Genomic DNA, 72,089 nt, shown 5'->3' on the forward strand with positions numbered 1-72,089 from the left:
GGAAAAAATAAAAAACGATATTTAAAGTCTTTCTTCTACGCATAATTATTTTAGTTCATCAAAAAATAATATTCTCTTAACAATTCATTTATTTTGCTCAGCATAAGTGTCTCAGAATCTCTTTCTTTTCTTCTATCATGATCTCTTAATTTTGCTCATTGTTGTTTACAGTGCCAGATCTACGGGTCAGGTCACGGGTGGAAAATTTTGCCGGTGATAAATTGACATTAAGTTAAGTAACCAGAAATAGTTTATGATGACTAATAATTACCTTTTCAGGACTTGAATTTCGAAAGCTTTAAGAAGAAACCACTTTTAAACAATTTCTGGATAGTAACCCTTTTCCCTCTCTTGTCTAACATCACCAAAGAGAGCCTTAAAATGTCGTTTTAGGATTTGTGCTTTAAGAATTTCAGCATCCTGCTTCTCCTGCTATCAACAAAAATTGCTTAAATTTGAGTTTTTAGATCCTAAATTCCGGAAAAAAGCCTTTAATTTTTTTAAAATTTCAAAAAAAAAAAAAAAAAAAAATCGAAAGGAGAATACTTACCTACTTCCCTAGCTTCTCAACATTCGGGGGAAAAGGCTCCAAAGCATGACTCTTTACCTAAAGTTAGAACTAAAGATAGCCTGCGTCTTGAAGATTTCCGTTTCTAACATTTTGCAAAGCAAACCCGTATCCCCCCCCCCCCCCCCCGATAACGTCTCCAGTGATCATTTAAAACCACGGTTTGAAACTTGAAGTCAGAATTGTTTCTGAGGGAGTTCAGACCCTCATCCCTTTCTCTAATCTTCCCATCACATAGCTTGAAATTTTGTTTTCAGCTATACCATGGGTCGATCCCTTAAACCCTTTCCCTGCAAAGATAGCCTGAAATTGACTTCAGTTTTGAGCATAATTTCAGGAAAGAACCCCTTCCCCTTTCCTCTATTGTTATAAAACAACCAAAACTTTCTTTCTTTTTTTTAAGGCTTGAATAGCTGAAAGTTTTAAGACCCTAACTCCCTTAAATTTCCTAAGATACCTTAAAATTGACTTCATTTTGAATAATAAAAAAAAAAAAATCCAGAGATAACCCAATTCTCCGTTCTCCAAACTTTGCCTAAAATTGTAACTTTTAGGTCAGTTTTGAAACTTTTCTTACCCAACAGAGTTTTTTCTCCTTCCACTAAGAAAGATCAACTAAAATTGCGTTTATAAGACTCCAATTGGGAGAAATTTCTAGAAAGCAATCTATCGAAAAAATAAAATTTTTAATTTACCTCAGCATTTATAAAAGCTTAATATAAATGAGAAATGTAGAGAGAAATTTAAACGTGTTAAAGTACAGAAAGTAGTTTTTTTCTGGAATTTTTTCTCACGGTGCGGGGGCCCCAGAAGCACGGGGCCCATAGCATTTGCTACTTCTGCTCTATGGCTAATCCGACCCTGCTCCTACTGTAAAATGAAACACAAATCCTTCTTTTTCTACATGTTTCCCAATCAGTGGTTTGCGAACCCCTAGGGGTTCGTGAGGGATAGAAAGGGGGTTTACAAAAATACTATTGTAATGGCGGAATTTTATAATTCAAGTGCTGTTTACTCATCATTTATTCATTTGTCTCTTGCAAGACACGTGGTTTTGTTGAGTGCTGATTGCTGAAGAAGTTACACTTATAGATACAAGGTATATGAAGTTGAAATCATATAAATACTTTTGTTTTCTCAGTAGCTTTTGATCGGAAAATTCAATTAGAGCATAAGCGAACGCCTGCTTCACTATTAAAGTGCGACAAGGAGTTGCTGTTTGTTACAGTAATCCTCATAATACCTAAACAACAATTTCCTTTGAGCTTTTACTGATGAAAAAGAGAAAGAATGATTGAAACCCAAAAATACATCAGAAAGTGTGAAAAAATATTTTCACTTAAGAAAACTTTTCTGGGTGAAACTTGCCACAGTGTGACTTACACAGTAAAAAAAAAAAGAATTCTGAAGAATAAACTATGCAACTTGCTTTGTGGTGTATGTAAAAAAGAAGTTCATGAAATTTGTTCAGATAGAATTTCTCTTTACAAGTGGGCATACAAATATGTTTGTTGATAAAAAATACCCTGTTTTAAATATCTGATTATTAAAGCAGTTCTATTGTTTTTCAAAAATAAAAGAAAATTCTTAAGCACTCAAACTCTAAATTGAAGTTAAATTATAATTATGCACTGTATATTCCTACCAAACAGCTAGACTCATAGTCCTGTACAAGAAGTTATAAATTTAAAGACGGTTCTAGTTTTATTGCAAGAAAAAGGATCATATTGTTTAACTGAGAGTTTCTAAAGGGTATTTTCAAAAACTATTCTTTAATTGCTATCTGATTCAATGTTACAAATAAATATGTTGTCAAAAAAAAAAAAACTTTTTTTAAATTTGATATCCCCTTTTGATCAATGTTTCAAAGAGCAAAAGGATTTTCCTACACACAGAGAGGCAAATTAAATGCTGAACATAAAATAAGACTGAAACTGTCAGATATTTAAGTCAAACTTTGAGATCCTTTATTCCTCAACTATAGCAGTAAGTTACATTTAGATGTTCTGTGTGCTAAGAGCTGCTTATGTTTACCTGTTTTAGTTAGAAAAATGGAAGCTAAATGTAGTGTGGGAGAGTTGACATAAACTCATTGTTACAAATTTAGTTATGGAGCACAAGTTTTAGAAAATGTTAATGATTTTTCTGAAGATGAAAAAATTTTCCTGAAGCTACAAACTGAATCAGAACAAGAATTCAAACTATTTGTCTGCATCGCAAAATATTTCTGAAAAATTTTGAATTTCTGCAAAAGGTAATAAAATATTAATCATCATACTACATAAAAGAAGTTGGAAAAACATTTAAGTTGAATCAATATTTTAGAGAAAAAGTAAATAAATTTTTTTTTGTAAATAATAGGAATAACAGGCTGATTTGATAGATGCTCAATGTTTAGTAAAATAATACATAAAAAATTGTGTTTGTAGCTCTTTTTTCAAGCAAATAATACAGCTACGTAAACAAATTGAGTAATGAAAATTTTTTGAAAATATTTTGTTTTAAATATATATATATATATATATATATATATATATATATATATATATATATATAAAAAGAAATGGAATAGCCATTCATTTATTTTTTTTAAATGGCAGAACACACTTTTAAGATCCCCTCCCCCCCCCCCCCCCAAAGGCATTGATTTTAACATATATGCATATTCAAATACAGTAGTTCGTGCATATGAAAGGACTGTTTCAATGAAAAAATCCCCTTTCAGAACATATTTTTGATCAAGAAATCCCCTTCAAAAAGTATTGTTGATCCAAAAACCCTTCCAGAAGGTATTTCTTGCTGCACTAGTGTTCTATGTAATGAATTTTATTAAAAAATAGCATTTTTGTGACTGAAATAAAAATTAAGAGTATTTTATGTGCAAATTATTAAGATATTTATATTTTTAAATGCATTCATTTTTTGATAATAGTGTGGGAAAATAAATAAAAAAATAAAATTAAAAAAAAAAACGACGCAGATATATTTTTAAGCTAAAAATCTGAAGAACTGAAAAAGCCTTTTTTTTTAATGACAGAACACACATCTAAGATCATCAGGAAAAAAGAATTTTTTTGATTATCATATTTCCTTTGGTTGATATTGACTTTAATGTATTTCATACTTTCAGAAAAAAAAATTATGAAAATATTTTTTTTCTGAAATCCTTATACTTTCATTAATATTACTGGAAGTTTTCATAAAAATTGGCTGAAAAATAAATGAAATACAAATTACTTTCAATCAACAAGCAGAATCGTCATAGTTTGGAAAATACTAAACATTCAAAATTTCGACTGGCTGTAAAATGAAAACTAAACCAGATTGAGAAGAAAAAATTGATGTAGATACTTTTCTACATTGAAGGACTAAACTCACCAAGTTTCATCAAAATCCGAGTCGGAGGGTGTCATGGCTTGGTTGAATTGACGTGGAATGACCCAATTGCGAAAAACATAATTTGAACTCAAGATGCCAAAAATTCAAATTTTTATATATGATAGAATCCATGTCAATTCAACAAGGGCTGTAACATGATGGTCTAGGATTTTTTATTCTTGCTTTTGGTTTACGTTTATAGTTATTGACCATTTATTTGTAGCATTGAGAATAAACTACCCTCTAAAACACTCTAAAAGTCAGCTGAAGGTGTGTACCCGGGAATAAAGCTGTGTGCAGGTAAATAGCAGTATCTGCAGAAATGAGTTTTCCAGATATTTGAAGAAATGCAATTTGGATTTAATACCAACAATAATAAAATGTTGGAATTAGACATTTTTTTGCGCTTTTTTTTCAGCGGAAACGAAATAAAAGAGCTTATACAATAAATATAATGTACAATAAATGGCAAAAATGCAAAAAAATGAAAATTTTGCAGTTACTGCCCTTTACTTGCACACAGCAGAATACCCTTGATGCTGAAGGCAAGGGGGGGGGGGTGTTCTGGTCTAGGAGGAGGCAATTTTTTGAAGGATGGGTCACAAGTCCTAGTGATCAGGGTGACCAGGCGTCTTTTGGGCATTACGAACCCGGAAGTGAAGTTGGTAAAAGGTCAGTCTCTAAAACGCAGCTTTAGGCTGTCTTTGGTCATTTAAAGAGGGTCTGGACCCCCATGACCCCTCCCCTCAGGATCTGCGCCTGGCTGGAGGGTATTCTGGTGTTTCTCAGTAATAAATTTCAGAAGTGTGGCAAGCCTACCAATTCGGCAGACTTGGATGATTCAGCAACTTTGAAGATGAATGCAATTGTTTTTTTTTTCTGTAAGTAAACGATATCTGTTGTCTTCTCATTATAATGTTTGTACACCGGCTTTGGAAATAAGTGGTATAGCACAGCATCGCAGCTTGCGATTCAAAACACATAAAAGACAGTATGAAATATGGTTAATTGCATCGAAAATTTTGCGAACAAAAGAATTTTTTTTTCTATGTAACTGATGTCAATTTTTAAAACTTTTTAAATGCACACATGAAATATTAGATTTTTTAAAACTTGTTTGTTTTCTTGTCAAAAATGTTGCTCCTCAATTTTACAAAACTGCTCCTTAATATCAGAATTTGAAGAGCAGAAATGAAATACATATTACCTACACTGTTGGAACATGCTTGTATTTTATAATTAGGCAAATGCTCCCCCCCCCCCTTTTATGCATAAAAAATGCTTAAGCTCGGGATAGTTACCCCAGAAAATATTAACAAAAGTAGATGTAATCTGATTGCAAATGCTTAAAAAAATTGGACCTACTGCATAAAGTGAATTTTTCACGCGAATATTTTCAGAAGTTGTTGAATGTATTAAAAAGCCGAAGACATTGTATTGCGGGGGGGGGGGGGGGCTTCAATGACGACAGTACTTTACGAGACCTGGACATAATCAAGAATATTGTTTCTACATTTGCTTGGCATGATCATAGTGATGTCATTTAGCTTTTAGCAGATGGACTTTTCTCTTTTATTTTTGTTAGCAAAAAACCTTTGGTTCAGGGGGGGGGGGGGTATTCAATGTTGACTAATATTTAAAGAGAAAAAAAGTTTTTTCTTAGAATAGAGCCAAACCTGTCACTAATAATGGTTTACCTGATCTCTTCAGGAGGGCTTTCAACACATAGTAAACTCCGCCTGTGATGCAGGGAGTGTTTTTTGCTGCTAATTTGATAAGTGTTTTTTTACTATAATTTTTCATTATTACTGTCTAGTTTTAGGTTTTTTCTACTTCACTTTATCATGTAATTTAGTTTTATTGTGTTTTGGGGGCTCATTTTTGCTGTTATTGTATTCTTGAAGTGTTTTTGCATTTTTTGGAGCTAAGCCTAACATGTGGTGATCTCTTGGTTTTTGATCTTGTGTGCTTTATTGGGTGTAGCAACTCTGTTTATTTACTGCTGTTTTTAGTATTTATTCTGTGTTTTTTTGCATTTTTATTTTACTGTTTTGCCTTTTGGAACATATTCACTGAGTAGAAATGGGTGTTCTACTCAGTGAATTTACCTCTATGAAAGAGGTAAAGAGTGGGAAGGGGGACAGGTGGATCTCTTGTGATTTATGTCATATGTTCTGCCTGTATAAGGGGGAAAATGAGTCTGTTTTTGAAGAGGATTATATTTGCACTAAATGTGCTGAACTCTCAGACTTAAGACTTAAGATGCTAGTTTTGGAAGCCCAGTTAGCATTAGGGTGTAAGCCAGTTGTAGAGGGTATAAATGTTCCAGAGATTCAGGGGGAAGTTTCAAATGAGGAGTTAGATTGGGAAACTAAGGGTGTAATTTTGGGGGACTCTATGGTAAGGGAGGTGGGTAACACAGTTGGGAGAGTAAAGCGTAAGGTGGCTAGGTGTTGTTTACCAGGGGCTCGGGTAAAAGACGTTAATATGGTTGCTGAAAAGAAGGGAGTATTGAATAAGGAGGACATGGTTACTTTGTGGGTGGGAACAAATGATGTAGGCCACAGTAAAAATGAGGAGTTTTCTAGGGAATGGGAATCCCTGTTGGATAAAGCAACCAGCTTTTCGACGAATGTCCAAGTGGTTGGTTTGCTTCCCAGGTATGGAGTGCATAGGAGCTGGCTAAATCAACGTGCGAGGTGTATGAACTTGCTACTGAAGTCAATTTGCGAAAAGCGCAGTATCAGGTTCATTGATGTATGGAGTCACTGTAAACGGGATTGGATTGCTAGGGATGGCCTGCATCTGAGCTCTACAGGGGTCAAAATGGTTAGTGGATTAATTTTAAGGGCTTTGGAGTCAAAAAACTAAGTTGGAATGGGGGGCATGGTTCAAGCACCAGGTATCGAGAGAATGAAATGTTTTTGGGTATTGCTAGAAATGGAAATAAAGTGACAAACAAGAGTAGTAATGTTAACAATTGTAATTTAGGAAATTTCAGGGTGTTAAATAAAAGCAACTTAGGCATGCTTAAAGTTTTCTATACCAATGCTCGCAGTATTAGGAACAAGATGGATGAATTGAATAGCATAGTTATGGATGAGAAGTTGGATGTTATCGGAATTACAGAGACATGGGCTACCGAATCTGATGCAGAGTTATTACATATTGCTGGGTATAATTTATTCAGACAGGATAGAGTAGGTAAAAGAGGTGGTGGGGTTTTATTTTATGTTAGAGACAATTTTATTTGCAATGAATTGGTCATAAATGATAAGCCTACTGATATTGATATGGTTTGGCTGGAGTTGATGAGCAGTAAGGGCATAAAGCTACGCTTTGGAAACATTTATAGGCCACCTAATTCAAACCAGGGACAAGATGAACAGATGTACCGTATTGTTAGTGACATGTCTAGTAAGGGATCCGTTATCATAATGGGGGATTTCAATTTTCCGGGTATTGATTGGAATAATTTTTATCCTGGTAATGGCAAAGAAGAGGAATTTTTAAAAGTAATTGGTGACTGTTTCTTAGATCAAGTTGTAACTCAGGGAACTCGAGAGGAGGCCATTTTGGATTTAGTTTTTTGTGACATAGGTAGTTTTGTTCAGGGGTTGAGTGTAGGGGAGCATATTGGAGATAGTGATCATAACAGCATTAGGTTCCGGGTTAAATTTGAAGTGTGCAAAGATGATAATTTTAGGTTTGTGCCCAATTTCAGAAATACCAATTTTGTTGCACTTAGGCAGAGCTTGAAAGAGGTTTTTTCGTCAGGGTTGGAAAATAACGACGTAGATCAGCAGTAGACGGAATTTAAGGATAAACTTGCTAAAACCGTTAGGGACTATGTTCCATTTAAGAGAAAAGGTGTTAGTACCAAAATTTGGCCCATGTGGTTCTCCAGGGAGACTAAAGAAGCTCTTAATTATAAGCAAGCCACTTTTCGTAAGTTTAAAGAAACTGGTCAGAGTGCGGAGAGGCTCCAGTATGGTAAGGCAAGGCGAAATTTTAAGTATTTGGTACGGATTCAGAAAAGGGAATTGGAGCAAAGGCTGGCAGATGACATTGATGGGAACCCTAAGAGGTTTTTTGCTTACGCTAATTCTGGGAAAGCTCGAAACAGTCAAATTGGGCCTTTGGTTGATGAGCATGGAAATTTAATCCAAAACGATAGGGATATTGCAAATGTTCTAAATAACTTTTTTTCCAGTGTGTTTAACGATAACTGTATCTCAACAGTTGACACTAACAAGACACAAGCTATTATACAGCTTGAGGATTTTGTATTTTCCAGGGAGGAGGTTTTATTTCATTTGAAAAAGATTAAAGCAACTAAAGCTCCGGGACCAGATAATATTTATCCAAAAATTTTAGTTGAATGTGCAGAGGAATTAGTGGATGTTATTTTGAATATTTTCAATGCTTCTTATAACTCGGGGACGGTGCCAGAGGACTGGAAGCTGGCTAACATAACGCCACTCTTCAAGAAGGGGTCTAAAGGTATTGCTGGGAATTATAGACCTGTAAGTTTGACTTCGGTGATTTGTAAGATTTTCGAAACTTTGATCAAAATTAAGATCATGATGTTCTTAGAGACTAATAGTCTGTTGACTAGTTTGCAGTATGGTTTCAGGAAAGGTAAATCCTGTACTACTAATTTATTGCATTTCTATGACAAGGTTACCTCAGCTTTAGATAACAAAAAATGTGTGGATGTTGTTTATATTGATTTTCAAAAAGCTTTTGACAAGGTACCGCATGTTGCTCTTCTCAGCAAGTTAGCTGACATTGGAATAGGAGGAAAAACTTTACTTTGGGTTAGAAATTGGCTTACTGGTAGGAAGCAAAGAGTAGTTGTGAGAGGAAATCATTCTAATTGGAGTGATGTTTTAAGTGGGGTTCCTCAGGGATCAGTTTTAGGGCCTCTTTTGTTTATTATATTTATGAATGACATCAATGAAAATATTTCTGGAAGCATGAATTGTTTTGCTGACGATGTAAAAGTTATGGGGATTGTCGAAAATGAAGAACAAGTAAAACAGCTGCAAGAGGATTTAGATCATATTACTAAGTGGGCAGATAAATGGGGTATGGCAGTTAATGTAGGGAAATGTCAAGTGCTACACTTAGGTCATGGAAATAAGCGTATGAGATATCGTTTACAGGATTCAGTCATAAATCAGGCAGAAAATGTTATGGATCTGGGTGTCTTTATAAATCAGGACTTCAAGTTTAGTCAACAGTGCAGTATTGCTAGTAACAAAGCCAACAAAATGCTTGGGTTCATCAATTGGTCTATTTCAAACAAATCTAAGAAAGTTCTTCTGCCTTTATATAGGAGTTTAGTAAGACCTCATTTGGAGTATGCTGTTCAGTTTTGGTCGCCTTATCTGAAGAAAGATATTTTTGTATTGGAAAGGGTTCAAAGAAGGGTAACTAAATTAGTAAGGGGACTCTCAGATTTAGATTATGATGCCAGACTTAATAGGCTTAACATGTATAGCCTGGAGCAAAGGAGAGTCAGAGGGGACATGATTCAGTTATTTAAATTTGTCAAAATGAAAGATGTAAATGGATTAAATTTTTGCGGGGAAAGCAGGACAAGGGGTCATTGTTTTAAGCTATTTAAATCTCAGGCTAACTTGGAAATCAGGAAAAACTACTACTTTAGCAGGGTCGTGGGCACTTGGAATAGCTTACCGGAAGAGGCGGTAATGAGCAAGGGAGTGGATAGCTTTAAGAGGGTCATTGATCTTCATTGGGGACTAATTAATTGACTAGGACCAGCCTAGCTGGGCCCAGTGCCTGTTGCTGGTCGTCACATTTGTATTTGTATTTGTATAAAATTTGTGTGTACCTTTTTGTCAGACTAGGCATTAAAGTTATTGCAATTGCTACTTGTAATTCTATATCAGTAAAAATTTTTATAGTAAAAAATTTTAGTTGAATGTGCAGAGGAATTAGTGGATGTTATTTTGAATATTTTCAATGCTTCTTATAACTCGGGGATGGTGCCAGAGGACTGGAAGCCGGCTAACATAACGCCACTCTTCAAGAAGGGGTCTAAAGGTATTGCTGGGAATTATAGACCTGTAAGTTTGACTTCGGTGATTTGTAAGATTTTCGAAACTTTGATCAAAATTAAGATCATGATGTTCTTAGAGACTTATAGTCTGTTGACTAGTTTGCAGTATGGTTTCAGGAAAGGTAAATCCTGTACTACTAATTTATTGCATTTCTACCACAAGGTTACCTCAGCTTTAGATAACAAAAAATGTGTGGATGTTGTTTATATCGATTTTCAAAAAGCTTTTGACAAGGTACCGCATGTTGCTCTAATCTAAGAAAGTTCTTCTGCCTTTATATAGGAGTTTAGTAAGACCTCATTTGGAGTATGCTGTTCAGTTTTGGTCGCCTTATCTGAAGAAAGATATTTTTGTATTGGAAAGGGTTCAAAGAAGGGTAACTAAATTAGTAAGGGGACTCTCAGATTTAGATTATGATACCAGACTTAATAGGCTTAACATGTATAGCCTGGAGCAAAGGAGAGTCAGAGGGGACATGATTCAGTTATTTAAATTTATCAAAATGAAAGATGTAAATGGATTAAATTTTTGCGGGCAAAGCAGGACAAGGGGTCATTGTTTTAAGCTATTTAAATCTCAGGCTAACTTGGAAATCAGGAAAAACTACTACTTTAGCAGGGTCGTGGGCACTTGGAATAGCTTACCGGAAGAGGCGGTAATGAGCAAGGGAGTGGATAGCTTTAAGAGGGCCATTGATCTTCATTGGGGACTAATTAATTGACTAGGACCAGCCTAGCTGGGCCCAGAGCCTGTTGCTGGTCGTCACATTTGTATTTGTATAAATAAGGGAAAAGACTTCTATTTGGAAAACATTGGTTTTTTAAGAACGCTCAAAAAGTTAACTATATTTTCAAGCCAGCATTCTCAAAAAAATATATTTGAAAAATGATTTTTTTTTTTTTAATTTTGAATTTTTGAGTCTGATTAGCAGTTTTTTTGAGGATGCCATTTAATTGTATTTTGAAGGAAATAATGCTGTTTATTTAGGAAAGCTTTAATAATATGAAATAAGTGGGTTAAGTAAATTTTAACTGGTTCTTTATTTAGTTAATTCTTTTTCAGAAAAAATGGATGGTGAACCAAAGAAATTGTCTGCAACCCAAATTCAGCGAATGAAAAATAATCAACAAAAGGCCTTACAGTTACGGAAAGCAAGAATAGCTAATTTAGCAAATGCCGAAAAGTAAGCATGTGTATCTTATATTCATTGATTATTTATTTCGATTTCTAGTTGTATGTTTTTTGTTTTAAGCAGTAAGCTGCTTGGTATGTACTGAAACTATATAGTTTGTGTGATTTACATTGAAGCCATCAATTTGTGTTGGAGATTGTGTTGGAGAATCAATTTGCTTATTTACCGATAAAATAGGCAAAATACTACTTTGGTCATATAAAAGTTGATGCAATTTCAATTTTGTTCGAACTTGTTTCTCTCTTCTAAATCTTTGGATTAGAAATATGTGTTCTGATTTTTCTTACCTGTACTTTTTCCGCACGGAAGAAGTAACCTAGGGACTTGTTTCTTGTGTTTCAGATTTCAATCCTTTTGCATCTTATAATTATTTTAATATGTGCTGTTTTAGATAGCTTGTTTTTTATCTTAAAAATCAATGAATAATTTTTTCTTGTTGCTATTTTTATGTATGAAATTTTAAGTGTTTGATTTTTGTTTCTTTAATAAGCAGATAAGCACTTATTCCTATTTTTTGAAAAAATATTGAACTAAAAGAATGAGCCCTTATTTTTGTATTTTTGTTGTGTGTTTGAAATCTACAATTTTTGTAGCCATAAAACCAATTTGGTAATGAATTTAACTAAGCGGGGAATTCAACTGAAACGCGTTCGATCAAATCAGGAACGGTCGAAATTCTCCTTCAAATTCGAACGTTTTCGGAATCGTTCGAATTTTGCACTTCAACTTGCTTTTTGACGTTCGATCGAAACGCATAGGGTTGAAATCGAATGTTTTCCTCGCTTGACGTTTCGTCATATGGCCGGAAGTTTGAGGTAGCCAATCACAAAATTGAATGAGGGAATGAAGTTACCTGTAACTGCAGCTGTTGTCCTTGTTTACGTTTGTCCTGTCATTCTCAATTCGTGGGTTTATTTTTCCGATTATCTGCAAGTTATCTTTTACTATTAAATACAAATCTGAAAACAGTCACACACACTTTTTTTTTCTAGAAAGCTACCGAAACTTTATAACCATAACCATTTATTTGTCTGGTTCTTTTTCTTCTTAGAATAAAAAATATTTTTTTTTAATCTCACAAAGTTAAAATGTATTGTAATTTTAAATTTTCATGGTTCATTGTAAATCGCAAAAAATATATTGATCTTACTCAGGGACCGCGTTAAGCATTCGCCAATGCGCCAAATACGATAAAATCGTAAAATCGGCGAACAAAATTCGAATTTGGCAAATTTATTGGCGAACAGAAAATTCTCTAAAATATACACAGAGGAAAAAAATTTCCCTTCAGAAGTCAATCTAGATAAAAATTAAGTCCGTTCACAAAATTTGGATCCCTAAAAACGGACCCATCTCAAAATTCCGACCCCTAAAAAAGAACCTTTCACAAAACTCCCAGACTAGCAATCACTGAAAGTTGTTTTATCCTTGGAGCACTCCGAGCAGATTGAGGTGCGCGCACGCGCATTAGCATCGGATCGTAGCGTTATCGTCCATCGGATCGGAGGAAGGATGACGTTTGCCTCTCGGCTCTTTGTGTCACTGTACTTGCGCCTCTCGCTGATTGGATATCTAGTGCGCAGCGTGGCTACTGAGTAGAAAGTGATGGCGGATGCCTTGTTGAATGCATTGAGCTGTATAGTAACCCTGGAGTGCGGATCGGGTCGAATCGGATTGGGGTAGAGTGTAACCTTCGAATCTCGCCAATGTTCCCCTCATTAGGCTTAGGAAATGGTCTTAGCATTGGAGTCTACGAGGACTCTCGCTAGCTTTAAAAAATATTTAAAAATAACCCATTTGCTTTTTGTTATCAAATGACCGGTTTTTAACCACATCACGTTGTCGGTCTGCTGAATATATACATCATTAAACAGAATAATTCTTTACTTTTATTTAGTATAAGAATAAAAATTTGGCTACTTTTCGGCAACTATTTTGCCAAGACTCGGGGCGACGTGAACTGACGTAGAAGGAGAGGGAGGGAACTTCCATCGCTCGGAGATATGTTTTTCTTTCCCTTCGTTTTTAGTTTGTTTCGCTTAATAAGAGTAAGAATAAACAGATAATTTGTTGATTAAAAATTTAATTGTATTATGAAAAATGTTAGTATTTTTCCATCGAGAACGTAGGATTATTTAATACAGTACTTCATAAACAAATGCAGATTTATTTCAATTTATTAACCATTTACCTACTGTAAAAGCACTTGCACGAGTTGTAATTTTTGCGAAAATGAACGTATCGGAGACTTTGCGAGATAAAAAATTTAGTGAACTTTATGTGAATAGAATAGAAAGTTTAAATATTTCGTGTGACTTAAATTTTCGCGAAAATTAAAGTAAAACGAAACCAAGTCTTTTTACATTCACAGTATTGTTTTTGTATGTTTCTCTCTTTATCTCTTTTCTACAAGGAAGTTTTAGGTTTTCTTTCCGAAGTATTCAGCAGATTTTCCTTGGGAAAAGTACGAAAATGGTTAAAATTAAATGCACATTTTAAGCCTATATCCCAATCCATTATTTTATTATACAAAGTTGAAGAAAGAAGTTAATGAAAATGTGTACGCAAACATAAAATGAAAAATACAAAATAAAATTTTAAAAAATGCGCTTTTGTAGCTGTATGAACTAAAAAGTAAAAAACAAATATCAGTAGCCAGATCCTCAGTAGTGAACCTTTCGTATTATAATTAATGTATATTTAAATTTCTGGGGTAATGCATCGCCCCCATAGTACCCCCATATTAGTAGTTTTGTAGTACCCCCATTAGTGAGTATGGGAGGGGGGAAGGGGGGTACTCCCTCATGGGGGTAAGGAGGGGTCCTTACCACAAATGTTCATGCTTTTGAACGTTTTACCTCTCTTGCACCTCAGATGAATGCTCTCTTCCCCTCCAAAAAAAAGGATATTTAACTGTCTAAATACAGAAAACTAATTAGGGGGATGCTACTTCGAAAAATTTTAAGTGAGGGGAGGGGGACAGTGGTCATATTTGGATTCAGGAGCTCATTTTTACGCATGGGTCAGCAAGAATGATGTCAAAAGCATTTTTAAAGAGGCATTTTCATTTCTTTTCTTTTTTTATTATTTTTTTATCGCGCAGTGTTATTAAAAAGAAGTATGTTTCATTAAAAAAATACAGTTGTTGCAAATCAGCAAATTGTGGTTATCGTAAAATAATTATGAAAACAAAACAAAACATGAAAAGAATTCGCTTAGAATTAGAAAATACGTGGTAAAAGAAATGTATTTGAAATTCAGAGTGATGTTTCAGAATTAATATTTCCGAATCATTCCCCCATTGTATATATTAGTGAGGGGATGACAGTGAGGGAATTGCTGCAATTTGATTTCAATAGCCACGACCCAGGCGTAATAAATTTCTGAATTTAAGCACACAAATATTCTTAAACAAGGAAGTAATGACGATTATTCACTTTTCATGCATTATTTTATTATCCTTTTCTTATGAAAACAGCGTGGGAAAATGACAAACGTAAAAAAAAAAAAAAAAAAAAAAAAAAAAAAAAAAAACGTTACCTGATTTGGTGAACTCAGATCTCTACTTTATTCTACTTTTTTCAGCTGTTAATTACTAAAGGTGAATCCCAAGAAAAAGGAGATTGACACTTGAGTTTTAAAAATTAATAATCTGCCACTTGCCATATACTATTCCCATCAGAAATAATTGAATTTCTTGAATCTTAACCTGTTTTTTCCAAATAGTTTGATGACTTTCAGAAAATCAAGTGCAAAATCAAGTTTTCTGTTTATGTTTTTACGCAGCAAAAAATCTCTGCTTTGTTACATCTGTTTTTCAAATAAACTTATTATCAGCATATAATATTTAGGTTAACTTTTATGTTTTGAATGTATAGATAAACTTTTTGGTAAGTTTTTTCAAATTTCTTTATTTCAACCATGAAATAGGTCCATAACTAAAGTGACAATTTGATGTCCTTCCAATGCTGAAATACTACATCTCAATTAGTTCACCAAGAACCTACGGGATATAGAAACTAATGTTTTTTTTTTTTTAATTTTAGTAGATATTTAATTCTATATGGTTTTTAATGGCAACGGAAGGACAAAAAAATACGGTAACGGAAGGGATTTATCTATAAGCTAATGCAGGGCGCAGGGTAATATTTAAGAATGCTAGTAGAAACAAACTCTTGTTTAAAGTAAATAAGCACATTTAAGACGGGCCTGATAATCGTTATTTTAAAATTTTCTTATACATTCTTTTCTAGAAAGAAAACAAGCTAATATCATTTATGTGAGTCAAAACATTATCTAAAAGTGCCTCTGAAACCTTTTTTTTTTAAATAGTAAAAGGTGAAATGCACGAAAATATACCACATTGATCAATCTAACAGTTTTTGAAAATCATGAAAATGTAGTGCATGGTATAACATAAGATAAATAAATATCTTTGTGCTGAAAAGTAAAGTAAGAAGTAACAACGTCAGAAAGCACAAATTGCAGATTACTGCAGACACGTGTTTCGGTGTTACAAGGAACGCTTTCATCAATGCAAAAGAAATGGGCTTATGGATGAAAAGACATTCAACAAAAGCTTTATTCGGATGTCTTTTCATTCATAAGCCTTATCATCCATTTTAATCCTAAGCTTTTATTCATGTATGCGATTGGTGACGAGGGAAAGATCACTGATTTAAAAGTTTTATCTGTTCGGCCCGTTTCTGTTAAATAAACAAAATACTTCTCATTTATTTCAGCAAGAAAGGCTTTGAAAAAGATTTAAAATTTTCCCTTGATCCTACTTTTGGGGGTAGCAACACTTGGAAGTTTAGTTACGTTTCCTTTTCCGTGCTGTTCTCTGTTATTTAGAGAGAAAAAAAAATCATTCGAATTTTGACATCTTGAGTTTTTCGCAAACACGAATTGCGATAGGACCCTACTCGTTGAAGTTCATGTTTCTACAGATGAAATGGAATGTAAATGGCAAAGAAATCTGCACCCGTCCAAGAATGACTCATGATTTTCCAGAATAGATAATACGAGGCATATCCATGAAAAATAAAATAGCGATAAGGATGCAGTAATTAAGATTGTGATTTTATGGCCGATGTCCACCAGTACATTTATCATAAAGATTATTTACAGCGTATTACGTTATGTATTTTTTATTTCTTATCAGTGTTAACTGATGGAAATGAGTAATCGGGAAATTTTGAATTTAGATAAAGTTTTACTGTTTAAATTCATCCATACAGGTGTTTTCGCCTGAAAAAACGTAATTTTACCCAGAAAAACCTTCTTTTTTTAATGTAAAGTCTGATTGAGTTGGGCCCTGAAAATAAAATAAAATAAATAAATATGAATAAAACCAATCCGCTGACGATTTGTAACTATGATGACGACAATTTCGCTCTCTAAATAAATATTAATGACAACCGTCGTCATGGTAATGATTTGTAACTATGAAGGCGAAAATTTCGCTCTTAAATAAGTACTAAAAACAACCATCGTCATGGTAATCTGAAAAATCAGAGCAACATCAAACTTGGGAAATAAGTGAGAATAGTACGCAATTCGTGATTACTCAAAAAAAAAAAAGTATTCTATTTTATATGTGTTCGGACTGACCCGTTGATAGTAATAGAAAGAACACATTTTTCCTGCTTACAAAAGAATTCGTTTGGGGCTTTTGATTCATATTGAACTGAAGGTATAAATAACCTTTCTGAAGTAAGTTTTAAGAACAATTGTAAGCCTTTATTTACGCGATTGGTAACGATTTCATTATTGGCACACAATAGTAGAAAGCTTAATCATTTAAAATTCTTATCTACTGTCAATTCTTATGAGTTAACAAACAAAACACTTGTAATTGATTTTAGTAAGGAATTTTCAATTTTCTCTCATGATTCTGCTTTTACGACTAGCAAAACTCAGTAGTTGTGATTATCTTTCTTTTTGCTTGTTTTCTCATTTCTTGTAAAAAATATTTGAATTTAAGATGCGCGCTTTTTCCCGCGAGATTCATCTTAAAATGAGTTGAGGTAATCGAGGTCGCGATTATTTTATTTTTTTAATTTAATATAAGTACTTGTACTACTAACTACTGTAACATATTTCACATAAAATATAAGTGTCAAGTCCACCCTTTATGGTTTTACAACAGGATACGGTACACAACACAACAATACTTCATTTAAGTTTCAATTGCATCAATTATTTCCTTTCAAGAGAAAAACAAAACTGCCATCCTCCCAAAAAGCGCAGCTATTGCATCACTGGTTGCATCCAATGAGATCAGCGATCGCACAGTGCATCAGCAAAAATCGTAACGCCAGCGAAACAGCGATAATCTTACAAATCTAGTCTTTCACTCTACCCCTTCTCCCGCCAAGCGAGCTCAAGTTTCCACTATTGTAGCTTCTCTCCAGGATACTATATAGAGCTCAATGGTTGAATGGCGTGTTTCTTTCATTGTGTTCGATGTCTGAAACATCGGAGTAAGATAGGAATGCAGTCTTTACTTCATTAAAAGCTTTTATTTCTAATATTAAATTTATTGAAGAATGATAAATATCACTTGAAGTTGTTTTTAGCCATTTTTTCCTTTGAAAAATTACATATGATTTGGAAAAACTCAGGGTTGGCAAGTTTCTGCCAAGGCGGTTAAAACCACTGGTAGAAACCGGTTAAAACCGGCACGGCAGAAACCACTTTCTGCCAAATTTGCGGCAGAAACTGGCAAAAACTCATAAAATGACAATTATTAACATAATAGAAAATGCATGAAAAAAATAATTAATTGTTAACCTAAGCAAAATTTAATTACAATATAATCACAATTCAAAATCAAATGTTACATTGTTTGGACCCTGCAGTTGCCTTTAAGAAAAGGTGGTTTAAAAATCTAAATAGTTTCTCAATTTAATACGCACAAACGAGAAGCTTTAGCATATTCTTGCAACAGAAGAGCTAGCAGGCAATGCATCAATGAACAAGCAATATTCGGGAAACTTCCATCTATTGTATAATTTTTTAAACTGGTCCACCATGTAGTAACTGGGGTAGTGGAAGAAATTCGACTGGAAAATAAGTTTCGAGAAATAGGGCCAATTTGTTTTGCAAAGCTGTGACATTAGGTACAAAATCTACGTTAATATTGGCAAGTAAAATTCTGGCACTTTCTTCTTGCAGGGTTCGTACGCTCCGGGAATTCCGGGAAAACCGGGAATTGTCAGGGAAAATGACACTGTCAAAAATGTCAGGGAAAAGTCAGGGAGTTTTCAAATTTTGTCCTCCAAAAATTTTTTTCCCCAAGGAATTAAGTACTATGAGATCTAGTCTTCGTTTTTATTGTGATTTCACGAAAAAAAATGTAAATTTTTATCTAAACCGACGCTGGCACTTAAAAACTGCAATCGAAAAATGAACGTTTTTTTTCACAACGAAAAATGCGCCAAAAGAGCGAAGATTTTCTTGCATGGAGTCAGTGAGGGGAACGCATTTCTTTCTACTGCCTAAAGTTTTAGATGGGTTGCCACAACATTCTGTTCGGTTCAGGGTTCGTACGCTCCGGGAAAACTTGGAATTATCAGGGAAAATAAATTAGTCAAAAATGTCAAGGAATTTTCCAAATGTGTCCCCAAAATTTTTCTTTTCCCAATTTTTTCCCAGGGAATTTCGTTTTATAAGATCTAATCTTCATTTTTATCGATGTATTTAAAAAAAATTGTAACAATTTTAAAGCAATGAAAAAAGTGGCGACCCAAAAAATCTTCAGCAGCCGCCATTTTTGGCTCTCAGTAGTTCCCAAGGGAAAAAAAAAATCAGGTGAACAGAAATTATGCACAAACTCAACAGGAGAGAAGACAATTTACTGCTTCGGAAGCACAACCTGTAGATGGGAGGGTCGATCGGGGAAAATGGTTTTTTTTTTTTTTGATCGGAAAATCATTTCAGCTACGTGTGAAACGTAGTCGCCATCTTTGGTCATTCACAAGATGGAAGTAGATACGATCCAAAAATGCCTAAGTTTCTAAAAACAAAGCAGAATTGGATGTTTTCTTTAATTGAAAACTGATGAAAACAACAAAAAATGGTCTGCAAATTGTTTTTCTATTATTATTTGAAATAATTTTCTTGAGAAATGAAAAATTTTGTTCTTAAAACTTAATCTTATCCTCACTGCCTCGGACGCAAATGTGATAAAAACTTTTCAATGAATTGTAGTATCATGAAGATTTATTATTTTTTAATTGTCTTCATGCAGCAAATTAAAAAAAAGTTATTTCTTATTTTTGGACATAGCCGCCATATTTGGTCATTCCGAAGATGGAAGTACACAAGACTTTTTCAAGTGCCTAAGTTCCCGAAAACGGCATTGGATGTTAATTGCAATGTAAACTATTGAAAAAAACACAAATTGTGCCCTTTTTTTCCGGATAATTTGTAATTATTTTCTGGAAAAATGCAAAATTTAATCTTCATAACACTTTTTTTTTGTTTTAATTGATTTAGACTTTTATGTGCTAAATACTGACTATTTTGCTTTTATTGTAGTGTTTTAAGGTTTATTAATTATTTATTACTACTTTTATACTACAAATCCAAAAATCTACTTATTATTTTAAATTTTTCACTTTGTCGCCATATTTGATCGTTTGCACAATGGAAGTAGACTTAAACTTCCAGAAACAGAATTGGACGTTTATATCAATGTGTAATATTGAAAATAACATTAAATGTGCAAAAAGTTATGAATTTTTGAAAATTAACTATTATTTTCTGGAAAAGAAAGTTTGAAATTTTAATGTAAGCGTCCTTTAATATGTGAAAAAAAAAAAAAAAGATTATTGGCATTGGCCTATGATTGGCGGATGTTGATTTTTGTTACTATGCATTACATGGTATGCCGATTGATGCAACAAGTTAATCATATTTATACGGAAATTTAGCATTGCATTTTGCTCAATATGTTTCGTGTAACCTACTTATAAGAAAATAAAAAGTATTGTAAACCAAAAGCGGATGCTAAAAGGTTGCTGCAGGACTACAGCAAAACGCTATAATATTACGCGTGACATCAAAGAAACGCTAAAATAAGTTGAAAGTACTCTGTTTTCAACAAATAGTAAACAAATTAAAACATTGAACAAAATGTTTAAAAAAAACTTAAAATTTTGACAGAGAAAACAAACGAAAAAAAAACAAGTTTTTTTTTTTTAATCTAAGGGGAGAAGTTTCAGTTCTTCTGCATCGCTACTTTAAACAATTTTAATTATTTTGAAAATATTACTATTCAAACTTAAATTTTGAATGAAGCGAGTAACCTGGAATTTTCTAAAAAACAACCTGGAAAAGTCAGGGAACTTTTTTTAACCAAAAGTGTATGAACCCTGTCTTGAAGCACATGATAATTTCAATCACAAGCAATTTAGATGAAGCATATAAGCGAGCATATTACAATCAGTAATGCCTGTTTAATTCTCAATGTCACTCCTCTTTCCTAAGCACCCATATGAATTTTTTCGTCCTTTGTTAGATTAATCCAAATATTACGAGCATCTGCAATTGAAAAGTTCCCTTTCTGAACTAAATCAAAGGCACTAGCATAGTTTTTTATTTTTTAAAATGATGAAATGAAGTTAATTTTTTTAGTTTACCTTAAACAAATATCATTGAGTAATTGCTTGAGTTATTAAGACACTTTTTAGTTTTTGCCAGTTTCTGCCGGTTTTTACCGGTTATAACCAGTTTCTGCCACTGGCATGGCAAAAACCAGTTTCTGCCGGCAGAAAGCCAACCCTGGAAAAACTACTTAACTTGCTTTTTTTTTCTCACCAAATTCCTAAAAACGGACAAAAATTCCTGGATATACCTGCTCTTAACCTCAAAAAATTGTCAAAAATTAAGTTATAATTTACTTACTGATTAAATATTTCTACAGACAAAAATACATTTAAAATGGGTTAAAGTTCGTCTTTGACTTAAACTTTTGAAATTTGACTAACACTTTAAAAATTTGGCGAATTTACTGGCGAACGTTTCGAAATCCTTAGCGCGATCCTTGTTACTTTTTCCATGTAACTTGTATCACAAACAATTGTTGCTTTTATTGGTTTTTAGTTATAATAATAGCTTAGCTCAATACATTTTGCTTTAAGTTGAATTTTTAGAAGTATATTTGGGGGGTGGGGGGGGGTAACCACAGCTCAGATGCAATTTTATTTTCACAAAGCACAATTATTGTGAAATATGTCAACGAGAAATCATGGATTTGAAAACTCTGAATGTAACAGGTACCGTGTTCATAAAACTTTGAAACAAAAAATCTTTTCTATCACATTTTGATTGTTCAGTGGTGTATTTCATCTATTAAAAGCAACAGCATAGTTGAAATATTGAAATTTAATGAATAGTTATTAATTGCAAATTATCGATTTATTTTTACACTTTTTACACTTTTTCATGTATGTTTTCTGTATAAAAGTAACCTTTTAAATAATTAGAACTTCTTTTTATCATTGGATTCAATATTTTTACGAAACAAATTACAGTTAAGTGTTCAGTATTCTGTAAATATTTAATGATGTTAAGTTTCTTTTTACTGATTTATTTTTTTATAAGAAACATTACTTTAAAAAAAAAAGAGAAGAAGAACGTTTGGTTTAGAAAATGACAAAAAATGCAATTTACGAGTAGCATTATAATTGAGAGAAAGATGCAATCAATAACCAAGTACGGCAAAACAATATAAAAAAATATTTTACCCTTGAAATACTTCCTGTTTTTTTGTAAATAGCATTACAACTTTTTTTTTGAGCAATTACGATTGCTTATTGTTCTCACTTGACTGTTTTTGGCGTGCTATGATTTTACTTTCCCAACGCCTCCCTCTGCCAGCACCACCGTTGACCGGCCTCACGATGCTGCTCCTCCAGCGAAAACAGTCTCCAGGTTGCGTCCATATCCTTCGTACACACAAGCATGCCTACACAACACACTTACACACATAGGACCCACACACACATATACACACATAGGACCCACACACACATATACACACACTCATGCCTGCACACAGACACAAACACACGCCACACACACATACATGCCTGCATACAGATTCAAACATGCACATACCCACACACATACCTGCACAGAGACACAAATACACACCTACACACACACACATGCCTGCACATACGCAAAAAAATATGTGATTGCAAAAAACATAATTTGAATTCAAGATGTCAAAATTCAAATTAATTTTTTTTTCTATCAGTCTTCACAAAAATTACACTTCTCCCTCTTCCTCCAAAAAAAAAAAAAAAAAATAGTTCCTGTAATTAGCCATGCAATGTTTCATTAAACAATAAATACCATTAATTTTAAATTTATCAAAATTATATAAACTTATCAATTGTGCATAGTTGACTTTGTTTTCAATGAAACGAAACATTTATTACAAGTACAAACTCATTTATTGCAGATTTATGCTACACAGTTTTTAACATTATTTGCTTTCACAAATGCGGAATTATTAGTTTCCTTTGCTGTCATCATCAGTATCTTTGGCACTCAAATGTAAGAATCATAGGTACAACCTGACCATCTTTCAACAACTCCAATTATTTGCAGTTAATGTCAGAGACCTAAATTACAAAAGAAGGATAAGAGTATCAATGCATTATCAAAAATATGTAACACACAAGGCCATCCACAGAGATTTTGAGGCCCATCACAAAATGAGTTTTCTGTCCCCCCCCCCCCTTCATATTGTTTACTTCTATATTCCAAGCCTAGTTTTGAAAATATTAGGCCCCTATTGGGCGCAGGTGTCCCTTCCCTCTCCTGTGCACACTCCTGGTAAACTTTTTATTGAGTAAATTATCAGGAGTCCCGTCATAAACGTCAAAACAGCAAAATTACCTACGGTAGGATACTTGACTAGATTTTTTCCTGGCAACAGGAAAATAAGCTGACAGCAAGCGAAATAAGTAGCTCCCAGCAGTGTGTCGAGGTTGGATGAGATATTAGGCGTTTTACTTTAAATACATAGTTAATTTGTCAAACTGGTGCTTTTTTTTTGCTATAATTTTTTTAATTAATAATTTCAATTTTACAAGCAGCAGTCTATAGTAAATGTGTTAGAATGGAATGTGCCAGCCAATAACTCAAAAACAATTTTCAATCTCTTCTGATTCGCCAAGTAGGTAGCTATAATTGCAGTAAGTTATTGCCCATTGACCAGGGCTAAAGCAGAAATACATGAAATACACCGCCAGCTCAGTCATTCCAGCCGAGGACTGCAGTTTTGTGCTTATTAGCACTCAATTTGTCTGGCACTCTTGGCTTCCTTAAGGGGTCTAAGGACCTTTAACCTTCAAAATTTTCGATTTTCTGGAAAAAATATATGTGATGCATATATTAATTCTGAACAATTTGATACCTTATTTATTACCGTACGCCAAAAACTTTTCAAGTTATCGTAAAAACGCGTAAACTTTCCCCATAGAGATTAATGTTTACAGCAGCTGTTTAAGACTCTTTTTCTCAGGTGCCGGTTTCTTCGGTTTTCTCGTTTTGCGCGCATGATATCTTCAAAAGTTTCTTATATATTTCCGAAAAACTTTTCATGCATGTTTGTCTAGTTTATTTTTATGATGTAAACCTAAATTTTAACTAAAAATGAAAGTAAATAGTTTAAAAAAATGTTTTTTTGCCCAAAATTTTGGAATATTTCGATATTAACTTATAAAATTTCCAAAAAATAATAAAATATTTTTTTAAAAAATAACTAAATTTAGGTTTAGGTCATAAATATAAACCAGATAAACATACATTAAAAGTTTTACGGAAATATATAAAAAAACATTCTGAGATATCATGCGCGCAAAACGGGAAAACCGAAGAAACCGGCACCTGAGAAAAAGAGGCTTAAACAGCTGCTGTTAACATAAATCTCTATGGGGAAAGTTTACGCATTTTTACGATAACTTGAAAAGTTTTTGGCGTACGGTAATAAATAAGGTATCAAATTGTTCAGAATTAATATATGCATAACATATATTTTTTCCAGAAAGTCGAAAATTTTGAAGGTTAAAGGTCCTTAAGAGGTTTTCCACCTTCAGCTCATTCACTTCCTATGCCGGGCTGTTGAGTGCTAATAAGCACAAAACTGCTGTCCTTGGCTAGAATGACTGAGCTGGCGGTGTATTTCAGGTAGCTATAGTTCGGCCAAACCTAACCTGGCAATGATGCAATACTGAGATAGGATCTGTCTAGCCTTCACAATACTGCCAAGTTAGGTTTGCTCCAACTATAGTAAGTATAACATTTTATCTGCTAACTCGATTTTTCTACCGAACCTCATTACTTGACTCTGAAGAAAGAAAACAAACTCATGCGTAAAAAATATATATTTCAGAAAGTTATATGAATTAGTTTGAATATACTAATCAATAATTTCAAAAATAGTATTGTAAAATGAATCATAATAGATATAATCGAGCTGTATCTCGATATAAGGTCACCCTTCCAGTCTGTTTGAAACTGATCTTAGAAGTGGGTGACCTTATAAACAATTCATATTCATTTGTCTACAGTTTCTTTTAAGCTTAATATATTCGAATATCTTGTGCTGTACCCAGTATTCAGTATATCGTTGCTCAGAGCAACAGTGAGCTATCTAATTCCAGAAATAACACTAAGGTACCATACTGTTGCTCTGAGGTGACGATATGCTCACTGGCCCTGGTTGCCTGATCCATGACGTCAGACTTGCAACTTGGGGGCACAGTAAATATGTTAGTAGTCACATACTTCAATTAATACCTCTGGGGGTGCTAAATCAGAGGTAGCTCAGCTTCTGCCTGGTCTGCATGAAAAAACAGAGCTGTCTTCAGGGCAGGGCCATCGGAAGAGGGGGGAGAACAAGGCAATTGCCCCGAGCACCTAGATATGAAAGGGCGCCATAAACTAAGCTTTTACTACTCGTACATTTCAAATTCTTTATTAAAAAAAAGTTTTTAAAATTTAACACATTACTTTTCAGATTACATGTTTAATTATGTAATAATTGATTTTAAAAAATGTTCGGTACTTTTCCAAAAAATGCCCACCACTCTGTGTGTGGCAAAGGGCATCAGAAAATATTTGCCCCTGGCAAGGCCCTCTCTTGGGACGGCCCTGCTTCAGGGTATCCAACAGGTCAAACTATTTTCAGTTATTTACTGCCCTACAGCCAGGGCTATGGCAGAAATACATAAAATACGATGGTGTATTTCAGATTAAACTATACTGTTTCTGTCCTCCTTTTCTTATACTTACTTCCCTGGCGCTGAGCTTCCTCTAGCAGTCGCCCTTTCTGTTTGCGACCCCTTGTTCTCAAAGGTAGTAATAGGGGTACCGCTATACTAGGGAGCCCTCGGGGTTTAGATAACTACCGAAAAAGGGGTGCATGGTCGAGGCGCGGTCAAAAAATTAAGAGAGTACAAGAAAGCGGTGGTATCTGAATTTTTTCAAAAAACATCTTAAATATAGAAAGAAAATATAGCTTTTGATTTAAAATGGAGGAAGGGAGTCAACACTAGATTTAATACTAAAAATATGACCCTAATCATAAGCATAAGATGTCGCTTAATAATAGGGGGTTCGAGGGTTTCTCCCTCGAGAAATTTTCGAAATTGTAGTCTTAAAAATGCATTTTATTCTATCTATGGTAATATTAGGGGGAAATGGTTCAAGAACCCTTCCCCCGTCCATTTTTCGAAATTTTTAAAAACGCAGTTATCTCCGATTGTGTAGAGAATTGGGGGGTTAAGGGGGTATCACCTAGAAATAGCTCGAAATGTAGCTCTAACAATGTAATTTCAGACGATCTTTGTTGATGTGGGGAGAAGAAATTCGGGGGCTCTCCCTCGGAAAGTTTTCGAAATTGGTTGAAGAACTTAAAAAGAAGTTTAAGAAAATCTTCAACAATGCTGGCGAGGGGGAGCTCTCCCGGAAAATTCCCGAAGTTAACTTTAAAAGTTTTTAAAGCGTAGTTTTAAGAGAATCTTTGGTAATGTTAGAGGATAGAAACGTTCGATATTTTCCGAAATTTAAATTTCAGAAATGCAATGAGGGGTGGTTCGGGGATCTCGGGGAAAATAATTTGAAATTGAGGTCCTAAACACGAAATTTTAGACAATCATTAAGGATGAATAAGGTGCATTTTTCGCGGATTTTTAGTTGGGCGTTTCTCTGGAATTTGAGTGGGAGTAGTTGAAGGTTTCGGGAATTGAAATTTCCTAAACATGTAATTGTAAGCCATTTCTGATGAAGATAGTGGAAAGGATCAGGCTTCGGAACTTTCCTACAGAAATCCTTCACAATCAAAGTTTCAAACGCTCTTTCACTCTACTTTTTGGCAACGTAAAATGAAGGGAAAAGTTTCGGGGACTTCCCCCTTCCCTTTCTTAGCTATGTCCCTATCTTCTTTTTTGTTCTTTTTCCAAAACAATTTGAGTGCTTTGGATTTAAATAATGAAATTTTCAATTCCCAACCTGTTTTTTTTTTTAAATCCGAGCATTTGCTGTCCAGTAAAAATACTTTTAACACTGTTTGATTGATGTGGTACCTTTTAGGGACACAGGAGTGACTCTTGCCAAGAGTACAGCAGGAAAAGGGGCCATAATTTGCAAGATTATTTCAAAAAAATATTATGAATTTAAAGTTGATTAATGATTTTTACTAAGAAGATTAGCAAGAATAGAGCAAAAAGGAAAACAGACATTCTGTAATGCTTCCCACCCTGTCAAAAAAGAAGAATTTTCAAAGTATGGGTTTGCTCAATACTTCAACACTGCAGTGACGTATCTGGGAAGGGTTAGGGGCTGTTTTCCGCCTCGGATAAGCTCTCTTTTTCAAAAAGGGGGCGGCATCTTACCTATCAATGATCAATGAAAAAAGAGATATTCTAAAACATTATTCAAATAAGATACAATATACGTTACAAATTAAAAGGGGAGCAAGCTCCTCCCAGAAATAGTACTTAAAATCAACTAAACCTGTGTTTTTAAAGCGACAACTTTAAAAATTTTCGGGAGAGCGTCTCCCCCTCTCTCGTCAAAACCATTTAAGATCGTCGTGAATTTTGGCTTCAATTTTGTACATGTTCTGAGAGACAGTCCCTGAAAACTCCATCCCTTCCGAAGGTAGGCCAAAATAGCATTTTTGGAGCTTCAATTTCGAAACATTTCCAGAGAGAGTCTCAATCTCTCCTCCCTCTAACATCACCTGAAATCGTCTAAAACTTCATTTTTCGAACTATGATTTCGAATATTACTGGAGGAAAACCCCCATTGCCTTCTCTCTCAAAAACAGTCAAAGGTAAACCACAGTTGCGCTTTCAGAAATTCAATTGCTAAATTTACCTGGGTAGAGAACCCAACCTACCAATTTTCAAAGATCTTCTAAAACTGCTTTTTTTTCAACTACAATTTTGAGGCTTTTCTAGTTAAGAAATCTCCGAATCCCCCTGCCCCTGCAGGAATATTTTACATTCGATTAGGTTCTAATTTTTCATAATAAATTGCAAATGTTATTTTCAAAAATGAATTTTTATGAAACGGTGTTAGGATCAGAGGGCACCATCCTTAAAGTTCACCAGGGACGTTAGACCCCATTGGTATGCCCCTGAGCACCTTAAATTTTCACACAAGCATCTTTACTTTTCTTTCATGATAAGCATGCTATTCCTTGTTATTTTTACTTCCTTTTAGGAAGTAAAGGAAGTATTCTATTCTCGAAAAAAATTTGACCCAAAAATAGGCCTTAATTTCCATTTTGCTCTCCCCCGAATGAATGTTGAGTTTTTTTTTCAACCCGACCATGCGTGGATTTTTGTCTAAGAACGTACAGACACCCCAAAAATCCATTTTGACGATCCCTAAATTTATTAGAACGAGTTTTCTCCTGACTTCCATATGTGCGTATGTATCTCGCATAACTCAAAAATGGTATGTCTTAGAAAGTTGAAATTTGGTACGTAAACTCCTAGTTGGGTCTAGTTGTGCACCTCCCTTTCTGGTGGTTGCATTCGAATGTTCCTAAGGGGGTCTTTTACACGGTTTTAGGGGGAAATCATTGTTAATATCAATACAAATTCAAGTGGTGTTATGATTTGGAAAACACTTGGCAACATACTGCCAAGCTTTTGGTCGCCAAGTTTCGCCAACTTAACTACAAATTTGGCATTTTTTTAAATTTTTTTTTTAAATTTGTTAATTTGGTTTTATTTTGGTCACTATTGCCTATCTTTACAGAGGTAATCATTGAATCATATTAAAATGTCCAACATTGGGAAAATTAATCCATGCAAAATGTTTTTTTGCTTCAGTTCGCAACAAACTTCAGGCAAAAATATTTAACGTGTTTCTTTGCTTACTCCAAGACACTACTAGTATCAATAAATTGGCGTAAAAGGAAGTCATGTGATGCACACATTAGCTCGTTTACTAAGAGTTAAAGTTTTATGAACTTCATTTGTGTAAAAAGGGGTAAAAATGCATTTGACTGGTGTCAAAAAGAGCTCCCATTCAAATTTAGAACTTGGCTTGATTTCGCGAAGTATAAGTTCTGCAGCACCGTTTTATGAAAATATTTATAAAAAAAAAACTAATGCAACATAACTGCTGAAATGCTTATACTTGAAAAAGAAATGATGAAGACTGGGTGTATGATGCAAAAGCTGGTTATGAGAAGCTTCCTTGTCAGTCAGCCACAGCCACCTCAGTCTCATTTTTCAGCCATTTCAGCAGACTGCAAATTACAGCAAAACAGTATGGTGCTCTAAACTTTCAATCTCATTGCTTTTCTTTCCTTTTTTTTTTTTTTGAGCTAATGGGGGTACTCCTGATGCAGGGGTCGAAGTAGTCCTATATATCCTATATTTCCTATATTTTCAAAAAAAGCCTCAAAATTGTCCTATATTTCCTATATTTTTCAAAAATGTCTTATATTTCCTATATTCCTGTTTTATACCATATATATCTTTTAAAAAGGACTGTAAATAAACTTACTGACATCGGATTTTTCGCTGAAAGTACTTGCGCAAACAAATTTCAAATTAAAAAACTCAAATGACTAAATTCTGCATCAGGCAGCTACAGCAATGTGACGTCACTCTATAGTGGGTGGAGTTTCGAGAACTAGTGCTGGTTTAGTATAGTATGGTATAGTTGGTTTTAGAATTTTGCATTTGGGAGGGGGGGGGGGGCAACAACCATTTGTTTTGTTTTCCATCATGGTTTTTGTTTTCGTTGGTATATTTTTGTGCTCGGTGCATTTTCTGATCGGAATGTTCTAATTTTCTTTTTGCAATCTTTTCTTTTTGTGGCATTTTGGGATCGTGGAATGGTTAATTCCTTATGATGTTAAAATGTAGTTTGTTGTAATAAATGGAATTATAATGGCAAAATCGCATTGCTTAACAACATTTCGTGTGGAGTTGTTGAACCAGGAGGACATTAATTCTTCAAATTTTGGTGCATGGTGCACTAAAGGAAAAGATGATTTTACCGCTTTTTGCCATTTTTGCAACTGTTCAGTGCCCATAAACAATAGTGGATTTTCGCAATTGAGGCAGCATGCTAAAACATTCAAGCATAAAGAAAACTCTGAAAAACATCGGATGGATCCTTCCTGAGCTCTGTTTGTTCTTAATACAAAGGGTGGGGTGGTGGTAAAGGGTTCAGTTTAGATATAAAATCTAAGAGCAGTGGAATTAGTACTTGGGTCATGAGTGAGGAAGAAAAAATAAAAATTATCTTTGTTCAAATTTTGGTTAGTTATTTAGTCTGTAAAGTACACTTTTTTCAAAAATTATTCTTTCAACTACAGGAAAGTCATTATAGATGTAAGGTATTTTGTTTGAAGTTTTTTTAAAACAAAATCATTGATACAAATAGCTGAATAATATATGATATGTATTATTTCTTTTTTCATAGCAAAAATATTCATATAATGTGTCCTATATTTGTCCTATATTTTTTGTGGAAAATGTCCTATATGTGACAAGTCCGTCACTTCTACCCCTGCTGATGACCCCACGTGTGCACGCCTCTGCTTGCTCTATAGCAAAAGTTACTTGTTTCGTTATACCTGACATCCCCTTAAAGTTTGTCTAAGGACTTTTGAATCACCCTGTATTTACACACTGATAATCAATTTAACCAAACTCTCATTCAAGTAGATTTAAATAGCTATTTTTAAAAAATGTGTTATTATCTTTTTCATGAATTATTCTTTAGGGCAGTCAGTCAAAAAGAAGTTGGATCAGTTGCCCTACCTCGTGATACAGGGGCTGGTTTTTTTGCAGAAGATGAAGATGTTGATGCCAATTTAGAAGCAAGACCAATAATAAGTACGCCTGCACCTCTTATTTTTGGAGATCGTCCGATATGCTTGGAATGTAATGAAGAATTTAGTGATTCATTTCTGCAAAAACATTTTGATCTTGATGTTTGTGATAGTTGTAGGTAAATCTTTCAAATCATTTGTTATTTTATGGGGAGGATGGTTATATCGCTGTTTTACAATTGGGTTGTAAACATTCCTAATAGGATAACACCCCCAGTAATAGGCAGGTTACCAGTGATTGGCACTTCCAACAAAAATGTCCTAAAATAAGATTGATATCTAATCTTTTAAAAGCAGAAGGCGGTATACCAACTGAATGTACATTTACTTTAAAGATTATAACTTCAATTCATGTTACTAAAGTAGCAGTGCATAGGAAAGAAAATCCATTGTGGCTTGTGTCAAATCAGCCATTTTTGTTGCAAAAGCTTCTTCTCTGGCTTAAGGGAGGCATGCGCATCAATGCATTAAAAGCTGACTTAAAATATATTTTAAATTTTGGTTGTCAAAAGTTTTGTTCAGTTGAAAGGTGTTACTTTGAGTGGGTAGAAGTATATTTTTGTCCCATTTTGGAGTTTTAAAATAATGATGGATGCCATTTAATGGTGCTTTAGTTTTGGCAGACCCCAGTAATTGGCACATGTGCCTATAAACAATAATGTGTTGTACAATGGATCACTAGTTTAATTTCTGATACTTTTACAGCAACAATATTATATGGGTTTTACTATTGATTTGAATCCTAAAGAATCTACTGTTCAATTTTTAAGAGAAACAATAAAAAACAAATATGTTTGTCCTTCACAGTCGGATATTGTGACTGTAGAGAATCTTTTCATTTTTTTATGGTCCCTTAGAATCATTCGGTTAATGTTTCTTTTTCTGTGGAAAGAGTTATAATAGGTAAAATCAAAATTGCATGTACCAACTGATAAAACAGCAATAATCTCGATATTTTTTTCCATGTATCACGTTTTTTCCATGTATTTTTTTCTCTAAAATACTTTTTCAACATCAGGATGAGCAACTTAACATTCATTTATGTAAAATTACCTACTTTAAATTAACATTATGTTTCTTTCAATGATAAAATTTGTTTGTAACCTAAAAGTGAAAATGAAGTGATTTTCCAGTTCTATTAACATGTACCAATCACTGGAGCACAAGGTGTCATACACTGGCGTATCAGGTGCCAATTACTGATGATTTTGATAAATTTTTATATATTTTTTTATAACTATCAATTCAAATATTTTTGCGTTTAGTGAACTAAATAGATGCACAGATGTGCATTCTTTGATACAAAAATATTTGCATTGAATTTTTTTTTTTTCAAAGTAATGAAAACAGAGGTAAGTTTAAGGACTAACTCTTAAAGTGCCAGTTATCGGTGTCATTACCCTATTATGAAGATTTTCTTAAGTAAAAAATACAATAGCTTGTATGCTTTAGCAATTTTAGTCTGAAAGTTATAAAAACTGTAAGTAGAGACAAAAACTTTCTTTCCCTCTTTTTGATTTTACTTTTGTAAGCAAATCATTAAAATATTAGAAAAACTATTTTATTCTATATTTTCACCAAATTAAGAATATTATTCAAATGTAACTGCAATTTAGAGCAATTTTTGACTTTTGGTATTAGTATATTGAAAAAATGAAAGAATTTTAAAATTAAAGACAAATATTACAGTTAAGGATTGAAATTTTTCCAAAGTGTTGATTTGCTCCTTAATGAAATATTTTCTACAATGATAATTAAATCTATTGAAAATATTAGATGTCAAATATTCCTAGAATTCTTGCCATGCTGTGTCGATCTGGATGAAAATATTCCTATGAAGGAGCTTCTTTTTAGGGACTAAATCGTAATCGCCAGAAGTGTAACAAAGGTAGGATTTGGGAGTCCCCATAGTAGAGGTGCAACATCAATGGTAAAACATTGCTGTTTCAAAACATCGATGTAAGAAATTGATTCAGGTCTGAGCTATTTCGACCACATATCACCCTCCAGACTGGAGTTTTTTGGCGCTTTGCATGATTTTTTTAAAAATTCTTGGAAGAAGTGTATTTTAGTAATTTTTATTGTACTACCTACTTCAAGATGTTTTCTTTCATAATGAAGGAACTATTTTAAGGAACTAAGAATCAATGTTTATTAAAAAAAATTATCAAAAAAAGCATGTTTGAAACAAAAAAAAAGTTACACATTGGAAAACATAATTTTTAACCATAAAAGTTTACATAGACTAAATTAGAATCTTACCTAAATCTTGAACAAATATCTGAAAATAAGTTTAATTTATAAATAAACATTATTTAATAAAATTTGCTTTTGTATGATACATTTTAAATCATGAGCTCAAACTTAAACCCCCAATTCTATCACATTTAATATAATTATTTCTGCTTGGTTCTGTCATCTATATTACTTATTTGAAAGTAAAAGGTTCGTAGCTAGTATCTAAAAAGGCTAGGAATGTATATCTCATATTTTTATAGCCAAGAGAGTAAAAGTTTGACCACAAGAGAATCTCGGGCTTAGTTAAATTCACCAGAAACGGCAACCCGAGTGACGCTCGAACCTAGACCTCAAAGTGTTAAAACATCAGTGGAATTGATACATCAACCAAAAAACATCAATGTTTTCAAGCATCAATGTTTTAAAACATGTGATAAAATGGTTGATGTTTTAAAACATCAATCTTTTTATCAATATATGACATATATTTTTGACTATACTACACTACAGATTTACATTCAGCGCTAGAAATCAGTAGAAGATTCCACTGATCCCTTTTACCAGTCAACGTGAACATGCACTGGTCCTCAAACAACATCACTGGTCCACTTTAAATTAAACACTAAATATGTTTGTACCAAACAATTACTTACACTTTATGATGATTACATTTAATAAGTTTTAGCTCATTGATAAAACACTTAACTGCAAAATTACTGTACTGCGAATATAGTTCAAAATGGTATAAAATATAACAATGCAAAACAGATAGCCAACAAGTATAAAACATTTTTCTTCTGATGAGGATTTTTTAATATACTTGAATGTTTCAAAATTTAAAATTTTTAATTGGCAAAAGTTTGGCAATAAACATTTTAATCTAATCTCAAATAGCCAAGTATATAGTCTGAAAACCAATTTCATTAAACACTTAAGATAAGCTACCAAAAATTTGTGAACTTTGACTATTTTTAATTTTTTTGGGGACGTTATTTTTCTCTCCAAGTGCAAGTAAAATGTATATGTGCGATTTAAAATTAGATAAAACTTTTGAAAATAAAATTAACTGTAAAAGAAGTCAACCAACGGTTTGACAAATAAATAGTTGGCTAGGCTAATGCTTTTAGATTTTTTCCAGCAGAGTGTGATCAAAAATAGATAGCAGTTGGTGGTCCCATGAACCATTGATAATTTTTTTATGGTGGTCCGAGGCAGGTTTCACTGACCAGTGGACGAGCAGTAATTTCTAACGCTGTATATGATAATCTCTAACAAGTGTTTCTTAGTGGATCTGAATTTTTTTGGCATTGCGTCAATTCGTTGAATTATAGCTATTATTTCAGAAATGTCTAAGTAAAGTCAATAATAAATTTTACATATATGTTAGTTTAAGCAATACAAAAGAATACATACCCGACAAATATATTGAAAAGAACTTCACCTCAAATCATGAATGCAATTGAATAAGAATCATTTTGCAACATATGTGTGAAAATGAGATCTGTATTTGAGAACTATAGTACTCCATTACTTTAGTCAGCTATTAATGCCTTTTGTATATAGAGTTGGCGCTCTGTTTAACGACTTTCAAGGGACCACAAAAAATTGTCCTTAAGTAGAAATCGTCCTTAAATAGAATGCTTTTAAAACTAAAACAGACCATCTGGGACCATGAAAAGCCATTGTTAAGTAGAGAAAGTCGTTAAATAGAGCGTCGTTAAACAGAGAGCCAACTGTAGTATAAGGGGTATGACATTGATGTTGATGTTTCCGAGAGTTCAATGTTTTGGGTCAATTTATAGATACCATCGTTTTTTTTTTTTTTTGAAGATTGATATCTTGAAACATTGATGTTTTTCAATCGATGTTGCTTCTCTCTGAGAAACTTTATAATTTTCAATTAAAATACAAAAACATCTAAAGTAAAATGTCAATGTTTTCACAAAAACATCAATGTTTCCAAAATATCGAGATCAATGTCGCACCCCCATCAAGGGCTACCCCATAGCCCTTGATTTTAATATATGCAGCCAATCCTATTGTGGCAGTTTATGGATAATGTCTTTATATAGATAAGGTCTGTATATTGCCTATGTAGGTAAGATCTATTATAATCCCTTCACTCGAATGATGTGCTGCGCTAGTGATAAACATCAATGTTTTCTGATAAAGTTGGAGACAATTTTTTCTGAATAATTTTCTGTTTTAAAAGCTTGAATCTTATTTTTGATTTTTCTAAGTTTTGTGCTTGTATGTTACATAGTTGAAGTTTTAACATTTGGTATAATATGCAATTATTACAAAACTTGATGAAGTGTAAGGGCGTGTAAGTAACAAAAAAGTATACTTTTAGTAAACTTCATGCAAAGTTAATGTAATTTATTTTCCTAAATCATTTGGAACAGCAAAATCTGTTAGGGTTACCCTTTTTTGCTCTCAATGCAAAACAGATTGATGTTTCACGTACGTATCATTTGTTCTAGTTATCTCCAAATATTTGTTTTGTTACTTACTCCTTTTGTTACTAAATGCCCCAATTCCACAATAGATTCATATTTTATTATTTGCATGGAACGTATCACTATTGGTGTAGAAAAAAGAATGTCCTCTAGGTCCAGACCCCTCCATTGCAGTTTAGAATTAAGTTCCTTTTGTGAAAGTTAAAATGTTAATTTTTAATTTAAAAGATGCTTTTTATTATATGATCAATTTTATGTTGTTATTGTTGCTTATGCTCTAGAAGAGATCCGAAGAAATTATTTGCGCTGAAAATTTTTGTTAGAGAAAAAGAATGATCCAGCTAATATCTTTTTAAATTTATCCCTGAATATTAAAATATTTAACCTGCACCAAAATTTCTGTCTCTTGTACATGTTAAATAGTTCTAGCGCAGCTAAAATTTGCATTTTGGAGATCACTCTAAATCAGAGGTTCCCAACCGGTGGTTCGCGAACCCCCAGGGGTTCGCGAGGTGCAGGAAGGGGGTTCGCGAAAATTTCGGTGCAATGGCGGATTTTTCCTAGTTTGGTAAAAAATTATAAAATATTCAATTTGCACAATAGTTACTAAAAAATTTTTTTAATTTGAAAAAACGCCAGACTCTTTTATTAAGCTCAAAAAAAAAAAAAAATATCTTTCAGCGGTTTTATAATCTAGGTTAAAAAGAAATTTTCTCATTTTTTTTCGATAGACAACAAAAAGAGATATCCTTCCTTCTTTATTGCGAGGCGCCATGCAGAAACGTTGTATTAAGCTGTGGCGGGGATCACAATGACCTTAAAAAGGCGCCATCGCGTGGAGTCAATCAAACAATATACATAATATACATATGTCGAAAAAAATAAAGAATTCTCAAACAATGCATCTTAGGGGTATTATTTCTAATCTGGTTGAAATATAACTCGGGAATTTCCGTCGAATTCAGTCATCGAATAGCAGACATGACAGCAAAAGGCTCCAAACTTAAAATTTATTACTGGATTTTACCCATCTGTTCGTTTTCAAAAATATATAACATCAGCATGCTCATAGTTCTGGGGAAATAGTTGTTAACAGACGCATTTAGAGATACTTTAGAGATGCTTGAAAACAAGTGATTTTGTTTGCAATTGGTTTTGCTACGTGAACTTGCTACTCTGTTTGTGAAGTTATACTCGTGTTGGTAATTTTTATGATTTAATAACTTTCTGCTGTTATGGATCGATGGTTGAAAACTGGTAGTTTGGTTGAGCGACAAATGGACAAGCAGTCAATCGATCAACCCTCAACATCAGCAGTAACTTTCGAATCAACACAGGATATTGAAATAGATAGCTGTAATGAACTGCCGCCTCCCCCGACTAAACAGAAAAGTGAACTAGGGGAGAAAAAAGGAAAAAAGCGAAAATATGACAGTGACTATTTACAAATGGGCTTTTATTTTACTAGAGAAGAGTCTGAACCTAGACCGCTTTGTCTTCTTTGCAACGAAGTTCTAGCGAACAGCAGTTTGAAACCGTCACTTCTGAGAAGACACCTCGAAACAAAGCATCCGACACACAAGGACAAACCTATCGAATATTTTAAAAGAAAATTGGAATATAATAAAAAGTGTAGCGTCTCTACGTTCCTGCTAGAATCCAACGAAGATAGTAAAATGGCCCTTGAAGCTTCATATCGAGTCAGTTATAGAATTGCAAAATCTGGACAGCCACATACAATTGCAGAAAATTTAATTGGACCGTGTGCTAAAGATATTGTTAAGTGTATGCTGGGAGAAAAGTCAGCAAAAAAAATTGACCTGGTTCCGCTATCAAACAACACAGTATCACGCAGAATTACTGATTTGGCAAGTAATGTGGAGAAAGAACTTGTGAATAGAATAAAAGAGAATAATTTTGCGATCCAGCTTGATGAGTCGACTGATGTAGCAAACGCTGCAATATTACTTGTCTATGTTAGGTATATTTTTAACGATACAATTAAAGAAGATGTACTATTTGCAAAACCTTTGAAAACCAACACAACTGGAGAAGCAATTTTCGAACTGGTCAACAGTTACTTTGAAGAAAATGGAATAGATTGGTCTTTGTGTGTGGGTGTGTGCACGGATGGTGCAAAATCAATGACAGGAAAATTTGTTGGCTTTGTGGTGCGAGTAAAGAAGATCAACGAGAAAATTGAATGGACTCATTGCTACACTCATAGACAAGCATTAGCATGTAAGCGTATTCCCGCAGAATTATCCGCTACTTTGAATGATGCGGTAAAAATTGTAAATTTCATAAAATCACGTGCCACAAACTGCCGTCTATTTCACGCGCTTTGTGAGGAATTGGGAAGCCTTCATGTTACTTTACTTCTTCACACAGAAGTTAGATGGCTTTCCCGTGGCAAAATTTTGACACGCTTATTTGAATTGAAGTCAGAAGTCCAAGCATTTTTTGTTGATCATCCATTTCACTTGTCCACTTGCATATTCGATCCTCTTTGGATGCAAAGGCTTGCATATTTAGCTGACATCTTTTCAAAATTAAATGAATTAAATCTATCCTTGCAAGGTGCAGTTGTTAATATTTTCGTTGTATATGATAAAATTGAAGATATGATAAAAAAATTGAATTTCTGAATCAAATGCCTGGAAATGGGTGAGTTTTCTTGTTTCACTTCTCTTAGTAGTTTTTTATCAGAAAACTCAATGAAACTTGATGAAAGGGTTAAAAGAAATGTATGTGAACATCTGCAACATCTCGAACTAACTTTTGACGAGTATTTTCCTAATAGGCGTAACGTCCCTCTCTCAAACAACTGGATACGCAATCCTTTTGAAGGAAATCCATGCTTATAGAACACCCTGACATTACCTGAAAAGGAAATGCTCATCGAGTTATCCTGTGATAATTCATTGAAAACTACCTTTAAAGAGCTCTCGTTAATTGACTTCTGGCTCAGTGTAAGAAATGACTATACTGTTTTGTCCAAAAAAGCAATTCGAATTTTATTACCATTTTGTATACAACATATCTGTGCGAGAAAGGATTTTCCTCCTATACTTATCTCAAAGATAAATACCGAAGCAGATTGAATGCACAGGGTGGCGACAGGAACTGGAAAAAAAAGTTCCCTGACTTTTCCCTGATTTCCCTGATTAAGTTCACCAAATTTCCCTGATTTACGCTACCAATGATAATGGTTTCCTTTTTTTGCCCTACCTGAAAAGGCTACAAATTAAATAAAATGCAGTGTTTAAAACGGGTTAAGCTGTTAATTAAAAATATATTTTGAAAAGATGCTCCTTTTTTTTTGGTAAAAATAGTATATTAAATTATCGACAGAAAAATATTGTAGGAAATCTAAAAGAAATACTTCCAGGAACCAGTTAACATAAGAATTCTAAGAAATTATTAAAACCGCTCTTAAAGACATATCTAATCATGATAAAACTAAAAAAATTAAATGGAAATAATCTTGAACTGAATTTTCAAGCAGTATAATTGTTACTGCAAGAATAACAAGTGATAGTTTATGTAAAGAAGTAGTGTAGTTTTACTTACGTAAATAAAATTGCCGTGTGCAGGTAAACGGCAACATCTGCAGAAATTAGTTTTCAAGATATTTGAAGAAATGTGTGGTGGATTCAGTACTAACAATAGGAAAATGTTGGAATTGGACGTTTTTTTTTTTTCGCGCCTCTTTTTCAGCGGAAACCAAATAAGCGAGTATGTACAATAAAGATAACGTACAATAGATGACAAAAATGCAAAAAAAGGAAAAATGTACAGTTACTGTCCTTTACCTACACTCAGAAGAATATACATATTTATGTTTAAAAAATTGAAATCTTTCAACAACCATTCATATTGAGCTATTCTCTAATCAAGAACTTTATTTTTAATGATTGAATACAGCATTTTAACTACTAAAAATAATAAAAATATTTACTTATGTACACAATTCAATTTTAAATGATTTCATTAGCTGTCGAAAAAAAATTTTAAGACTACTTTAGTAACAAAACACCTTGAAATGCAAAAACAATTACTAATTTCAAAATGCATATGTATATGGTTTTAAAATAAAAGAGTTTTAAAGTCTGGGGGAAAAAAAACCTTCCTGTAATCTGAAATGACAGCGAATGCCAAAAAAAATAAATAATTTTGAGTCAAAATTCAATTTTAGCAATTAAATTAAAAACGCCAAGTGATTACTTTTAAGATTTCTTCAGAATTAATTTACCAAACAAAGATTTTTTCTTGCACTTGTGGTAGCAGTATGCTAATTACTTCAAGACAATGGGTAAAGGCAAGGGAGTAAAGTCATTAATGACGACTTCTTTGCCTGTAGGGTTGTTTATCTTACGTAGCATGGAATGCGTGGAACGAAAGTTGAAGCTAGGTAAAATAAACAACTTTACATACACAGAAGCAATCTTAGGAAGCTCATCCTAGGATTAAATACTTTGACCTTACAGAAAAAAGATACACAAATATGCGGCACTGTATAATCGCATCTCATTAATTTTACTTTTTTTAAAACAAACAATTAGCGGAAAATTCGTAGGAAATCAAAGTGCTTCATTTTGCAAGGAAAATTTTTTTTTTCTTCATTTGATCAATTTTCCCTGAATTTGTTATTTTTTCAAAATTCCCTGATATTTCCCTGATTTTTCCCTGAGTGATAAAGTTCCCTGACTTTTCCCTGATCTCCCTGATTTCCCTGATCTGTCGCCACCCTGATGCAGAGCCTGATTTAAGACTCAAACTGTCAGACATTGAACCAAAGTTTCAGTTTCTTTGTTCCGTCAAACAGCCACAAATATCGCATTAAGGATTTTTTCCCCAATTTAAAGTATGCTTAAAAAAAATAGTTGGTTTATAAAACTTCTTGTTTATAATTTTTCTTGTAGATGTAGTTTTAACTTTTTATTAATGTTTGCACTTAATGATATTTTACAATTATATTTTTGTTTATTGCAATCAAATGCTGCAAAAAATGGAAAGCAAACATGCTGTTTTTTTATTGTTTCTTACATGTTACTAATTTCAACATCAGGGGGTTCGCGAACTTTTTTGCCTGTTCCAAGGGGTTCGCAAAGAGAAAAAGGTTGGGAACCGCTGCTCTAAATAAATGCTGTGAGTTTTGTGACTCAAAGTTTCTACATATTTTAAATTCTGTTTTTAGAGATAATGAAGATGCTCACTGTCTAATCAGTAAAACTGATGCCAAGAAGGAGTATTTGTTAAAAGACTGTGACTTTGACAAAAGAGAGCCTCCTTTAAAATTCATTTTGAAAAAAAATCCTCACAATGTTCATGGAAATATGAAATTATATCTCCGATTGCAGGTATTCATTTTATTGTTGACTCTAGTCTACAAACAGCTCTTAAAAATATTTGAAGTAAAATCAAACAGGCAATTATACCTAAGTTTCATAATTTAATCAACTGAGTTACATTATCCTGTTCAAGTTATTTGAGTTGAAATGTAAAGCAATGATATTTCTGTATTGAGACTGAAATTTTCATTTATTTCTTCTAACAACAACCTCTTTAAACTGTACTATGCATGACTCATTTTGTTTACTACAAATTTCCTAAAATTCATGAAATAAAATAATGTTTAAATGTGATTAATAATGAAATATTTTTAAATGCTTAGTTTTGAATAAACATTTAAAAATATTTTTGAAACTTAGTATGAGTCAGTATAATACAACATTTTATTCTTAAAGAACTTAAAAATGAAAAAAAAAAAAAAAAGACAGGTCTCTGAAATAATGATATAATTTACCTAAGTATATAAGTGTAATGGTATATAAAAGTTTGTTATGGGTCTTGATTGCTTCACAGGCATTTTCTTAGAGAGCAAAGTTGTCAAGGTTTTGGACACTAAGGTAAAAACCGTGGTTTCTACCATAATGTCCGAAACCCTTATGTTAAAAACTGTCTGAGAGTGTGCAAAATTATAGTTTTAGAGACATTGTATTTTGTGAGTAAATATCAAAAACAAAATAAAATATATCAAAGTTATTCTTTATGTTGAACCTTTATTCAATGTGAACATTTAAGTGTAAATATATAACTTATTTAGGCATCTGATTCTAATTTAATTACATAGAAGTTGAAATCTTGATTAAAACTTTCAATTTGTATGCATGAGTTCAATCATTTGTTTATTTTTAAATAGTTGCTAAATTTTCCTATATTTAAGCATGTGTGCAAATGAAAGTTAAAAATATAGCGCAATAATTGACCTAAATGCAATAAAGGACAATTTTCAACTGACAAAAAAATATATCTGTTGGAGATTCTCCTACAGCTTCGTGTAGATTTTCTTCACACGACTATGGTTCCATTTCATGATCTAAAACTAAATTTCCACTTATTTACTTTAGGGAAATGCCAGTAATTTGCTTCTAAAAATATCAAGCTACAATAGTTTTTGCTTATTGTAGTTCCAGAATGTGTTATATTAAAAATATGAAATTAGAAAATAAAACTGCACAAGTTTAAAAATGTAAGTGCTTACATTTAACCATCAATTTACTGTAGTGGAAATGAATTTTAGTCAAAACATCATGTAAAACTTACTATATGTAAAAACCATTTGAAAATGGCTTTTTTATTCATTTATTTATTTTGCACCTTGCGTTATAAATGGAATTGAAAATAGATTTCTTGGTAGTGTTGTGAATTTATTTTTACAACCCTACCAACTCTTACAATAGGAAGTTTTTAGATAATAGAGTTGTTGGCATTTTTTTAGTAGTTTTTAAATGAACATTTCAGAAAGTTTTTAAAATCAAATACTCATTAATTAAAACTTATTAATATTCATATTTAAGCATTATAAATACAGTGAAGCACCTTTTATACGTCTCTTGTATAGGTTTTTATCAATTATACATCTTAATTGGTCCCAGCAAAGCATAATAATAGGTATACACATTAATGTATACCTATTATGCATGTTTTCATTTATACGCTTTTTGCATACAATCCCTTCAGAAACGTATAAACTGTGCTTCACTGTGTTGCATTAAATATAAATTGATTAGATGAGACTCCTTTAGTTTTTGATTGATTAGATTAGACTCCTTTAGTTTTTTTATTGATTAGAGTAGACTCCTTTAGCTTGTTATTGATTAGAGTAGACTTCTTGAGCTTTTTATTGATTAGATTAGACTGTAGCTTTAGTATACTTTTGGACTGTTGAAGCACTTTTGGACTCTTTTAGACAGTTTCAGATGGGAAAAACCACCTGTCTTGTTCAAACCCCAACCCTGCTGTGAAGTTAAGAATTTGTATCTCCCCCCCCCCCCTAAAATTACTCCTCACTATTTCATTAGTTTACTTGAGCCAAGTAGTTCACATGCCAGGGACCCTCGTGCCTATCACAGAGGTGGTTTTACAAATTGGATGGCACCCTTGAAGCAGATCTTTTTTACATCAATCAGGAGCCAAGCAGTCACTGATGCAACACCACAGAAGTATTGATTTGTTATGTGAACTTGGAGGACTTTCTGACCCCAACAGATTTAATATGCACCAATCATCATTGGCATGCATGTAGGGTTTTTGATTGGCTGGTAGTTGGCGGGGTAGAAGGGTCATAGGCTGGTTGATAGCCTATGACCCTTCAGCCAGAAGCCTGCTCCCTTACCTTACGGATAGTAAGATAGCTTTACTGATTGGGCTATCTTAAACCCTGTTAATATTGTGTTGTGAGTGATAACCATGTAAATATGACCTTATTGTAAAGTATTTTAATGAGTGCTAGTTAAAAATAGTAAAATTCAAATTTTAGTATATTGTGTGCTATAATAGTGATTCTGTAAACGTTTAAGTAGGTTGAAAAACGTGCTTTGGAAGTTTTTGGAACTGAAGATAAAATTGAAGAAATGAAAGAACAAAGAGAAGAAGCTACTCTTAAACGGAAGAAGAAAGCTTACGATAAAAAGGTTAAAGGTAATACTTTTGTGAATATTAAAATCTCTGCATGTTTACTATATAGCATTTGAGAACATTCTGATTTAGTTTTTGTTTGCTTCCCTAGAGTTGAAATATCAATAAATTAAAACCATATTCAGTTAAATAGTGAAATTGCAGGATTTTCAATCTTCAGTTTCGCAAAAATCCACAAAAAACATTCAATATTTTTTTGTTTTTGAGCAATCACATTTATGTATTCTGTCAAGAAAAATGTCTAAGCAGCAATTTAGTTTGGATAGTATTTTTATGTTTGTTATTTTGCACTGCTTGTGAAGACTAATAACTATTGATTGTATCAAGCTTGTTAGCAAAAATAAAACTGAGGTTTCCAAAAGATTAATTGAGTTGCTGATTGTTTAAACAGGTGTGAGTTTGAAACACCAGTAAAAAATTACTATATAAAAACATTCAAAACATATGAAAAATTTATGGCCTACAGACTTTGTAGTTGCCCTGATATTATTAATAAAAAATATTTTTTCCTGATTTGTCTTGATTTTTAGCATTTTGCCTTGATATTCCTGATTTTTATTTATTATAAAAAATACTTATTTTATTGGAATTTTCTCATGCAGTAGTGTTTAAATCTGTGCCAAAAATGATTAATTTTCTCAAAAAGGGAATTTCCTCTAAATTTGGAAAGAATGAATATAACTTTGCAAAAAATTTCCATGCTGTGTTTGAGATTTCAATACTTTTATATCCTTAAAATCTTTCAAGTACTTTAAAGACTTGAAAACAAAGCACCTATTTACGCTTCTAACTCAGCGGTTCCCATCCAGTGGGCCGCAAACAGTATGCTACTGGGCCGTGGACACTAGTCGAGAATCTGAACCAAGATTAATCTTGGGGTCTTGATTTCCGTATTTGCGAAAAATTACATATTACATGCACTGTCACTCAAAAGCTCGCCCTAGTTTCTTTGCCAATAAGGAACTTTAGTATTAAGATTTTTAACATTTCTTTTTTCCTCTATACTTAAAGATGAAATCTAAAGAAAATCGCCAAAGAAACTAGTACTAGCTTCAAGTTTCAAGTTATAAATACCCCTCCTTTGCTGAACTGGCATGACAAACCAGTAAAAATTCTTCCTTAAAAATTATTTTAAAAATTGTTCTGGCACAGAACAGGGTGTTTGAAACACTTGACTCAGCGCGCTCCAATGTCCAATTTTCGAACTATTTTTTAAAACTGGTATATAAAAAATTCAAGACCTACTGGTGCAACAATTCCACTGGTTTCACCTTTCTATCTTATAGGGTTTTGCTTAGGAGAGTTCTTTCTCATACAACAATTATAAAACATCTACAGCGCTCTCTGAGTTTGAACTACTTTTGAAAACCGGTGTACTAAAAAATTCCAGAGCGCTGGTGCAACATACAACTTGTTTCACGCTTCTATCTCACACGGTTTCGCTGTTATGTCATTTCAAAATACGTGAGATCTTTTTCAAACGCTCTGTATATTTATATCAGTGGTACAGAATGATGGCAGAAGGGGATTAACATCGCCAGAACTCTTGTTTTTAACGATTTCAGTCCTAATAAGGCATATTATTTATGCTACAGTTATGAGCAGATGCCACCCCCCAACCATCCAGAAAGATAGTTTTGGCTGTGGAAGTAATATATAGTAGTTGGGCCTCAATGGTATTTTCTTCAAAACTGATCGGCCGCATAACTAAAAAGGTTGGGAACCGCTGGTCTAACTCAATAAATATGTGATTCAAGTCAAATAATATCAACGTCATGGACTGCAGGGTTGTTTGGTTTAAACCAATTGTTTTTTTTTTTTTAAAAGCCTTAAAAAATCCATTTTACAGGTTTACATTTATTTTCCCACACATATTGAATAAGAAACAAATTAGGATTGGAAAAAGCTTCAAAGCTAGTCTTTTTATTCAAGGCTTTCAACTAAATGAATTTTTTCTAAAGACTATTGGAGAAAACAACGGTTCTTTTGGTTTAAAGCAAAATATTTTTAATCTGTTACAAACAAAACTGTAAAATTACATTTATAAATAAATATACAGGGTGTCCGAAAAGTCCTTGACACATTTAACCTGAAATACCATTGTTATGTGTCGAGGACTTTTCGGACACCCTGTATATGTAATGTATTCAACTCATTTCAGAAATATGTGTATAAATCTTTTTACAATTACGTAAAATCAACTTCACACCACAATAACATATGCATAAATACATAGCAACTTTTACGTTATAAATTAATATTATTTTTATGTTATTTAGTACTTTGAACAAAAAGCAAGTTTTGAAGCTTTTCCAGAGCCTAATCAATTTTTGAGTTATGAATGATATCTAAATGATGAAAATATATGCACTGCACTTTTCCGAAGCTGGTTTTAGTAATGTTGAAGACTTTAAAAGACGGTTGCATTGCATTTTTCAAATTCTTTTTCTAGCTTTTCCACCACTCAGTCACTGTTGCAGAAGATATAATGTTTTTGGCAAAAAAAATTTCTTGGAATAGAATTTGCTACACATTTATTTGTTCTAAAGAGTTTGCATTTAATATTTTTTAAACTTCAATGCTGGATGTAACATGTATGCCAGTAAATAAGCTGTAATTTAAGCCATGTTACGCCAATTTTTGTATTTTGGATTTGGTTCTTTGTTTCAGCAATAGTCGATATCTTTTCCAAGTCTTTCCAAAATAAGATTGGAGTCGAATATAGAGCAGCACTTTTTTTTTAAAACTTTGTCAGTACCACAGCAATCGATTTTTTGACTGTTCAATCATGTACTGTTGTACATTTTGCTTTACTTCAATATTTGCCACATTGTGTATATAAAAATCAGCGTTATGTAAGATCAGAAAGAAAAAATATGAAAATTGTCCTTTTGAAAAGATTATGCTTAAAAATATAACTTTTAATCTCTTTAATTAATCAAGAAATTAGGTATAATGTGACTATTGAATAACTGTTAATTACATGGAACCTTAATTACCTTCTGAAAATTAATTGTTTTTCTCGCAAATAGTATTTAAACCAAAAAAAAAAAAAAACGGTTTAAACCAAAAAAAAAAAAAATTATTTATTTATTTTTTTTTTTTTTGAAAAAAAAAAAAAACGGTTTTTTTACCAACCCTGATGGACTGGCCACCATTTAATTAAGACTTACATCCAGTGAAAAATGTTTGGGAATATCTAGCACAAAAATTATATGAAAATGGGAGCTAACATTTTCCGACCAAGTTGTCCAAGCAGTGATTGAGTAAGCAGCATGGTATGAACACTACCCATAGGTAACACAAAACTTGATACTTTCTATGGAAAATCGCATGATTGAAGTAATTAAAGGTAATAGACACAAAATTAAATATTAACAAATTTACTGTGTTTCTCAACCTTAAATATAATTTTTAAATTAAAAGGAGTCTATATTTTTTTTGAGTTCCCTACATTTGGTTTTTATTAATAAATTCACCGCATTATATATATATATATATATATATATATATATATATATATATATATATATATATATATATATATATATATATTCTTTAAATAAATTACCACTAACTCATGTTTCATGTACTGTTTATTATAAAATGAAATAAATCCACACATTCTTATTTTTATTGTGAACTAGCTGCATTAGGTGGTCTACCTCAAAAATAAAAGTTTTGTCAAGTGCCGCATATGTCCAGCAATCAGGCAAAAAAAAAATGTAAAATTTCCTGTCAATGTGTAGATAAAAGCAGTTTTCTGCCTTTAAATTTTATATATTTTTTTTTAATTCCAAAACATCAGCCATTTTTATATATTAACCCACATCAGGCGTGATCACTTCGACATGGCCATTGAAATAATTATTTTTAGTTAGATGAATTTGCATGTATTAATAAATTATGTTCTGAAAATTTCAGAAAATTTTTAAATACTTAAGCGAAAAGTAATTCTATAACTAAAGTACATCAACTTAACAGAATTTTGCCAATCTATTGTGGTCCATAAAAGCTATTAAAACTGCAGAAAATGCAATCGATGTTTTAAAAAAAAAACATGAAAGCTAAATCCATTATTCTTTTTGAATATTTTTAAAAAGTTCACTCATTTTTCCATAAATAACTATGATTACAAAACGGACGATATTTTTTGAAAAAGATAACTCCTTTTTAGAAAAAATTCTTTATGTTTGTTTCCTTTTTTTTTCTTTTCACAAAAATAACATCTGCTAGGAATCAGTAATTCAACTTTATTTAATTTTAATTCCATAAACAGAAGCCACAGATGATGCTTTAAAAATAAAGATAAGCCTTGTTTTAGAATATGAAATCAACTTAAAATGAAGAATTATGGATGTTCTAATTATCCCTCAAACTTCAAATAAAGTTCATATTGTGCAATTATTAAGGGCTATAAAATGCTGCAAAAATGTGACTTTTTTTGATGAAATACTCCAAATTAAAAAAATTTTCTATAAAATTAGAATGAAAATCTTTTTTTTTTTTTTTTTTTAAATGAAATGTAGCTTATGTTCTATTCTGCACCCCTGACAATGTGCATACAAAATTTCATGATGATCGGTTGAGTAGTTGAGGCATGAAAGAATTACAAACAAAGTCACTTTCACATTTATAATATTAGTAAGGATTGCCTTTTATGCTTGTGTCTATATTTTTGGGACAGTTCAGGTAAGGACTTAGTTACAATTTGGTTATTTATAGAGATAAAATCAGTCCGGAAAAAAAAACTGGAAAATTTCTGGAAAAAAACCATTTTTTTCCCAAAGGGGTTTATTTCCAATCCGGAAAAATTGAAAATTTGAATTTCTTCAACTTTTCAGGAGGTTTTAATTGAAATTTTTAGCAAAAAGTGACAAAATTAGAAATTTCTCAATCTTAAATTCTGAATCTATTTCCTTCTCCCCCCACTATCTTCTTGTATGTTAAAATACAGTCTTATTTTTGATAATGCAAGTTGTTGCATGATAATATAATTTGCATATAGATCAAAAAACATTTAATACATTTTAAATTTTCTCAATAATATCAATTAGAAGAACTGTTAGACGTAAGAGTATATATGCTATATTAGGGTGGCTCAAAAAATTTATTTTTCAACTAGAGTCCAGGACACCCCTTATTTTTTTAGACTTACCAATAGTATTATGCTGTAAAATACTATTGGTATGGAGTTTCTTACTCAAATTTTAAGACGGTGCTCATTGATCTGTCAATTTAACATTAGCCGTAGCGTAGAAAATGTGCCAAATTAAGAAAAATTAATTTTCCCATCTTTTTTTTTTTGTAAATATTTTGCAATGTATATGCATAATACTCAAATATATTATAATATGTATTGTTGTTTTTTCATTTCAATGTATTTTTTTAGCCTACCTCCCCATACTGATAAAGTTTAGGGGAGGGGGTTGAGCACCCTCTTTCAGTTGAAATAGGTAGCTAAAATTCTTCTAGTACATTGCTATCCACAAGTCTAAAAATATTGAGGGGTATCCTGGTATCTAAGAGACCTTTTTTTTTACATGTATTTTTGAACCACCCTAGTGTTCCCCCCCCCCCCTCCCCCCCCACACACAACAAAAAATAAACGAAAGTTAGTTTGTCAAGTTGCACACCCCTTCTTATATTTTCCCTTTTCGGTCAAAACAATCGTGAAAAAAAGTTTCATATAATTTAAACAATGGCAAGCAGAGTGCTGACTTGAGCCTGACCTGTATTCTGTATACTAGACCGAATTAAAAAAAAAAATTTTTGGAAGTTTGAAATTTCATGTTGATAAAAAGTTACCCCTATAGTCCCAAAAAATATTTATCCGAATTAAAAAATATTTAGGTGTCCAGCAGGAGGCCTAAAATTTAGAATTTTCTTCAAAAAAGTGATTATTTTTTATTTACGTGTTAAAAAATGTGAATTACATTTAAATAAAATATCAAGTTCAAAAAATATTAGCGAACACATTTTGAAATCAGCATTTGCAAATTAATGATAAAAAATAAAATACAGTGAAGCACCGTTTATACCTTTCTCTTTTATACGTTTTTACCAATTATATGTTTTTTAAATTGGTCCCTGCAAAGTCTAATACGCATTAACCTATACCTATTATATTTTTTTCATTTGTATGCTTTTTTCATACAGTCCCTTCAAAAACGTATAAACGGTGCTTCACTGTATACATAAAACGAAAAATTTAACTAAAAATTGAAAAAATCCATATTTTGAGTATCATGTGGGAGACTTAAATATAGCAAGAGAACAAGTATTGCTATTTAACGCTAATTATCGATTTTACTGTTTATATTTTTCAGCTTGATAGCTTCTTAAAATTTAGCTTACATTAAAAATATATATATAGAGAAAAAAAATCAATATTTAGAAGAAAATTACAAATTTTAGACAAATATTTTTTGATTTGGATAAATATTTTTGTGGTACATGTGGGAATATAGAGGCAACGTTTTTTATCTCAACATGAAGTTTCAAATTTCCCAAAAGAATTTTTTTTTAATTCGGTCTAGTACAGTCTACAGTGTTGGTTCACACTTTCAGGCACGTCGGCACGGGTCGCTGTTGTTCAAATTATATGAAACTTTTTTGCAGTTAAAAATTCTTCAGTAATCAATACGTAAGTCATTTCAATTCATCAAAATTGTAACCAAAACTTACCTTTATTCTCGAGGATCAAGTATAGCATTAGGGAAAGGTTGTTTGCTTTAGTGGAACAATTGTAGGCACTTGAAGAGGTTTTTTTCCCATACATTTGGAAATCCAAGTTTATTTAGACCACAAAAAAATGTATTGGGCAATTTTATCACAAACATACCTTAAACACAATACTAGTTCTTATTAATTTGAATCTACTTAATTATTAACTTTTACATAGCACTGAACAAAACTTAACTGTTTCATAACATTAAACAAAACTTAAACTTAAATTTGAAAAATTTGAAAAAATACAAATTTTTTTTTAATTATAAATTCACATTGTATTTCGACTTTTCTGGATAGGAAAAAATCAAAACTCAATAGCTTTCATTTTGAGAGAGTAAAGTTACATTGCAAGTTGCAAGGAAGTTAAATCATACTTATTTTCCTTTCAAACAATGTCCATCTATGTTTGGAAGTCAATAATTACTATTATTATTTCAAGTTTCAAAGGCAATCTAAAATAGAAAATGTAATTGTTTTGATCAGACACACCTTACCCAATATTATTGGTTGAATGACGATTTGACTTATTTCTGGTGTTTGACCAAGAAAGCTTTCGAATACAAAACAAAAAGTTTTTATAATTTGACTTACCTTTATGCGTATTTCTGTCAAGCAGAAAAAGATGTCTGAATTTTATATCTATTTTAATGCTTAACCGTTTGTATGTTCCGAGAAAAAAAGAGCTATTGAGAAACCCTACTTTTATTCATAAAAAAATCAATATTTCCAAAATAAAACTGAAAAAAAAAAACTTTTTTTTTTCAACCACTTCCAAATTTCGGGAAATTTTACATCGCTAGTCACTTATTATTGTTATTTTGGCTAAAGTATAGCTTAGGGGAACATTGGCAATTTATAGATATATTGCTATGGGAAACTAGATATTTTAGAGTTGGTGACATTTTTAGAAATGTATGGCAACTATAGTAAAGGGTGTTCCAAAATTAACGCAAGATTTGAATTTGCCACAATTTTTGCTGTGAATTGTTGGCAGCCACGGAAAAAGAACAATTTGACAGCTGGGAGATTAGGGTTAGTAAAAATGGAGTGTTATGCTATTATACAGCCAGCGAAACAATTCAATCACTGCATGAGGAATTTCCTGTTCGTGTACTCTCTTGTTTCGGTGATATGAATTGTACCCTAGATCGTGTGATTTTACATCATTAGACTTCTCCCTATGGGGTTATTTGAAATCAAACATCTATGTCAGCAATCCCACAACCACCTGCGCATTACCTAATTGCGATATCGAGCGCCAATAACAATAAACTGCTTGACCCGCCCAAACTTTCATTATTTTTCAAATAATTGTTCGATAATGAAAACGCATTATAGAATCGAAAACGCTCCATTTGTAATAACCCTAGACCCTCAGCTGCCAAATTGTTCTTTTTTCAAGATTGCCCACAATTTATTGCAAAAATGGCGGCAAATTCAAATTTTGCATTAATTTTGGGACACCCTTTATTTGTGGCCATCTTCAGTCAAAGTTACACGGGAACTACTTATTTGGTACTTTTTTATTACTACTACTTATTTTTACCTTTTTACAATATCTCTCATTATTTTCTCTTTTTAAGTCACTTTTAAATGAAATAAAACATTAAACAAGATTAAAAGCTCCATTACCTGTGAAATAGTCTGCCAAATAAGCAGATCATGAAATTAAAAAAAAAATTAACTGTAATTTGAATTCCGAAACTTTGAATTCAAATTATGTTTTTCGCAATCACGAGTTGCGACAAGACTCTACTGGTTAGAGTTATTGTTTCTAGCAATGACTCCCCCGCCGAAGCATGTCCCTCCTCCTGGGTACTTACGTGTATATAGTTGTGTGCGTGTGTGTGTGTGTAGGCTTACGAGTGTGCATGTAGGCGTGTGTGTGTGTGTGTAAAGGCGGGCGCGCGTAGGCGACTGTGTATGAGCATGTATGTGTAGGACATGGACGCCACCGTCCAGCAAAAGTGAATTCCGGGGGACAGTGCTCAGGACCAGCCGCGCCGCCGCTGGTGGACGGTGGTGCTGCAGCCCTGGTCCAAGCTGAAAAAGGAACCGTAACGTCAAGGACAGTCAAATGAAAGCAATAAGCAATCCTGATTGCTCAAAAAAATGCCTAAGTAAAATGTAAACAAGTGCTAATGTGCCGCTATTCTACACTCTTACCATTATTTCAAAACATTTTAGCTTGTTTAAACTTTTACTTTCTTATGTAAGCTAAATTAAACATGCATAATTTCTCTTTATTGTTTTTCTATATAGCTTTAAGAATGGAAGTGAGGAGCAGTTTATATAGAAAGAACGATACCTCACACAATCATACGTATGGTCCTGAAGAGTACGATGAGGAGGAGGATGTGTATATTAAAACGTGTTCTTCGTGTGGTCATACAGTTGAGTTTGAAAAAATGTAGAATATTTTTATGATAGATATTTCTTATTATGTTCCATTCATACCCTGTTTTTTTTTTTTTTTTTAATGACATGTTTTAATTTAAAAGGTAGTTAATGCATAGCTGGTCCTCATTGATATCATCAGATTTGTCACTTTTATTGAACAAATTTTTTTCTGTATAATAGTGATTGTATATAATGAGCATGATTGAAATTTATGTAAAATTTAACTTTTATATTGTCATCTTTTTACTCAAATTTTCATGTTTTGTCACCTTTTAAGGGACCAGTAAAACAGTGTGGTGCAATGTATGTAAAATCTCTTAATAAATTTTTGTTAATATACAAAAATAGCTTCCTTTTTTTATTAACATACTTAATTTTGTAAAGCTGAATCAGTATTCTTCATTTTAATTACAAAAACAAAATGTGAGACATAGTAACAGTAAGAAAAACTATTAAAAAAAACAAGTTTGCAAAAAAGTTGCAGACATATGTTTTGGGGTTTTAACGAACCCCTTTCTCAATGCAGAGAGGCATGAACTACGACTGTAAAGTCATCCAACTTTTGTTGGATACACGTTACAATTACCTCCACTTATCTTTCTTGTAAACTCTCTTTTTCCGGTATTATCCCGCATTGACCTTTTCTGAGAACTTTATATTGAGGTTTCTTCATCAATCCTTTCCTTGAAAGAACTCTTGAGTAGAGATTCTCTAGCGCTGGTCCAGCCAACCAGCACTGGTTCACAGACAAACTCGACCAGATATCGGAGGTTTTAAGTTGCCTAGGTTGAATATTTCCCTTATTTCAAAAAAAAATTGCGGTGATTTAATCTTAGGATCTGGAGCCCATTGTTTTGTCTTTGAAAGTTGACAACATTCAAGCATGATTTTATTTCACTTGTTAAAACTTTTTTTACCGATCTGGATTTTGTGATTGTTTTTTATTATTTTCATCAATTTTTCTCAAAAGTGTAGTTATCTAAAGGGGACATCACACGAGAGAAATTTCAGGTCATCGCAACCGCAAAAGCAACTGTCAACGCTATCTGGAACCGGTTTTTCTACTCACTTCCCCCCAACGACTGCACCAAAATACTCATGTGCTATTGAAATTCTCAGTTGCTCCTATAGGGGCAAATTTTTTCCTCTGCTAGAAAAAAATTGCCTCTATAATTTTTTGGCAAGTTACAGAAGAACCAATGAGGGAACTGGAGTTTCGTGACATCAGGCAATGTCACTGTAAATACATTTGCAACCATGACGACAGAAACAAGGGAATTCCTTTTTATTGTTCTATTTATTTTATGTTTCAAACAATTTCAGTTACACTCTAAAAAACGGATGAGCGACATTTAACCTCTGGATTTGCATCTGATTTTGAAATTAAATTGCTACTTATATCTTAGTTAACATCAGTGCAAATTTTATCCTTTTCTTAATCTATATTGGTGGGGGTTTTTTTCATTGGGTTTTTGAAAATTGTTTTGTATTAATGTCGCAATTATGATACTTGAACAATTACAGAAAATTTTTTCCTTGAAATGTTACGTAAAAATTCATTTTAAAATCATTGCATTGAAGCTGTTTTTTTTTTTTAATTCAAACTGATCATCAGTTTGAATCAGTTACTGATGGGTACAAAGGAGGGATACAAGGGAGGGGCGATTTGGGCGATCGCCCCTCCCTTGAGGGTCCCTGCATGAGCAATTTTTCCAAATTGAAGTTCTAAAACGCAAGTGTAGTCCTTCTTTGACGACATTTAGGAAAGAGGATATTAAGGCCTTTTCCCGGATATTTTGCAAAATTTAAGTTTTAATGATGCGATTGTTGACACTTCTGGCAGTGTTAGGGTGGAAAATGGGTTTAGTGACTTTTGTTCGGTAAATTTTCGAAACTGAAGTTCTTAAAAAGCAGTTTTAGACGACCTTCTCTCATGTTATGGGGAGGAGGTTTTGAAATATTCCCCCCAAGAATTACTATGAAACTGAAGTTCGAAATAGCAATTTTAGAACAACTCTTTCAATGGGAAAATGAAAAAAATAGGCTCAGGGACCTCTTTGGATAAATCTCTATATTTTAGCTGTCTCAGATAAGAATTGTGGGGTGACCCATCCCCCAACCACACAGCATGTGTAAATTAGATGCGTGATAGAGATAAGCTAAAAGATCAACCGCCCCCTACTTGAACAACTTCTGGATCCGCCCATGCAGTATTTACCATTTAAAAATACTGTTACTAAAATAACGGTCTACTATTTTTAAGAAGCATTTGGAATCTTGTGGAATATTTGAGAGTTCTCTTTTGGTGTGTATAAAAAGCGTTATGCATGATAAAGAGTTCAGTTTCGATTGAGAATTTGTACTGAGAGTGTATTAGCTCTGTTTATTACGAGGCATTTTGCTGTGTTGTTTTTCGTATTTGGGAGTAAATACGTGTGTAACCGTTGAGTTTACGGTGTTGTGTGATATTTGCTTAATTGCTGATGATTAATTTAGCAGTTGTTGACGATCTTTCCTGTACATAGTGTAAATAAATTTCCTGTATTTTTAATCAAGAACTGTGTCGTCCTTTCAAGAACGTTGGAAGTCGCACCGGATCCGTTACAATTGGCGCAATATGTGGGGCTACTTTAGGACTTTCTTGGAGTAAGTGTGACTTTGGACATTTTTTCATAAAAACTTATTGAATTTATTTTTATGGTGATTACTCGCACAATGTATGAACAATTAAAACAACTTCTTGACGCAATCAACTCGGTGAAGAGTGATATGGCGGCTAATCAAGAACAATTAAAAAATGAAATGGCGGCTAATCGAGAACAATTAAAAAATGATATGGCGGCTAATCAAGAACAATTGAAAAATGAATTGGCGGCTAATCAAGAACAATGGAAAAGTGATTTAATGGTGCTGAAAAATGATTTAGCTTCTAACCAAGAGGAAATTAAAAACGACCTTACATCGGTAAAGACTGATGGAAAATAAATTTAATGAGATAGAGCATCGAGTTGATGCTTTTGATAAAAATTTTGAAACAGTACGTATCGCAACAGTTGAAAATCATGTGGATGAGAAAATTAAAAACATGGAAAGGAGATTGGTGACCGCGGAAAGCAGCTCTGTACAGTTTGGCATCGTTGGCCCTCATCGGTTGCTCGACCGTCCATTAAACTTGCCACATTTGATGGGAAAACTTCGTGGCAGGTTTACAAAACTCAATTCATGATAGTGGCGGAAGCGAACGGATGGGACTCTGCTACCAAGGCCTGCCATCTTGCAGCATCCCTGAGAGGTGATGCAGCGGACATTCTTCAGACCCTTTCGGACAGCCAGCGCCTGGATTCAGGCATTGCAGCGTTCCTATATTCCTATATTTTCCTATATTTCTGAAAAACTTCCTATTTTCCTATAATTCCTATATTTTCCTATATTTTCAGTTTCCACTTCCCACATATATTTTTTTTTTCATTTTCCCCCTATTTTTAGCTACTGCCTTTTCTGCGAGCTCCGCGCAGGCGCCATTTTATCTTTCCTTCCGTGTTTCTTCCTGAGCGGAGCGCGAAACTTTCGTCCTTTCGACTTTCGATCCCCGCCTGCGCAGTTCCAATTCTGTGCACATGCAGCTCTTGCGCAAGTCCCCAGTCTTCACTAAACTTGTGCGATCATGATGAGCGCATGCGCTGTGTAGGTTTTGATGATGTTCTAGGAAGGACTCGCCGGCTAACTACCGTTTTAAGTCTTCACACGCGCGATTTTTCTTTTCTTTTAACGGAACTTCGTGGAGTTGGCTCAATTTCGATTGTTTTGGTTTCGATTGTGCGGAATGTGGGTTCGTGTGTTAACTAAATGTTCATTGCAATAATAATGCCTCCGAAGAGACCGCACAATCAAGTTCGTTTTCAAAAAAGAATACGCAAAACTGTTCCCGATTTTAAAGGAATCGAGGAAGTCGAAAAACATGCATACTTTGGGGTCAATCCAGACCCAAATTGGGTCAGCTTTGCGGCCCCTTCACAGAATTCTGCATCGTAGAAGCAGCCCCATTCACAAATTTCCACATCTCAAAATCAGCTCATTCACAAAATTTCACATCATAAAATAAATATAGCAAACCGGACCTTCGGACCAACAGCTACGTGTGAAACTTATTCGCCATATTTGGTCATTCACGAGATGGAATCAGACAAGATGCTTAAGTGTCTAAGTTTATAAGAACAAAGCACAATTGGATATTTATTTACTGAAAACTAATGAAAATAACGCAAAATGTGCTGAAAATCCTTTTTTTTTTAAAATTATTATTTTAATGTTTTCTAGAGAAATGAAAAACTTAATATTTAAAATTTCATCTTATCCTCATTGCTTTGGTCCCTAATGTGCTAAAAACTATAGCATTTCCACTAAATTGTTTTATGAGGATTTTTTTAAATTATTTTTATACTACTAGTTAAAATCTGGATCGGTATAGTCGCCATTTTTGGTCATTCCCTAGATGGAAGTAGACAAGACTTTTAAGTGCCTAAGTTTACAAAAACGGAATTGGAAGTTAATTGCTATGAAAACTATTGAAAACAATTACTTTTATGCATCAAATTCAAAAATCTACTATCGTAAATTTTTCGCATAGTCGCCATGTTTGGTCATTCTCAAGATCGAAGTAGACAAGACTGTTAAATGCCTAATTTTCCGTAAACAGAATTTTAGATGCTTATCTCAAAGCAAACTATTGAAAATAACATAAAGGTGTGTCATAAATCATGGTTTTTTTTTCTTTTAATTAATTAGTTTTTTGAAGAGTGAAATTTTATTTGCACAATTGCATTTGATCCTCATTGTTTTGGAGGTTTTGCTATGAACTTTAAAAAAAACTATTTCATCTAAAATGCAATTTCTTGCCGACTTCTCATTTATTTATTTAGAAATAATTCAAAAACCCATTGAAACTTACTTTTCCAAAAAACATGTTTTTGTAAACAAGTGCAAGGTTCTATTTATTTTTTTTTTCTGAAAATAGTAAAAATTGACCCCCCCCCCCCCCTCGTCTTTTACTTTTTGTACTTAAAAACTTGGTGACAGTGTTGGCTAATAAGATTTTTAGGTCTGGTTTATTTTATACCAAGGTGGAATTAGTTACTAATATTTCAGCTGGAAGTGCTTGAAAAAAAAAAGTTCATTTTTTTATTTACTTGAAAACATTGAAAAAGTTTTAAAACTTTGAAAAAGTTTCTTAGTGCTTAAATTCTTTAAAAAATCATTGGATTGTGCTTAAAACTTTTAAAAAAGTATTTTACTAATGCAAATTTCTGAACATTCGTTCTATTTGCAACATCGCGAAAAATCGCTTCCATGTTTGGGATTTCAATCCTTTTGCATCTTGTAAATATTTTTAATTTTTTTTCAATTGGAAGCTATTTTGACATATGATACCTCAGATTAGTTTATTTTTTAATTAATTTCGATGTCTAAAAAAGGAATTATTTTGGAAACCATAACAACATTGAACTTACGCGGATTTTGAGGAATTTCTCTTTTTTTTTTTTTTTTTTTGTTTTGTTTTTGAAATTTCAATCTTTTTTGCCTCTTGCAAATATTTAAATATTTTGGCTAATCGAATGTTATTTTCGCATATGCTACCTCAGATTAGCATATTTTATGTTTAATTTTAGTAAAAAATTAATAAATTTATTTTATGGAAAACATGCCAACATTGAACTTACTCAGAAGTTACAGAAAATTGCTTCTCATGTTTGAAATTTCAATCTTTTTGCATCTTGCAAAAATTTAAACATTTTGGCTAATCAGATGTAATTTTCATATATATGCTACCTTAGATTAGCATATTTTATGTTTAATTTTAGTAAAAAATAAATGAATTTATTTTATGAGAAACATGCCAAAATTGAACTTAATTCACGAAAATTTGCTTTCCTTGTTTGAGGTTCCAACCCTTCAGCATCTTGTAAATATTTTATTTTTGCAATTAAAAATTATTTTGAACGCGCTCAATCTTCGAGTTGAACCGAACCATTGCTTCGGTCACTCATCTGGTCCGCTAATTCTATCTTAGCTACCAGTTTGTTTCGCATTCTTGTCTTCCTTAAGAGGTTTTCCATCTCCAGCTCAGTCACTTTCCTATGCCGGGCTGATGAGTGCTAATAAGCACGAAACTGCAGGCCTCGGCTGGAAATGACTGAGCTGGCGGTGTATTTCACGTATTTCTGCTTTAGCCCTGGCTAATGGGCGGTAATTTACTGAATATAATTGATTTATACTTTGAATACTTATAAATAATTAACGGACGTCTTGTACTTTTGAACTTAATAGTACCACCGGAAATTACCTTCTGGGTGGTGTTTTTGATCCTAACCGCCCTTATATATGTATAAACCACTATCAATATTGGAAATAATCTCCTGTCCATTGAATTTAGGTGTTATGGTACCTTCCCACAAAAGTTAAAAGCATTCATTAAAGGTGTTTTTTTTTTTAATTTTTGGCTTGCTGATTTTATAAATTATACTTCTTTGAATGTGAAGATTGCAAAATTAAACCTCATGGGACCTGCTCTTCTTTATGACCGAGCTTTTCAGACATTTGCAGAAAAAACTTTCGACTCAGATCTTTTTCTTATCAAAGGTCTCTTGTTGTAGAAAAGGATATTTTGTTTTCCTTTACTTTTTTTATATTATTACCTATTTATATGTTTGCATTAAGGGAAACCTGCATGCAATATTTTAAGAAAAAAATTTATGGTATTGCCTTGAAAAAAATTTTTTTGCCTTGAAAAGTGCTTGAATTTTTTTTCTCCCTAAAGGGTATGTGAACCCTGTGACCAAATACTTCTAAATCAAATATATATTTTCCTGGGTTCCCTTGAAAGTCATGGGAAATCGTGGATTTCAACTATGATCGAATTTGGTGTTGAAAAGTCAGGATTTTCAGAAAACAAATGCTCAAAGCATCATATCAGAGATTTTTCTGAAAAAAAAAAAATCGTATACGTTTAAATTTTAACCTACAAATCATCAAGTGATTTTAATTTTTACCTAAAAACTTTTTTTACGGAAAAGAAAAGGAAATTCACAATAATTTCTTTTTCACAAAAATAAAGAAAATTCAGAAATATTTTGCTTTTTCAAAAAATGGGGACTCAAAAAATAAAACCTGGTTTGACCCCTGATATTACTGTGTGACATGTGACTTTGATTTCAGCATAGCACATGGAAAGATAATTTGCATGTTTTAACAACTTATAAAACTTTAAGTTCGGCTTTTACTGCATCGTCAAGTGATAACATAATTAGAATAGAACTTTTATTCACGAATTTCATTCTGGAGCACAGCTTTCCCATCTCAGTATCAGATCATGCAAAACTTTCATTAAAAATATGTTCCTGGGCTTGTAGGTAGCAAAGAAAATACGGTTGTGCTCGGACGGAAACAACTGCTATCATAAACTGCTTAGCAGGGAGCACTGCTCAAGAGCTGTCACAAGATTTACAGCATAGTAAATAAGTATTTGAATTCTTTTCTTGAATGAGAGTGGGAAGCCTGGAATAGTAATGTACAAAATGCAATGCAAAAATTTAATTCCGCAAAATGCTGTAACTTCAATGTCACATGTGTTTTGCTTGTGAAAATATGTTTTAAAATTCCAAACTTTATTATGTGAAGGTTCTTAATTTGGATTCAAATTAACTGATTTTACAATAAAGGCATTTGAAAGTAGAAGATATTTGTAGTAGTCTTTTTGTTGAAATTTAATTTATTGCACATTTTAAGTATTGTTACTGTTGCTGCTGTTTTCAAAAAAAAAAAAAAAAAAGCATTCATTTATGTTTTTTTTTTAAAATTATTTTGAACCTGTAAAACTAGAAAGAATCTTCAATGAGCAACTTATGTTTAGAGATTGATTATGGACGCCACAACAGACAGTCAAGAATTAGATTAGTAATACAATTATTTTAAGAAAGATTTGTGTACACCTACAAAAAGTTTCGTCTAATTTTTTTTATTTTTAAAGAAGAACGCCTTAATTTGTTATTTAGTACAAATTAAAGTTTTACGCTCTTTTTCTTTTTGTAAAATTGATTTTGTGTGTATTTTTAGACATATTTATGCGTATCATGGGTGCAAGACCTTCCGTCTCAGGACGGATTTCCGTCTTGGACAAAATTTCCGAGACGGATGTCGGGACGGAAAGAATTCGATTACTTTCCTTCAGTTTTTACTAAAAAAAAGAAAAATTGAGTGTTCGAAAAATATGATTTAATTGCTGGACCTTTCCATAACCACGAATTTGCATGGACATTCTCTTCATTTTCCGCCATGAGCTTGTTTTGTTTGCAACGTGCTTTTGGAGGTGTGTGTCCTTTCGTTTTTTTTCTCATTTGCCAGTTCATTAATCGCCCATACCCTTCCCCCACCTTTCTTTCTTTTCTGGTTTGTTCGCGCTATCTTGGGGAGACTTTCCGATCAAAACTAATTTATGTTGCAAAAGTGAAAATCTTATATCCCAAGCGATTTTATTGCTGCAATAAAAAGATTTAAGATTGGCAAAAAAAACTAATGGCTTGGAGCCCCGATTGCTTTTACTCCTAACATCATCCAACATCGTCTAAAATTGCGTTTTTGGAACTTCAATTTCAAAATATTGCCGAAGGAGAGTTCTTTAACTCCGTCCCTTCGATAATGCATTCAAAAAGCGTGTAAATGTTATGAAAGAGGGAGTACAATTTTGTTTTTAAAGCTTCAATTTCGGGGAGAGCCAGCGCCCCCTCCCTCTTTCTATAATATTTTTGAAGATCATCCAATATTGTGATTTTGGGACCCTGAACCTCTCCTTTCCCTGAACTTTACCAAAATGGCCTATCATTGCGCTTTTTAGACTTCAATTTAAAAAAATTGAAGTTTTTGAATTCGGGGAAAGCCCCCAGATCCCATATTATTGCTGGTTTTTTGGAACTACGATATCAAATGTCTTAAATATTACAATTAAAACTACTAGGTCCATATTGTTAGAAAAGTCAAAAGTGAAAAGTTCAAAGTAAACACAGATTCCCAAACTGCCATACTCAAAATCTACAACATTTATGATCGTAAATTTTTACTTAAGCACGCATGTGGGGGGGGGGGGGGGGGGGGGGGCTCAAAATATTTTCCGTCTTGAACACATCACCAAACTTGCACCCATGATGCGTATGTATTGCACTTATGTTAGGTAGGAGTGTTATTACATGTTTTTAATCGAATAGTAATGTTGCATTTTGAGAAAAAAATATGTCATACTGGATAGCTTTGTTATAAAAATTCCTGTATATCCTTTTTTTTTCAAAACGTTCCTATATTATTTCGAAAAATTCCTATATTGTTTTCAGAAAACTCCTATATTTTCCATCGAGTTCCTATATTTTTTTCAGAAAATTCCTATAATTTTCTTATATTTTTGTTGGCAAATGTCACTTCTATCCCTGCCTGGATTTCGCTGCCCTCACATTTGCGTTGGAGCTTCGCTTCGGTGAGAAGTGCCAGAAAGATTTCAGCCGACTCCAGTTGAAGTCCCATTTCCAGAAAAACGGGGAAACCCTGCAAGAGCTAGCGGCGGACGTCGAGAGACTGTCTCATCTTGTTTTTTGCGACTGTCCTGCGGATGTTCGAGACAACCTGGCACTCAACTACTACATCGACGTGGTTCAAGATTCGGAAATCCAGAAAGCTCTACGGATGGCGGATGTCAAAGACCTGAATTCTGCTGTTGTGTATGCGATGGAGTTGAAGGCCGCCCAGCAAGCAACCCTCAAGGATCGCCATTCAATCCGCGGCGTGAAAACTGATGAGTCTGATCCGGTTTCGTCACGCTTTGCTGAACTGGAAAAGCAAATAAAAGAAATTGCAGGAACCCTCAAAAGGAGTTTGGCTCCCAAGGACCAAAATGGACAATCACTTAAGTGCTGGAAATGTGGCGGCGAGGGTCAGTTACGAAGAAACTGTGAAGCTCGCCAAGAAACCAGAGGGAAGAGCACCTCTCCCTCTCAGGTCCAGGAAAACTAAGCCATGGCAATCTCGCGGGGCGGAGGTCGCCAAATTGGAATGAGCCCCATCATAAAGTTTTCCAGATTTCATCGACGAGTGGCGGCAGTAATGGACTGTTTGTTTACGCATATGTAAACGGGTTTCCCTGCGAACTGATTATTGACACTGGAGCCAATGTTACAATCATTAGAACAGATGTGGCTCGTCAATTTGGACTCAACATACTATGGACGCCGCTCTGCGTTACCCTCCAAACTGCGACAGGTGACAAGATCGAGATTGAAGGTAAAGTGAACTTAGAAATAGTGTTTGGAAATGCCACTTACCATCATACGGCATTTGTTGCTGCTATCACAGACCCCTTCATTCTCGGATTGGACTTTTTAAAGAAGTATGACTTCAACCTTGACTTCAAGACTAATGAGCTGCACTCGAGGAGAGAAGACAGCCATCTTCAACGTTGAAAATGATGTAAAATCCGCTCATCAAATAATAGCCCAAACAGATTTATGGATTCCCTCAAGGTCAGAATCATTAATACCTGGCTTCATTGAAGAAAGCAATAGTTTTCGATTTGGACTTATTGAATACCCCAACTTAAGCAATAACCCAAAAGGAGTGCTGGTAGCACCTACGCTTGTGGACCTTTCTAAAGATGTAATTCCTGTGCGAGTCATCAACGTGAGTGAAAGGCCAAGGAATATCCGGAAAGGTGAAGTGTTGGCAACTTGTACTCCAGTAAACTGCATCATTAGAAGAATCAAATCCCACGAGACTGTGTCTTCTGAGTCCTTGGCATCGAAGTTAATTGGGAGTGCACCCTTATCGAAAGATCAAAGAACTGCTGCGAAGCAATTGGTGGATGACTTCAAGCATCTGTTTTCATCTACATCGGAGGATGTTGGCCGTACGAATTTAACGCAGCATAGGATTTACACTGGAGAACACCCCCTATTAAACAGCATCCAAGACGACTACCATTCCCCAAGAAGGAAGAGGTTGAGACTCTCCTGAAAGAGATGCAGGAGAATGATGTAATCGAATCCGCATCCAGTCCTTGGGCCTCTCCCATCGTCTTGGTCCGAAAGAAAGATGGCTCCACCAGATTTTGTGTCGATTACCGTCGGCTAAATGAAATCCCCAAGAAAGACATTTACTGTCTTCCACGGATAGACGACACCTTGGACACTCTTTCCGGACACAAGTGGTTTTCGACCCTGGACTTGAAGAGCGGCTACTGACAGGTTGAGATACACCCTGATGACCGAGAGAAGACAGCGTTTACAACTGGACAAGGCTTATGGCAATTTAAAGTGATGCCCTTTGGCCTCTGCAATGCACCAGCTACGTTCGAGCGTCTTATGGAGACAGTGTTAAGAGGACTTTCCTACGAATCCTGTCTGGGGTACTTAGACGATATCATCATCGTGGGACGCAGTTTCGAAGAACATCTGGCAAATCTTAGGAAGGTGCTGCAAAAGCTTAAGGAAGCCAATCTGAAGTTAAGCCCGTCCAAATGTAATTTGTTCCGCCGGGAAGTGAACTACCTTGGTCACATAATCTCTTCTGAAGGTGTACAAACCGATCTAGAAAAGGTATCTGCGGTCAAGAGTTGGAGTCGTCCCAAAACATCCATCAGCTGTGAAGTTTCCTGGGGCTCTGCACGTACTACAGGAAGTTTGTGAACGGTTTTTCCAACATTGCACGACCTTTGCATAAGCTGACGGAGAGCGAGCAAAAGTTTGAATGGTCCAAAGAAGGCGAAGATGCATTTCTACGACTGAAGGAGGCTTTAACATCAACGCTTATCCTCAGCCTGAAAAATAATTCATCCTGGACACTGATGTGAGCAACGAGGGCATCGGAGCTGTTTTATCCCAAGAAATTGACGGCAATGAACATGTCATCGCTTACTGGAGCAAATGCTTATCAAAATCGGAGCGAAATTACGGCGTCACCAGAAAGGAGTTACTGGCCATAGTGAAAGCTGTAGAACACTTCCATCATTACCTCTACGGCCGAAAATTTCTGCTTCCGACAGATCATGCCTCGTTAACTTGGCTTTTGAACTTCAAAAATCCGGAAGGCCAGATAGCCAGGTGGATACAGCGACTCCAGGAATATGACATGGAGATCAAGCATCGAAAAGGGTTGTCTCACGGTAATGCAGACGCTTTATCAAGGAGACCCTGTCCTGAGAACTGCCACTATTGTTCCCGAATCGAGAAACAGTATGGAACGACTAGCCCTTCCGCCTATCAGGTGACAGTGACTCCGACATTACCAGAACCTGATCCATGGAGTGACGACCAAGTTCAAAAAGATCAACTTGAAGACTCCGACATAAAACCAATTTTGAAGTTCATGGAGAGTGACAGTCGACGACCTAGCTGGCAGGACATTTCCATCTTCAGTCCTGCAACAAAAAGATACTGGGCTTTATGGAACTCACTCCATTTACGGAACGGCGTACTGTACGGAAAATGGGATTCTGGTGACGACAAAACATCTACGTGGCATTGACTACTTCCCCGATCAAGGATTTCAGATGTTCTGAAAGAAATACATAGTAGTGCGACTGGGGGACATTTTGGTGTCTTGAAAACCCTCAATAAAGTTCGGGAGCGCTTCTTCTGGAGCAAGGCGAAGGATGACGTGGAGAAGTGGTGCCATTCTTGTGACGCCTGTGCTGCTCGGAAAAGGACCGAAGAAAAGAAGCAGAGGGAAGCTACATCTGTACAACGTTGGAGCTCCTTTCGAACGAATTGAGATCGACATCCTGGGTCCTCTACCAAGAACTGCTTATGGGAACAAATACATTTTTGTTTCCATCAACTATTTCACTAAATGGCCGGAAGCATATACCATTCCAGATCAAGAGGCTACCACCGTAGCAGAGACTCTAGTCCAACATTGGATCTCGAGATACGGAACACCTTTGCAGATTCATTCCGATCAAGGGAGGAATTTCATTTCTGCTGTGTTTAAGGGTCTATGTCAAATTCTCGGAATTGAGAAAACTAGGACAACACCACTACACCCACAATCGGACGGCATGGTGGAGAGATTTAACCGCCCAATCCTGAATAATCTCTCGCTTATGGTCTCCAGAAATCAACAGGATTGGGACAAGAAGCTACCTTTGTTCCTGCTGGCCTACCGCAGTGCTGTCCACGAGACTACCGGATATGCCCCATCTCAGATGCTCTTCGGACGAGAGCTTCAGCTGCCTTGTGATCTCGTCGTCGATCGTCCTCCGGATGCGCCTTCATCGCCTGAGGAGTACATCCAGGATCTCCAGGCTCGGTTGGAAGTCGTTCATAACTTCGCACGAGAGCGAATCAACATCGCGGCGTAGAAGATGAAGACCCGATACGACACAAGGTCTACTGGACATTAATTCAACGAAGGCGACAAGGTTTGGTTATGGAATCCCATCCGACGGAAAGATCTTTCACCCAAATTGCAGTCGCATTGGGATGGACCCTACAAAGTCCTTAACCGACTGAATGACGTCGTAGTGAGGATCCAAAAATCACCTAATGCAAAACCTAGGATTGTACATTATGATCGGTTAGCCCCATACTATGGCCATAGTTCATGAGTATTACGTAAACAACCATGGTTGATAACATAAAAGTTGTAGATAATTTTTTTTGCTTTTAATGTTCAGTAATATTTCTTGTTATTATTGTGTTTCCTATGCATTATTGGTTATTATTTAATGTGTGTGTTTGTGAACTTGTGATAGACGTTTGGCACCCTTTCTGGGGATTGTACTGCCCGGGACGTACAATCCTTGGGAAGGGGGCAATGTTACAAATTCTGTAAATAGTAATTATTGTAGTAACGTAACCTGTAAATAGTTTCCTGTAATGAATATAAAGCCCCTATACATTCGTGAATGAATAAAAAGAAGAAATAAAATAACGGTCTACTATTTTCGAGAAGCATTTGGAATCTCGTGGAATATTTGAGAGTTCTCTTTTGGTGTGTATAAAAAGCGTTATGCATGATAAGGAGTTCAGTTTCGATTGAGAATTTGTACTGAGAGTGTATTAGCTCTGTTTATTGCGAGGCATTTCGCTGTGTTGGTTTTCGTATTTGGGAGTAAATACGTGTGTAACCGTTGAGTTTACGGTGTTGTGTGATATTTGCTTAATTGCTGATGATTAATTTAGCAGTTATTGACGATCTTTCCTGTACATAGTGTAAATAAATTTCCTGTATTTTTAATCAAGAACTGTGTCGTCCTTTCAAGAAAGTTGGAAGTCGCACCGGATCCGTTACAATACTTAAAATGTAGGGGAATGTGAAGCAAAATGAAATGGTGAAATACTTACTCTACTTTTAACACCACCTATCTAGTAATATTTTAACTGTGTAGTAACACATGTAGTCTATTCCAGTCAAGAAAAAAAAATCCCTCTGAAAATCAAAGAATATGATAATAAAAGCAATTTTTAAAAAATGATACACATATTGTAACATTTTGTTGAGATGTCAAAAAATATATTTGGTATTATTAAATGATAAAGTTCTTTTTATTAACATTTAAAATACTGATTGAGGCCTACTAATATTCAGTGGAGTGTTTATTGCTTAGTATTAAGTTTATTTGTATTATAAATTCTTGTATAATTAAGCATGTCCATGCGGGGCAAAGTGAACTAGTTCATATCATATTGGGTCTTTGATCAAATCACTTACATATTCATTTATTAATTAGTTCGTTTACATTCCTTCTACAATACATCCCTTATTTATTCATTTATTGACTCATTTTCTAAATAATTCGCTATTTTATTCAATCATTAATTTATTTTCGTTTCTTTCTTCATTTTCTCTTCACTTATTCATTCATTCTTTTATTTACACACTTATTTGACAAAAAATATCTTTAATGATAGAATTAAAAAGCTTTCATTAGAAAAATATTTAATTTTTCACTTTGCCCCATGGAAAAAGAAAAGAGGAAAAATTACCACGTTTTTTTTTTGAAGCACAAACTTACTGCCAAAAATAAAAAATACTTATTCAATGCGAGTTTTATTGAATTTTATCGCAAAACCTATTGTCCTTCCTCTCTGCACCGAAATTTTCAGAATGAATTTCTAATTCGTTCATTTTGAAAAAAGTAAGTTACCTTAACTATTTCACTTTGTCCCACATTCCCCTACAGTTTTTTTATATTTATTACTTTAATAATGGTATTTATTATACATATTTTGTATAATAAAATGAAATTTCCATAATACTATACAGAATGGCATATAGTAGCATGTCTATTGTACAATAGAAATCTAGAATAGTATGAAAAGTTTTAATTTTCTCAACTATTTAACCTTACAAGGCAAGGTTCTCATTGTGTTAAACAGTTTTGCAGCGGAAATTTTGAGAGTTCAGTCTGCCATCCTAGCTATTTATGCATAGCACATTTAACTGAAATTTAATGATTTTATTAATCGACTAAAAGAATGTTTTTAAAAAGTTTGAAAACTGTGCAATAAATAATACTGGCACTTTTGCACTTCATCGTTTCTTTCACATTTTTTTTAAGCAGCATTTTATTCTTGAATGTCTATTTTAATAAACTCGGCCTCACATTTTCCTGTGTGCAATATGTATCTAGTTGGCATTATATTTGTGTAGGTTCAAGTGTTAGCACATCTCCAATATATTTATGAACTCGAAGTTTAAAAAAATATTTATGAAAGACCTATTAATCAGTTTGCTGGCTTTTTTTTTTGAATTTTTCATGTTTATTTTTAGCTAATAATTTTAGGTACAATTCGTTAGAATTACAACTTTTTCTTACTTGTCAATAAGTGTCTAATAATTCCTATCTAAAATTAAATTTTATGTAGTAGTTATGAGGAAAAAATAAGCCTAGAGAAGTCATATATTCCGTAAGTCTTCTTTAAATGTAACAAGAGTACATGAAACAAGAGTAAATGAAACATTCAATTAAAAGTAATAAAATATATTGTCTGTTTCTGAAAATTTCACCATAAGTTCTACAAATTAATGTTTGGAAACTGTATGTAATAATAATTGATGCTCTATCTCTAAAATCATTGCCTTGATCATTTGACTTTTTTTTTTCTTCTTCAAGAGCGAAGAGCATTAAGAATTTGTTTACTAATTTCATCCATAAGTGCAGAAATCAAGAGGCACAGTATGATTACCTAATGCTTAATTGACGAAAAGTGATTAACAAGCGCACGCACATGGATATAGACTAGAAAATGGTTGTGAGCAACCCTCCGCGCAATGGGCAACAACCCTATAGGCAACTTTGCGTCCAAAAAACCAGTTCCAGATAATGTTGACAGTTGCTATTGTGGTTGTGATGTCCTGTAATTTCTCTCGTGTGATATCCCTTTAATAATTACATTCGTTTCTTACAGGGTCAGGGTTCATGCTAGGGAAAAAACAAGGTAGGATTTTAAAAATTTATGTGGGAGTTTTTTTTTTTTTACTGAATAAAAGTTTTAGATAAGTATTTATTTGCAAAGTATTTGCATTAGATATAGCAGAAAACTTATTTAACGAGTATAAGATCGAAAGATAACATTCCATGTGTTTGCTAAAATATCTTAATATTTTTGAGAAATATCGTCGAATGTTTTTAATGAAAAATTTAGATTGAAATCTCTTGGTTTCTGCTACATAGGTGAGATTATTTTTTTTAATTAATCATTTACTAGATGATGTGCTAATGCAGTACTCTCAATTTCTATATATAAAAAAAAGGAATCAATGCCTCCAAAAGAAAAAAAACCGAAAATTTTGATTTTGTCGACGAAAACATTTTGATGCAGCTTCGATACAAAATATATATATATTTGGTTCAACTAAGAACAGAGACAATAAACTCTGTTTCAAAAGGTGTTTAAGCATTCAGTAACAGGGTTGCCACACACCTGGAAAACCTGGAATTGTCAGGGAAAATGAAAATCAGCTAAAATGATCAGGAAATGTCATTGAATTTTTTTCCATTTGATCAGGGTTGGCCGGATTGAACCCAATGGGTTTTTTTGAAAAAACCCATTTTAAAAAACCCATTATTTAGCCCACTTTTGGGTTTTTTAAAATTTTCTAAGGAGTTTTCCAAAAAATTAATTAATTTAAATATTTTCACAATTTAAACTTTCTTTTTATTTGTTCTTCACCACAGACAATGACATAAAAAATGAGTATTGAACTTTAATAGTATTTCTTAACAGCATTAAAAAAATACTTCAAAGATTTTAAATAAATATATTTAACTTTTTTCTTTAACTGGTCAATAAATAACTCAAATTATCTTGACTAAGTCATGTCACGTCTGATTTTCTCAATATTTGTAGATTGTACAGAGGAAACTACTCTAGCTAAAAGGCTTTCATTTGAATTATTTTCTGCAAACCAACACGTCACAAATCTCGAATATATAAGGTATATTCTTTAGAAATTAACAGGTTTTACAGACGGTCGGACAGAAAACAGACAGGATGTACAGTATTTTCATTATCTTACGAAAAATTTTTATATTTCTTACTCTGTACACAGAAATAGAAAAACAGGTAACATAAAATTCAAAGAAATGTCTTGATTAAGCTGGAATTCAGTAAAAAGGGATTTAAACTACTTGAGGTTTTACAGTAGTTTTGCATAACAAAATGAAATACAATAAAGTAAAACGCAAAAAAAAAAAAAAAAATGTAGTAATTAAAAACGAACAATAGATTTTATCACTCGAGAAGTAACTTAACAGTTGGTAATCATGGAAACTAAAAAACCTGAAACTTCACCATTCTTGGGTTTTGATGTCTTTTATACTTTTCTTCAGAAAACGCTGAATTTTCCAGCTTTTTTTACCCCAAGATAAGTTTGTGCTTTGTCCATATACGTAAGCTACAATATGCTACAAGTACCCCACATTTTCCCTAAAAAAAGACAAAAAACCCACATTTCTTTTTCAAAAACCCAGCTTTGGTTCGGTTTTATTTAAAAAAAACCTGGGTCCCTGGGCTTTTTTTTTTTGAAAAACCCGGGTTTTTGCCAACCCTGCCTTTGATGGGTGAAACTGCTGCTCCATTCGGGCAAAGATGCTGCAGTATGGTAAATGTCGCATTCCGGATATACGAATTTTCCTAATATAGTTGAGAGAAAGAAAATTCAAGCTCATTTTTGAAGACTAAATCTGATAAGGCTATGACGATTTTAAAAAAAATATATCTATACGAAAATCATAAAGATCTGATTTAATATTGTAACGGATTCGGTGCGACTTCCACTTTCTTGAAATGAAGACACAGTTCTTGGTAAAAACACAGGAAATTTATTTACACTATGTACAGGAAAGATCTTCAACAACTGCTAAATTATTCATCAGCAATTAAGCAATTATCACACAACACCGTAAACTCAACGTTTACACACGTATTTACTTCCAAATACGAAAACAACGCAGCGAAATGCCTCGCTATAAACAGAGCAAATACACACTCTCAGTTCGAAATCCTCAATCGAAACTAACTGTTTATCCATCGCTAACGGCTTATATACACACCGAAAAGAAATTTCTCAAATATTCCACAAGCTTCTGTAAAGTAGTAGACCGTTATCAAATTTTATCAATGAACAAAAAGGAAATAGGGGTTGTATTCTTTAGCCATATGAAAAGGGGTCGTATATTAATTACGGGAAACTATTTACAGGTTACGTTCCTACAATAATTACTATTTACAGGATTTGTAACATTGCCCCCTTCCCAAGAACTGCACGTCCCGGGCAGTACAATCCCCAGAAAGGGTGCCAAACTTCTATCACAAGTTTAAAAATATACACATTAATTAATAACTAACAGATACAGAAAACACAATAATAACAAGAAATATTACTAAACATTAAAAGCAAAAATTATCTACAACTTTTATGTTATCAACCATGGTTGTTTACGTAATACTCATGAACAATAGCCATAGTATGGGGCTAACCGATCATAATGTACAACCCTAGGTTTTGCATTAGGTGATTTTTGGATCCTCACTACGACGTCATTTAGTCGGTTGAGGACTTTGTAGGGTCCATCCCAATGCGACTGCAATTTGGGTGACAGACCTTTCCGTCGGATGGGATTCCATAACCAAACCTTGTCGCCTTCGTTGAATTCATGTCCAGTAGACCTTGTGTCGTATCGGGTCTTCATCTTCTCCGCCGCGATGTTGATTCGCTCTCGTGCGAAGTTATGAACGTCTTCCAACCGGGCCTGGAGATCCTGGATGTACTCCTCAGGCGATGCAGGCGCATCCGGAGGACGACCGAAGACGAGATCACAAGGTAGCCGAAGCTCTCGTCCGAAGAGCATCTGAGATGGGGCATATCCGGTAGTCTCGTGGACAGCACTGCGATAGGCCAGCAGGAACAAAGGTAGCTTCTTGTCCCAATCCTGTTGATTTCTGGAGACCATAAGTGAGAGATTATTCAGGATTGTGCGGTTAAATCTCTCCACCATGCCGTCCGACTGTGGGTGTAGTGGTGTTCTCCTAGTTTTCTCAATTCCGAAAATTTGACATAGGCCCTTAAACACAGCAGAGATGAAATTCCTCCCTTGATCGGAATGAATCTGCAAAGGTGTTCC

The 72,089-nt window shown here is 33.6% G+C and overlaps 1 protein-coding gene across 1 annotated transcript; it reads left to right on the forward strand.

The window, feature by feature from the left end:
- The first annotated feature begins 11,102 nt into the window (after window positions 1–11,102).
- On the forward strand, window positions 11,103–52,720 carry LOC129233737 (DNA repair protein complementing XP-A cells homolog). Its single transcript, XM_054867713.1, has 5 exons — window positions 11,103–11,218; window positions 30,509–30,736; window positions 40,515–40,677; window positions 43,183–43,300; window positions 52,292–52,720. Exons 1-5 carry the CDS (start codon window positions 11,103–11,105, stop codon window positions 52,441–52,443), a joined length of 777 nt encoding a protein of 258 aa, XP_054723688.1. The 3' UTR covers window positions 52,444–52,720.
- The last annotated feature ends 19,369 nt before the right edge of the window (window positions 52,721–72,089 follow it).

Source organism: Uloborus diversus, unplaced genomic scaffold (genome assembly GCF_026930045.1).
Source record: "Uloborus diversus isolate 005 unplaced genomic scaffold, Udiv.v.3.1 scaffold_674, whole genome shotgun sequence".
Taxonomy (NCBI): Eukaryota; Metazoa; Arthropoda; class Arachnida; order Araneae; family Uloboridae; genus Uloborus; species Uloborus diversus.

What these genes read in the sequence shown, in the direction of transcription:
- LOC129233737 (XM_054867713.1), top strand. Translation starts at nt 11,103, where the DNA reads ATGGATGGTGAACCAAAGAAATTGTCTGCAACCCAAATTCAGCGAATG. An exon ending in AATTTAGCAAATGCCGAAAA is followed by an intron (nt 11,219 to 30,508) that starts GTAAGCATGTGT and finishes ATTATTCTTTAG; the next exon opens with GGCAGTCAGTCAAAAAGAAG. An exon ending in GATGTTTGTGATAGTTGTAG is followed by an intron (nt 30,737 to 40,514) that starts GTAAATCTTTCA and finishes TTCTGTTTTTAG; the next exon opens with AGATAATGAAGATGCTCACT.